The 72089-nt window shown below is 38.0% G+C and overlaps 5 protein-coding genes across 5 annotated transcripts in view; 3 read left to right on the top strand and 2 right to left on the bottom strand.

The window, feature by feature from the left end:
• The window catches only part of LOC108665216 (transport and Golgi organization 2 homolog), a 3002-nt gene extending 1343 nt beyond the window's left edge, over window positions 1–1659 (bottom strand). The window contains exons 1-2 of the mRNA XM_018151948.2: window positions 1439–1659; window positions 31–637 (exon numbers count right to left, since the gene is read on the bottom strand). Coding sequence (XP_018007437.1) covers window positions 31–637; window positions 1439–1580 — 749 coding nt within the window. The 5' untranslated portion in view covers window positions 1581–1659. The remainder of the gene's footprint in view (window positions 1–30; window positions 638–1438) is intronic.
• LOC108665217 (max-like protein X) lies at window positions 1439–7907 on the top strand. Its single transcript, XM_018151949.2, has 6 exons — window positions 1439–2222; window positions 3459–3640; window positions 4124–4270; window positions 5165–5335; window positions 5778–5894; window positions 6533–7907. Exons 1-6 carry the CDS (start codon window positions 2216–2218, stop codon window positions 6674–6676), a joined length of 768 nt encoding a protein of 255 aa, XP_018007438.1. The 5' UTR covers window positions 1439–2215; the 3' UTR covers window positions 6677–7907.
• Window positions 7908–15902: 7995 nt separating this feature from the next.
• Window positions 15903–38162, top strand: LOC108665215 (transportin-3). Its single transcript, XM_018151947.2, has 18 exons — window positions 15903–16093; window positions 17023–17118; window positions 17734–17899; window positions 18540–18601; window positions 20363–20479; window positions 21843–22000; window positions 22560–22727; window positions 23204–23324; window positions 24510–24656; window positions 24968–25173; window positions 26684–26915; window positions 30338–30565; window positions 31268–31405; window positions 32291–32431; window positions 34325–34536; window positions 35148–35274; window positions 35660–35836; window positions 36420–38162. The coding sequence occupies exons 1-18, from the start codon at window positions 15962–15964 to the stop codon at window positions 36612–36614; spliced, it is 2823 nt and encodes a 940-aa protein (XP_018007436.1). The 5' UTR covers window positions 15903–15961; the 3' UTR covers window positions 36615–38162.
• Window positions 38163–44320: 6158 nt separating this feature from the next.
• LOC108665211 (protein unc-45 homolog B-like) lies at window positions 44321–63485 on the top strand. Its single transcript, XM_047881142.1, is given in 19 exon segments — window positions 44321–44612; window positions 45434–45532; window positions 46250–46361; window positions 47432–47607; window positions 48830–48965; window positions 49608–49735; window positions 50143–50335; window positions 50994–51191; window positions 51952–52232; window positions 54257–54373; window positions 54843–54952; window positions 55929–55967; window positions 56610–56712; window positions 57543–57799; window positions 58944–59124; window positions 60529–60732; window positions 61338–61517; window positions 61768–61908; window positions 62301–63485. Coding segments are annotated over 19 exon segments (2910 nt in total). The 5' UTR covers window positions 44321–44492; the 3' UTR covers window positions 62436–63485.
• Window positions 62642–68313, bottom strand: LOC108665210 (eukaryotic translation initiation factor 3 subunit M; the record flags this gene model as incomplete). The annotated part of the gene is given in 8 exon segments (XM_018151943.1): window positions 62642–62869; window positions 64095–64238; window positions 64699–64816; window positions 65268–65283; window positions 66193–66323; window positions 67156–67249; window positions 67485–67585; window positions 68128–68313. Coding segments are annotated over 8 exon segments (981 nt in total), but the record flags the coding sequence as incomplete, so codon positions are not given.
• Between the last annotated feature and the right edge of the window lie 3776 nt (window positions 68314–72089).

Genomic DNA, 72089 nt, shown 5'->3' with positions numbered 1-72089 from the left:
TTAATTAAAAGTGCACAAATATTATTTTACCTTGTGCCGTACGTCCCGTTTGCAGTTGTGACAAATATTCTGGAGAGACTTTTCAGCAGGATTTCCGGGAGATCTTTTCCCTGAGCTGTCATTACGTCGTCTGGATGATACGGTTCTTCATTCCTCATCAAGTTGAATAAAGATTCAACCAATTCCTTCTGCTTTGCTATCAAAGGACCGATTTCTTTTATTATTGCCTCAATTTTGGTCACTCCCTCACAAACTTTCTTGAAAGGTTTCGCGGGATTCGAGTTCCCAAATCCATGTACCCCGGGCTCGCAGCACACCGTGCGTTTTTCGCTGCTGTTGTAGTACATCAGACGATAACTTTTATTTGAAAATTCATCATCCTTCTGATCAGGTTCTAGGATGACGAGATTAAATTTGTTATATTCGCAATCCGACGTCGCTAAATCATGAAGATATTTGGATGCAGGTTTCTCACCCCGTAGGTAATTCACCACAAGGTAGCCGCGACTTGCTAAATCTTTTTGGTTCTTCGTCGCTTCTTCTCTCGGCTGCAAAATATTCAAAAGGCTGGCTATTTTTCCACTGCTTGATAAGCCGAGCCATGTACCTCCCTCTCTGCCTTCCATTAAATCTTCCCCTGAAAAATATTACTCATGACTTATATTAATGGGAAAATATGTCACGGCTCCATATCTTGCCTCATTTAATGCGTAGGAAATGAGTTAATAGTTTAATAACATTACTATAATCATAGCTGTCATCATCATATAATCATTCAAATGGTGGACATTTTAATGGACAAAACACGGTTTAGTGGTGGACATTTTGAAGGACATTTTAATGGACAAAACACAGTTTAGTGGTGGACATTTTGACGGACATTTTTTTTATTTATTTACGTATCATTCTCTACAACGCTTACACGCTTCTCTATGGATCAATAATAACTTGTATTTTGAATATGATATATGAACGCTTATTTTTTTAGTTCTACTCCACAAATCGCCTCCTTGTAGTAATTTTAGCGCGTATGCCGCTAAATCGAGCGGTCACGGGAAACAGGTAGGGTATAAATGAATGAGGAGCGTAAAATAAATCAAACTATGATCATTCAATAATTCGCAACATTATTTAATAACTTGCGCAGCCCCCATCCACTCATTCATAATAAAGTTTATTGAAATGATGATTTTATAAATAACAATATTATTAAGTTGAATAAGATTTAAGATATCAACAACAAATTAATTTATGGGTGTGAGAGATTTAGATTTAATGCCGAAAAAGAATACAAACCGAAACGGCAAATATTATTATATATTTTAATTATTAGAAAAGTAATGTATTAGTTATTATCAAGTTTCAGTATTGGCCCACTCATTGTTGACCATGGGCCTGCAAGTATTATGTCAAAGAAAATGGAAAAGAAAATTCTCACCTGCAATAATACTAGGATTCCCTTCCCACACATGAGCAGGTCTTGTTGGCCTTGCGTAAATTTCATCTCTATTATTTACCACTATCACCTTATATTGCCCAGATCGAGGATTTGGATTTACGTAAGCAAAAAGTAAACACATAACTTCACACTTGCAGTGGCACAAGAGGAACGCGTTAACGGGTTGAGAGTACAATTGTCAATGAGAATCACTTCTCATGCCCATCTGGTGGCTGGTAAACATACAGGCATAATCTTCGAAGTTGTCGTACAATTTAATTTTTCCTAATCCTATTCGCATAATAGACTTACTTTTTTTCATTGCTGCTAACGCATTTGGCTACCTTTTTTTGAATCAAAACAAAGGCCAGACGGGCAAAATGTTATTTCGTCAAAATGAGGATCCATAACCATACATTAATAATAATATCGACCGCCTGTTTTTCAAGGCACATACGAAAAAATGTCAAATTTTAATTTAACACGTTAAGTTCGCACTACTAGGTATTTCTTTTTTATCGCACCTACTGACCTTGTAAAATTGTAGCTAAGTTGTTGAATAGGATCTGACTTTAGCTTGGTACATATCCAACACGAAGCTCCGTTGGTAAACAATTCAGTACATCCTAAAACGAAGCTAAAATTAGTTGTAGATAACTTACTTGGGAAATATTTCGTAGATATGCAGTGAGCTAAGATTTTAAGCCGCACCACACCAGGAATAACTAATTAGGCCTACCTTGGATTCTGGGACTGGACCAGGACATATTGCCTGAAATGTCAGGTAAACATTTTGAATAAAATGTTTGATAAAGATATTGATATTGCATTACATATGAAATTTTGTTTGTGTGTTTATTGTTGAATATTGCAGTTTTTAGACTTCAGGACTACTTTATTTTAGTTTACAACATTTTACCACTCTGATCAAACAAAACCACATTACTAACTACAAAGGTCATTAAGTCAGTCTCATTTCACTAGGTCATGATGTATTGATGTTCATCAGTTGTCATATAGATACAGGTAGTTTCCCACTCCCTTCAGTCTCACATTTTACTCATTTTTCAGTTGTAATTTAGCTCCCCAACCCTCTTTTCCTTGGTTTTATTTAGTGTTGAGCTAGAATATTTTACACAGTGCCAGCTGGAAGCCTGGCCCTGGATTCAGTGGATTGTTTTTTATTTTGTGATAATCATGAATCAGCTGAATCACTTTTTCTCCCAGCTAGGCTGTTTTTAGAATTTGGCAATCCTCATCTTGTCTACTAGGCTAATACATTTTAATTTTTTGGAGCTTATACCTATTTCTATGGAAAGGAGGCTGGAGGCTTATTTTGTAATTCAGCTTGTGAGTTGTGACATTCAGAAAACTTGAGATTTTTTACTCTGAATTAAAATCTTGTAGTTACCAATCTGAGACTCAAAGTCTCCAACTTTCCGAAGTGAAATATTTTTGAGTACTCTAGAATTTCTTAGCTTAATTTTGTAATTTTGTAAACAATTGGACTGAAGATAATTCAGCTAGCACTTAGCAGGAATATTGAAGCTCCAAAAATGGTAAGAAAGTCTTAATCTTTGTCATTGCTCAGAAAGTTAAAATAGATATATTCCACACCTGTTAAAGTTGAGAACTAAGAGGTAAATTTTTAGTCTTAGTTTTACCCCTATCCCTTGAAATTATGTATGTAGCAGCAAGTTAGCACTTCAGAAAAACCAATGTGTGGAAGTTTTTTACTTTATTATTATGCAAGTGGAAAATTTTCATATTTCTATGGAAACCCTTACAGCCTGCAATTAAATACATAACTGGAATTGCACTGTTGACCCAGTAACAAGTGAAGTTTGAGCAATGTACTTAAACTTATGGAAGGAATCATATGAAACTGTATAGCCTGTCCAACTGTTCATGCTAGCCTATTAAGCTAGGCTCATGAGTGTATAACTCATATCTTTACTATATCAATAATAGACTAGCCTAAGGCTGTACATAATATTCATTCCTTTTTTACTTTGCTCAGAAGACGGTGAGTCTCGGTACCCAATATCTCGGTGCAGCTCAGCTGGCTCCCTAAACAATGTCACATCCTCGGCCAACAACTCGGATGATGAAGACAGTGATCTTGGAGCTGGTCCACCGCCCTCTGCTGCTGGTGGTGCTGGCAACAACCTCAAGGATAAGCGCAGGGAAGCCCACACTCAGGTGAGCTTCCATAAATAAAAATTTCATGAATGACAGAAATTTCAATAATTTACCTGATCTTGCTATGTTGTAGTTGATACCAGGGCTTTGTCTTGCAAAGCTGACATCTCAAAATGCAGTAATAATGTAATGTTTCTGTAAAAATTTCTTTGCATTAAATTTGGTGTGTTTTATTTCAAATTGAGAAATAAGATAATAGCACAAATATTTTTGAATAATTTTTTAGTTTGGCTAGCTTATTAGGGTTGAAACTGTTTTGAAGAAATTTTATATAATAAGGCTTTGTGCAAATGTATTCAAAAAATAAATTCATACACTTCATAATTTACATTTATTGTAATTAGAGTTAACTCCAAAACAGCAAAAGTAAAAAATACATCCCAAAATAATGTTGACGTTATAATTTTTTTTCATGAATGTCCCATACCTACTATAATTGCATGTTTGTGCCCAGAACCTACATGTTGACCAATTAATTTACAGGCTGAGCAGAAGAGGCGTGACAGCATCAAGAAAGGCTATGATGCACTGCAGGAACTGGTGCCTATGATGCCCTCAAACAGTGAGAGTCTCCCCCCATGTAAGCTCTCTAAGGCCACCATCCTGCAGAAGAGCATAGACTACATGCAGGTAAAGTTCTCTTGCTTATCAACTACAAATTGGCTCTTGGTTACGAATTTAGTGGCTGACTCAGTCCCAAAATTTCCATGTTTGCGTTCTATTAGTCATCTCAAGTCAGGTCACATTCTCTTTACTGTAGTTATTGGCTACGGGTTTGATGGCATTGCTATTTAAATACTAATTCATACGGAATCAATGACTATGTTCTAGTATTAACTCGGGTCCCATTCTCTGAATAGATAAGCTTTATTTAATTTGTTGACTGCAAATTTATCAGCAAATGAAAAGTCCTACAAAATCATTGTTTGATATTTAGTATTTATTTAGCTCTTTACTGTGGCTATAGGCTACCAAAAATCCCCTAAAATCCATGACAAAATTAAATGTTATTTTTGTGCGAGTTTCATTCTTTGAATTTTTATAATATAATGCTAGCTAATGCAGATGCCAGTCTCTGAAGCATTTTGATTAGATTATGCTGAATTTTTAATAGTTTTCATTGCTTTAAACTTTCTACTGAATTTCCTGTTTGATAATACCTGATGTTTAGTATAATTAGTGTACAGCATGGCATTGTGGGGGTGTTTTCACAATTTGTGTCAAATTGAGACAAGTTATTCATGTCTGATAGCTATTTAACTTCTTAACGTCTGAGCCACCATCCATTATTCACATTGAATGTAAAGCATTTATTTATATATTAAAAGCTATAAGCTGGTGGAAAAGTGCGGGTAAAAATGTCCATATATTACCCATGTTTTATTTTTTAAGGTTTATTTTTCTAAAAAGTCATATGCAAATGATACTCTATGAACATTTTTCACTACTTTCAGCATATTAATTTTAAAATTTTCCCCATGTATTCAAAGATATTGTTATTAATGTTGTATAAATTTCTTTCAGTTCTTGCAAAACTGCAAGAAGAAGCAAGAAGAGGAGCTAAACGAGCTGCAGAAGAAGGCTATGGCCATGACCATCCTCAAGCTGAACTACGAGACCATCGTGGCTGCCCACCACAGCCAGCGTCCTGGCAACGCTTTGCGTCAGGTCTCCGATGACATGAAGTTCCAAGTCGTGAGTATTGAGAGAGTATTTCATGGTGCTGGAGTATTGCATGGTGCTGGAGTATTGCATGGTGCTGGAGTGTTGCATGGTGCCAGAGTGTTGCATGGCGCCAGAGTGTTGCGTGGCGCCAGAGTGTTGCGTGGCGCCAGAGTGTTGCGTGGCGCCAGAGTGTTGCGTGGCGCCAGAGTGTTGCATGGCGCCAGAGTGTTGCGTGGCGCCACGCAACACTCGCAACATCTTCGTTTTCATTTACGTCACCGTTTCAAATTCGAAAAAATAAAAGTTCTATTTTCTAAAAAATGATTCCTCGTATAAACCTTATTCCTCATTTTATACAACCTTATTCCTCGTATAAACCTTATTCCTCCTTATTTTACTGAACCTTATCCCTCGTAGATAGAAGTGTCATTTTGCAAATCCAAATAATTGACTGTTATTTGTTTTGCCTCAGTTCCGCGCGGTGATGGATTCCCTGTACCAGACGTTCGAGCCGAGCGTCATCACGGGCAACTTTACCGAAATCTCTGGCTCCGTCATAGCCTGGCTTGAGGAGCACTGCAAGCCACAGGTTCTAGCTTCCTTTTATTCGTCTGATCTTTACAGTTATTGTGCATAGCTTACGTGTCAATTACCTTTGCAGTTATTGTGAATAGCTTACGTGTCAATTACCTTTGCAGTTATTGTGAATAGCTTACGTGTCAATTACCGTTGCAGTTATTGTGAATAGCTTACGTGTCATATTACCTCTGCAGTTATTGTGAATAGCTTACGTGTCATATTACCTCTGCAGTTATTGTGAATAGCTTACGTGTCATATTACCTTTGCAGTTATTGTGAATAGCTTATGTGTCAATTACCGTTGCAGTTATTGTGAATAGCTTACGTGTCAATTACCTTTGCAGTTATTGTGAATAGCTTACGTGTCAATTACCTTATAAAAATTAGTTATGGTCACGACCCGCCGCCAACCATGCTTTTGAAATTATACAAAAAGATGTTTGGGATTGGGACTGTGATAGTGGTTCTGTGGCTTTCAGAATAGTTATGTCGGTACTGGTCATATACGTAATAGTAAATTGTGATTTTTTATATGGAATATCATCGGTTTCATAGTTGATCACGCGCGAGGTGGAGTATTTTCATCTCATGGAATATCGTCGGTTTTATAGGTGATGACGAAGTATTGACACCATAATACACATGCAGATCCTACGCGAGATTATGTGCGCGGTGCTGCAGCAGCTGCAGCAACACGAGGCCGGCGTTCAGCAGCAGGAGGCTATGGAGCAGGACGGTCTGGACCTCCAGCATCAGAAGCTCGGCGTGTCTAAGACAGAAAGATATTACTAACCGCATCCTCTGAGCCGCTCGTCAGGCTAATGGAGTCTTACTGTGCTGAGTGCTGCCTTAACCCATTGTCAGCTAATAAGTTAACTCTTGTCAAGGCTATTCTTACCTGAAAGCCGGGTAATGGTAGCTAATTTCTGGCAGACAATAGAAATTCTTATCTGCAGAGACATCAACTTACGTCCATGGCATTTACATCTAAAGAAGACCTGCAGCAGTACTACCAAATATAATTGAAAGTTCATACCTGACAGCTAATCACTTGCAGCTTTTTTACAAATCCACCAGCATATGAAAAATCGGCCACCACGTGTACATAACGAGTTTGGTATTACGGCTTATGTTAACCTATCATTACCGTCAGTAGACGTCAGGGTGAAGCGTGGTGCCCGCTAGTGTGATGATGGTGCTATAGATCCCTTCAGGTGCTACGCTGGCTCCCACGCGTGGTATGCCACAACAACCATAGGTCATCTCCCAGTTTTTCTCCAATCTTTTGTATTCTACCATATCAAATTTGTAATGATGTAGTTGTATTTCACTATCTGATGATCACAGTGTTTTGTCTTGATGTATTAAACACTGCGGCGTGATATAACACGATGCCAACTGTGCCTTATCAGAGATCGGTAAATAATTTTCCATCCTGTAAATCATTCAATCTTGGTTATTTTTGGTTCTCCTTTGGTGCCTGGGGGCATTTCGGATACAAGTTCAAATTAAATGTGTGTGTGACTGCCTTGCTCATGCGTATTTTGCCGTGTCCGTAAGTTTTTTTTATTGTATTTTTTTGTCTAAAACACGAATGCTTGAGAACAAGACTATATATAATTAGTTTTTAGCGTGCCTTATTTTCAGGAAGAGATCGTTCACAAGGAAGCATTTCCAGAAGCCTTCATCGACATCACTTGAACTTAGCTTATCTCGTAATAATGTTCAAATAATATTTCAGCTCATTTGTTTGTTGTTGCGACCGTAAGAGTTGCTGTGTGTACGCCGTGGTGATCACAACAACGTTATACGTAGCTATTTTACTGGTATGCTCCCTACTGGCAATAGTATCTATAAATCAATTGTGTTTATTATAAAGTATACCATAGAAAATTAGTATAGATTTATTTTGTTTCATGTTAGAAATTGAATAACTTTTATCGTATTTCTTTTTTAAAAGTAGTTAAGTCTTAAGATAGTGAATGCAGCGATTCTTATTGCCGTACGGGTTCAGGTCACGACCGTGTATCAGCTATCTCAATCAATCGTCAGTTATGGAAAGATTGAATTCCAAAGGCCGGATCCCTTGTGAATCAAGTCACGAAAAGTTCAAGAATCGGCAACAGGCCATGGGCCTATTTCTTCAGCGCCGACACTTCTATTCTATTCTACTGTTACGTATGCGCTGCTGCCGGAGCTGCTACTCGTGAGGTACCTCGGCAATATGACTCTTGCAATATTATGGATGAGGTAGGGAATTTCATGCTGTTCTCTGCTTAGCTTTTATTGATGTAAATTCTTCAATTACGTTTCTGTTTGCAATATCTAGAGGGATTTAATTTAGATATGACTTGTACTACCTAATTTTGAAAGCAACGAAATGTAGTAAAAAAACTAATGTAGTCAGCATAATCCAAACTAATAGAACCGAATGTTTCCAGCAAAAAAATATTCCGCAAGTACCGAATGTTGTCAACAAAAAGTAAGCGTAAGCTTGAATGTATACCCGTTCTTGGCTTTTTTTGTTTTACATGTCGTCATTTCCGTGGCGACTAATTTTGGCCAAATGTTTGATGTCGTACATTAGTTTTAATAAGGATGGACTCGGCGGTGGATCTATCAGCATGTGGATGTTGCCCGTTAGTTATAGGAGGTAATTTGTCTGGGCACGCTACCTTGAATGTGATGTAAAATGATGTTGGTGATGAATTATGTATACAAAATTGTGAAAACTTCATAATTAGTTCCTGGTTTCATCTATTTCAACAAGCGAATGCAGACTTGTAATTTAGGTCAGTTATATCTAATGCAAACTCACGTAACTTATGTTGCCTGTCCCCTCAGGGGGGACTTCTGACGTGTGTCTTTGCTCGTTAGAAGTCCTATGGGATCTCGCGCTCCTAGGGGGATTGTTCCTGAGCGCCCCACCGCTGAGCTCACGGTGTCTGACTGTAGGTCTCAGTTGTAGGGTTAAGTTATTATGTAGGTAGGATTCCTTACATTTCCCTTCGCTGTCTCTCTCGTGCGGGAGGCCGACGTCCCGTGTAAGCGACCTCTAGTTCGAGTGTCTTAGTTTCTGTTGCTTTTCACCTGTCCCTCCTTGTCACTTCGTCTCTTTGAGATGCTAACGCTGCTTCTTTCGAGCCAGCTTCAGCGGGCTGGACATCTGAGACCTTCCGCCCCATGTGGGTGATGAATAATTGAGACCTTCCACCTCTATGGTGATGTTCATCTTGACTTTCGGTGCGAGATAGCTTAATAGCTGAAGCGCTAGTAAACATTTGGCCACTAACTGTACAAAGTTACATACGTAAAACTACTTGTATGTTGCTTGCATCGACATGATTTATTTAACAATAAGAACATAACTCGACTGTAAGCGTTCTATTCAGTGAACTATATTTTATTGATAGACTTCTAGCCTCTATATGTTTATGAGAGATTCAACAGTCCGTTGCCAACAGTGGTGGTATTTTTACCACCACTGTTTTTGTTGAGCCAATGTAGACAATTTGCATACATGTATTTTTACACTCTCTTATTTTATTCCTGTATCATTTTTAAACAGAGGGCAACCTAACTTTATTTCCTACACTCAGGGAAATGAGTGACACATTGTCCAAATAGCGATGCTTTTTGTTAGGATCATCCTAACCATGCTTGGCCCCACTAAAGGGCATACCAATGCTACGTCCGTTCAATGCTCGTGCTGTGGGTGAGGAAGTAGGTCACTATTTGGACAATATGACCTATTCAGTTTTTTTAGAGTACCAAGAATTGTCAACAAATCATTAGACAAATTACAAGTTTTCTACTCAGGTTAGTTTAAAAGGTTAAGATTCGAATACTGGAACTCAGTGTCGCTATTCAAAAATTCTATGTGTCATGGTTTTGATGCCATGATTTGATTTCCATTCCTATCGTAACCTGTTATCATCACAAGCCTTTCTCTGCCGAGAATGATGGCATATACATCGAATATTGATTATAATGGTCATTGGGGGTCATCATTGAAAGTATTGCAACTTAATTTCGGCCAGCTAAATCTTTAACTTTTTAGACATTGTAATGGGGGTTTACGTTTAATAAGCCTAGTCTGGCCTGTCTCTGATTCTAGACATCACGGAACTCTCGCAGCTTGCTGGAATTTCAAAACCCGCATCTCACTGCTCCGGGGCCATCTCGCAGATTTTCATCACTAGAACTGTCGCAAGAAGCTGGGATCTAAACCAAAACTGACCGCTTCAATTTTAGTACTCTGAACAGTACCAAGACTGTACAGACAGACTTTACTGTACCACCATGCCCCTAATTCATTTGAGGTTGTTCATCCGTATCCAAAACTTCAACCAGCTTAGTATATGCAAGCATGTTAATTAAATACTGCGATAACTAAGATCACTGCAGTTAATTCATATATATATATCACGCCGATTATGTGTGCTACGGCAGTCTACATAAATTTTGCTGTATTGAAAGATTTAAAAAATATTTTTCCGTTTTTAAAAACCAAGCAATCATGTGGACATTTTTTTATCTCAAGGAGATTTTTCCAGGAAGCGTCGTTCTAGGGAAAAAGAATCGGCATTTAGAAGGGAAAGCTCATGTTAGCGGATAAAACCTTGAGCTATTTTCGTGTAACTGCACGACGTTACTTTGAAACAAGGAATTGGTATCCTACGTTAGCCTACGTTGTGTGTAAATGCTATGCATTTCAAACCCGATAACCTAAAAATTTATCACGCGTAAATCGAATATCACAAGGTAATTAGGTACTTGTGGACATGAAATTATGCATAGACGTCTCCACTGACCACTCTCCAGTGCTTGGGAATAAGAAAACTGCGTTAGTATAAATAGGGTACCTACCTAGCCTACCTACCTACTTCTACTTCCTACTTAGCCTACTTCAATGTATTAATGCCAAGCGACTGTACAACTGTATTATACTGGCTTTCATTTTATATTAGTTTGTAAATTTTAGTTATGTTGAAGAACATAAAGTGATAAACGCACACTATATTTGATTTGGGAAATGAACTAGGGTTAGCCTATGTCTATGTGTGGAAGTGCCATAACGGCATAACCTATTCCCCTATACTCTATAGATAGGCTATGCCGCTATACCACTGTGCAGAGAGTGGATGAATATTGCAAGATCTTTGGCGACGCTTGAGTAGCAAAATTTACGCCTTCAGAAGATCTTGCCGACACATTTAGATTGAAATTCTTGCATTTAATATATTTGTCAGTCTTTGGCCAACTATTTAAAAAAAGTAAGGTTTCCAGTATGTTGGATGGATCAGGATGCAGTGAAGATTGTCTGGAAATCGGTTGCAAAGAGTTCCTGCCAAAAAAATGTCAACATCAAGTTTACGATTACGTAGTTACGGACTTGCGGTCAGGATGGAATTCTAATTTTGAAGGTTCATATATTATTTTGATCCACCAAGACCACTTTTTCTACCCAACATTGTTATTTGAGGCAAAAAAATGAACTTCTTAAAGGCTTAAAACACATATGCTAACTTGCCAGACTGTAGAGCTGCTAGAGCATGGCACAACATAGGTCGAGGACGCCAATTTCATGCACCAAAGACGCCAAGGTGGATGCCACTGGACGCCGGTTGCCAATTATGCTTCTTCATAAATCGCGATTTACGATCGATATGGCTGATGCGCCGTATTGATCTACACGCTACGATCGTAACTATGTGTTGTAGCGCGTAGTTCCGATGGCTGTGAGAGCTACATTTGAGTACCCAAGCACACGAGCTCATAGCCACCTGAACTACGCAATGTAGCGCGCAGTTCCGGCGCCTGTGAGAGCTACATTTGAGCACCCAAGCACTTCCTCACTATTTACTGCCACACTGGTTGGTGGAAGTGCTGAAAGAGAAATACAAAGTGAAATCAACAAGTGAAGCGGAGTGATCAAAATCTGAGTTGTGCTCAGGCTGGGAGGTGTGCTACCTGCATACCCGAAGTCTTCAAATCAAATTAAAAAAAAAAAAAAAAAGCGGATAAAACCTTGAGCTATTTTCGTGTAACTGCACGACGTTACTTTGAAACAACGAATTGGTATCCTACGTTACGTTGTATGTAAATGCTTTGCATATCAAACCCGATAATCTAAAAATCTATCGTGCGTAAATCAAATATCACAAGGTAATTACTTGTGGATATGAAATTATGCACAGAAGTCTCCACTCTCCTGTGCATGGAATAAGAAAACTCCGTTAGTGTAAATACCTAGCCTACCTACTAGAGCTACCTACTTCCTAGTCCTACTAGTACTAGCCTAGGTGCTAGGTAGGTACTTGAACTTCAATAAATTAATGCTAAGCGACTGTATTTACCTACTGGTTTTCATTTTATATTAGTTTGTAAATTTTATTTATGTTGAAGTACATAAACGCACACAGTGGCACACTATTTCAGTATTTGGTAAATGAACTTGGGTTAGGCTAGGCTATGTGTGGAAGTGCTATAAGTCTATAACCTAGGTATAGGCTACTATAAGCCTATAAGTCTATACCTAACATACCTAGGAATAGGATAACCATAGTGGCAAAGCAGAGAGTTTTTTAGTCTTTTAGACTCTTCCTCAAGTTCATTTTTGAGTCCTATAAGTATAAGTAGACCTGTAAAGTATCTTGGATACCAGAATTATCATACATAAGAAATCTGTTAAAATCTTGAGTAAATGAGGAAATTAAAAATGAACTGATTCTAAAAAATCACTGGTTTGCCACAATCATAGTGGCAAACCAGAGCTTTTTTAGAATCAGTTCATTTTTAATTTCCTCATTTAGGTACTCAAGATTTAAACCAATTTCTTAAGTATGATAATGATGTATCTAGGATACTTTACTGGTCAACTTATAGGACTCAAAAATGAACTTGAGGCGAGGGAGAGTCTAAAAAACTCTCTGCTTTGCCACTATGGCCACAATGACTGAATGAGGATAACAATGACTCGACTGAGCGTCTGAGCCCATGAGTTATCTGTTATGGTGATGTCAGTCTTGTCAGACTCAGCCCTGAAACAGTGAAACTATAATATAATTATTATTAATAAATTATAAAGTAGAAAAGAATAATGTTATCATATGCATATTTGTCTCATTACTTAGAAAGAAATTATCTTGCTATTTTAGGGTGAAAGTAGAATTTTGATTGAAAAAAGCTGATGTTGGTGAATGAGTTTGTAGCTTGAAATTGGTTTTCCATGATTTGAAAAATTGGATTCATGGCTCTGATTATTGACTTATATTGATAGACTTATCGTCCAATGGCTAGGAAAGTACCGTAAAATGGGGTAACTTAGACCGGCGGGGTAACTTAGACCACTTTTAGTTTTTTTAACAAAAATCCTCAAAACTCAAAAACTATTTGACATAAAAAAATTTTGTCAATGGGCATTAAAGGCCTAATATTTAGGCTACATAACACAATAGAAAGATTTAAAAAGTATGCATATCTAATAGGTTAAAAAATTAAAAATGTGACCCACAAAAAAAAACTATTATTTAAAGCCTGTCAGAGTACCCCCTCCAATTTTTTTATTTTTTTGGTTAAATAACTCCAGGTTTTGATACATTGTAGTAGAACTCTTCTAGTTACATATGCAATTGACAAATTTTAGGAAAGTGTCATTGTTTGCAAATGGGGGGCGCCGCCCCCAAATGGGGGAACCCACCTAATGTTAGCCCTGACGGGGTAACATAGACCGGCTTGGAAGTTAATATAAAATTACCATATATAACATATTTTATGTTTGACAACATATTTATGTTTTTTCTTTATGTTTCAGACTCTACAGAGTTATATATGGTAATTTTAGCTTAATTTCCAAGCCAGTCAATATTACCCTGTCAGGGCTGCCATTTGGTAGTCACATTTCCCACATTATGGGGCGGTGCCCCCCATTTGCAAACTATGACACTTTCCTCAAGTTTGTCATTTGCATATGTAACTAGAAGAGTTCTACTACAATGCACCAAAACCTGGAGTCATTTGGACTTATTTTGCCAAAAAATATAATTGATTTTACCACCCGGTCTACGATACCCCAAGAGCTGGGGTAACAAAGACCATCACTTTTTTTGAAATTACATAAAGACTATGAGAGGCAGGAGCCAGCAATTTATGGTGAGTGAAGCTAGAGTATAGACCTGTATTTTTATTATGTGTGCTAGGTAGGTACGCCATGTAACATGCATGTTTCCATTCAAGTTTAATTTAGCTGGTAAAAAAATGGCATCATTTATAAAAAAAAGTGGTCTAAGTTACCCCATTTTATGGTATACATTTTTCTTACTAGCTGGTCATTTGCTAATTGCTTGTACCTAAAGCATCAGCGATATTTTATAAAATTTTTATTTTTTTTTTCACCCATGATGATTTGAGAAAAAAATGTTGACTGGAGTATTAAATAGGTATTCTACTAAAAAGTTGAAATGCAAAGTCTAAAGGTTGAAAAATGAGGACATAAAAAGCATGATGCAATTCTAGTTCTAGCCTGAGTAGCCTCTAGGATAGGCAATTCTTATCATATCAGCCCTGGCAAAGTACACCAGGTCTTGGGGCAGTGTAGTGATAAGTGATTCCATTCAGAGACAGGGCTTCTGCCCAACCCAAGTTAGGAATTTAAATCTAATTTGATTTTAGATCAAAGACAAATAGTAACCCAAAATTCTTACATTTAATGTAAAGGTATCTCTGATAAATAATATAAAATTTAATTTTTTTGGAGATAATCCGAGATATCATATTTACAATGAAGTATAACTTTACAAGTGACCAAGTTGAAGTTCCTAAAATGGCAGTCACAATTTTTTTCTGAGTTGGTTGAGCAACAACATGCATGAATCACAATTCATGAAGCAGCAATTCAGTATAAAAGATAAACAATTAAGCAGAAAAATATCGTGCTTACTTGCAAAGGTTACAAAATACTTCAATGCTGCAAATACCACCAGTTGCAACATTAGGAGAGTTGAGTGAAATGTCTCTGTATACATTACTCAAGGTGCAATGCTTCTCGATAAGAAATATGTTGTAAAGCAAGTATATCTGGAAATGTTTTGGGCCATTCTAGACTCAAAATATGCTTCAATTCTTATTAAATACTATAAAATTGCATAATCAATACACGTTAGTCTTGAATATCAACAAATAAAGTTGTGGCAAAGTAATTAGATTCTATATTAATTTTCTCTTTTGACTGTAGCTCCTAGAAAACTTTTCATAGATAGACTTTTGTCCATACTTGTAATGGGGTATTCATGTGATGTTAGTTTTCTCATTCAACTTGAAAATTCTCATCTCAGGTGATGAATTTCACTTGTAATGAAGCATGGAAATATGGTGATACAACTATGATAAATTAGTAGTATAAACACATATCTAATTCTTTATCATAAACACATATCCAGCAATCACTGTCATGCAACTTTTGAAAACCATACATTTGATTGGACTGAATGGATAAATCAGTGCTGAAAGAAGTTTTGAGTGATAATTATAGCCAAATTATAATTTATTTAACAAGTATACACGAGAAGAGAGATATTTTGAAGTTTCTCAATGTCAACAGCATTGAAATCTATGTGGAAACACAAATTTTTAATATTTATTAGGCATTTAATGATGTAACCTGACTTAAATAAGTACTTTTATTTTAAATCATATTAAAATTTCTTGTCGGTTAAACTCTTGCTGTTGTTGGTTGATGCTGTCTTTTGTTTATTTAATACACCACTGTGTCTTATGAAAAGGGGTGCCAGTGTGCTGTGGACAAACACTGATTGTTTTAAAACCTCAAAATGTTTTTTTATATCAACTATAGAATTGCACCATGTTTGACAGTATTTTTAGGCAAATTGTCAGGTGTGTAACCAAAACTGCTCTTCAAGACACAATATTTTGCAATATTATTGAGGATTTATTGCCAATACCAATTTCATTCACAAGATTGTTAGCCTCAAATATTTTCTAAACATTCTTTTTTTCCAGGTTTCAATGAATTTTAGTAAAATTTAGTTAAATTTGTGATTAAGCTGACATTTTACAATGGAGGTAGCATTGAATGAAGTGTTTGCAGCAATAGACACTTTATACTGTGATCAAAGTAATGCAGCAGCTAGTGAACAGAAAGAAAACCTACACAAAGCTTCAGAGTGGCTGGGCAACCTTCAGAAATCAGTGAGTACATTTTGTTAGAATTCCTATTTCTTTGTGACACGTCAACAATGTGACACATTTGATTCTATGTTGATTATGTCACATTTGAATATCTGGAATTGTACTGCATTTGATTCTCTGTTGATTGTAGCTTTGAGTCCACTATGTAACTTAGAGCTTGCTTCAGACGCTGAGTTGACGGCTTATAAAGCATATGTGTCACAAGGACAAGAACCCAGTGAATGGAAGTACTTGGTTGATAAATGGGCAGGGAGCCTTAGTTAAGCCCCAGTAACTGGCTTGTTGTCATGTAACAATTGTTATTTTACTACAACCTAACAGTCAAGGTCTTAGCCTTTACCTGTATTGGATCTCTCGTGTATTACCACCCCATATCAAGAAAAGGGGCCATACTTTCAAAAAAAGTTAAGAGATTGTAAGTTCATCTGCCAATCATTGATGATATTTGAAGCAAAATCCACCAATCATAGACAAGAAAATAGAGCATAAGTACTTAGGTTCACTTAGCGAGTTTTGAAAGTGTGGCCGAAGGTCTTTAGACAGATGATATCTTACTTATCCCTCACTCACTTAGTCAACAAATCTCTGTCTTCAGGTAGAATTATATAATATAAATAATATATAAGGTTGTGCTTAACATGGCTGCCTGACAATGTCAATAATAAATTATGGAACTTATGTTGTTTATAAGATAGCTAATTGGTAAATCAGACAGCACTATGTTTTATCTATTACTTTGAATTATTTCTGCATATAACTTGGTTATGTTTCTACCTGTTTTTTTTTTTGTATGGATTACATATAAGTTTCAAGTTTTTTTTTAAATACTTATTGCTGCTTCATTATGGAATTATGATAATAATTCTAGATAATAATAATTTGATCAGTGGATTCTTCAGGTTGAATTCTGATGTTATTGAATAATTCAGGTACAGTCATGGAAAATAGCAGACCAGCTACTACACATGAAGAGAGATATCCGATCTTGCTTTTTTGCATCTCAAACTCTCCGCACAAAAATTCAAGTAAGTTTGCTGCTCTCACAAACAATATAGAAAGTTGTTTCTTAATTATACCTATTTTTCTATTTCCTTTGTGAGAGTCATCATGCATCATGCAGTTTTGAGCAATATATATTTATAATGTACCATTCTTCTCTAAGTGTAATAAATAATAATGTGCCATTTCCTTGTCATTATTATGCCTTGAATACATCACTATTTTTTAAATTTCTCATGAGTTACAATGCTCATAAATTTGTTCTCATTAATTTTGGAAAGTTACCTATATAACTAATATCAATTTTGATCCTGTTAATGATTGGATGTTGAACAAATGATTGTTAAAAATATATATCTGTTTACTATATATGAGTATAAGTAATTAAATAGAGTAGGAGATTGTTTTCATTGAAGATTTGCTTGGCACACCATTCTTTTCTGAGTTTTATTCTGATATTGAAGGTTGGTAGAATTTCTGAGACCGTATAAAAATATGACTTAGTGGCCATTGCACATTTGTTTGAAATTGTTTCTCTTCATGGAATCTCCACAGTGCCATTATTCACTATGGGGCTTTAAAAAATTGAAATTTTATAATAAAATATGACTTTGTTGCAATAAATTTTTTGTTTTGGCCAGTATTACTTCGTGGAGCTCCCTCTGGAATCACATGAAAGTTTCCGCAACTCAATGCTGGACCATCTGAGCCACATCACCGACGACACCCACCAGGGCATCGCTACGCAGCTTTGTGTTGCCGTGGCCGACCTTGTGCTACTCATGAGCTCCTGGCAAGACCCTTTTGGTGAGCTCAATGTGTATCTCTGGATGGCCATACAGACTAATTAATTGAAGTATATATGATTATGACCATACAGACTAATTAGTTGAAATATATATGATTAGGACCATACAGACTAAATAATTCAATCATGGCAAGACCCTTTTGGTGAGCTTAATGTGTATCTCTGGATGGCCATACACACTAATTAGTTAAAGTATATATGATTATGACCATACCGACTAAATAATTGAAGTAAATATGATTATGACCATACAGACTAAATAAATCAAGCATATATGATTGAAGATCTATCTCTTAGGTATGTTATTTGTTCAAGATTCTTTTGATTCATAATGTTTCATTTGCTCTTTTGTTTTACTTTATTTGGATGATGAAACATACAGAAATGTGTGAACATTTTTTGGAATATTATTTATTCTAAAATAAATATCATATTCCTTACTCATGAAGCCTTTTTCATATGAAATCTTGTATAAAAATACCACACATCTATAGTAGCCATGTCACTGGACTGCGTATGCAATTTTTTCTGATATTCTTCAGTATTTAAACCTGTCACTTGCATAGGAGAAGAATTGAAGGTTTTAAATTTTTTTTATCATTTCCCATTTCTTGATAATTTTGTATTGCTTATTTACAGGTGATATATGCAGTGAATTTGGTGCCGGCGGGCGGAGATGTAACCTCGTACCTCTGCTGGAGGTAACACATCACACTTCTGATGGTCACGTAATGTGTGGCAATAACTGGGATATTTGCAGACTAACGTGTTCATTTTTGGCTGCACTTAAATGAATATGCTTTTTCATTAGTCTTAGGTTAAATAATATTACTTCTCTTATTGTAGTAAGAGTAATCTTTTCTTATCCATTATTGGGTAATGTATAACTGGGATATTTGCTGACTAAAGTGTTCATTTTGGGGCTGCACTTGAATGAATAAACTTTTAATTAGTCTTAGGTTAATGATTACTTCTCTTATTAGTAGTAGGAGTAATCTTTTTTTATCCATTATTAGTCCACAGCTCTGGTGATAATGAACAATCTTTTCATTATTAGTTAGATTAGTCATTTTTTTCTTTTATTGGTCTATGGTCTGCAGTTTTATTCCTAATAAGCTGTATTTTCATTATTAGTAAAATTAGTCGTAATTTCATTATTGGTCGGCAGTCCAAGGTTTCATGAACACTCCTTTCATTCATCTTAAGAAGTAGGGTTCCAACACATGCCCTACTTACAGAATGGAAGAAGAAATAATAGCCACCCAAACAAAAGAACGCATAAGCTATGGGGAAGCAAAGCGAATGGTTGGGAGCCGATACGTTAACACACGGACGACCTTTGCCGAAGCAACCCGGCAAACCATAGCCCCAAATACTGAATTATCAAAGCGAAGGGAGCCTCTAAGACCAACGATGCCTGTGGTGACTAAATGCGATGGAGCTACTCAGACAAGCACAGAAGAAGCGGAGGACCCGAGCCAAAAACAAGAAGCTACCACCATAGAACATCGTGATAAACCCACGTACAGGTTCCATGACCCTCGCTCCATGAGCAGGGAATCTACCGCCCAGCCCCTGCGCCTAAAATGGATCAGGCTATAAGCCTTGGAGACGGAGGAGACCAAACATCTTTGACGTAGCTGAAGACCTTACCTCCGGCGCGAAATAGATTCGCTATCTGAAGCGCTAGTAAATCTTTTACTACTACTACTACTACTACTCATCTTAAGACTACCAGTTTTGTAGTCTCATTCACTGCCCTAATTCTCTGCTATTCATTGTTACATCTAAGTAGTTTGTTCTGTTGTTCTGTTTGGTTTGCATGATTTAAATCAGTTGCATAAGCGGAATTTTCTAAGCAATTTGAGCAATATTATTAATTTTTCAAACCAGAGTTTTGTACATGAAATAAGACAAGCAGTTTAATTTATTTACTTGGTTATTGATGAGTGAACTTCATCACCTAGGAAAGTTAAGACGTACTCTATCATCTATTTAATTTAGCAATGTTTTTCTCGTTTTTTTACTTACATGTGCTTGTTTGGACGACCAAATTCCTGTTATCTTTTTATTTTTCCCTGTCATGTCTGCACTGCAATGTTATTTTATTTTTAGTAGCGCTTTTGTAAGGCAATCAGTATGTTAGTTTGGTCCTAGTGATGGTAAAGCGATTAATTTTTGTTTAATTTGTATTATCAATTTTAAAATATTCAGGTTCATTGAATTAAATAGAATTATTATTTGTATTGAAATTTACTGATCAGGTCAATAGTGTTCTTGATTAACACTTATACCTGTAGAAACCGTCTTTTTGTTTATAGTGATGGCAAAGCAATTAATTTTTGTTGAATTTGTATTATCAATTTTTAAATATTCAGGTTCATGGAATTAAATAAAATTATTACTTGTATTGAAATACAGTTAGCATAAAATATGATAATAACTGAGCTATGTTGCTTCAGGTGTTGATAGCTCTACCCGAAGAGCTGAACTCCCGGCAGTTGCGTCTGGGCCAGAAGAGGAGGGAGCACATGGAGGCTTATTGCAAGTCACAGGTGCCACGACTCATCCAGCTACTGGTCAGTGCCATCCTTGCTACAGTTATATTTGCATTAATATTTAAACACAAGTTGCAAGTCACAGGTGCCACGACTCATCCAGCTACTGGTCAGTGCCATCCTAGTTACAGTTACACTGTTAGAAAAAACGGTGAAAAAAACGGTCCCACCGGCATCCTAGTGGCCGGTCGCCCCGTGAAAATAAACTGTTTCGCCGTTTTTATCAGATGTTTTACGGATTTCTGGTGTTAAATTGGAATAAAAACGGTGAAGTGGTGTTTCTTTTCACGTGCCGACCGGCCACTGAAACGCCGGTAATACCGTTAACAGTCATTTTTCTAACAGTGTATTTTAATATTTAAATGCGTTTTCTAGGTATTACTGCAATAATGTAACGTCTAATGCACTTTTCATTAATGTCTTGTTGCGTATCTGTAAGCCATCCTTGTTACTGTAATATTAACGCGTTTTCTAAGTATTGCTGCAAAAATGTAACGTCAAGTGCATTTTTCACTAACGTTTTGTCCCGTATATGTAACACTGGTAAATACAATTGCACGATCAATATGTTGGCAGTGTTGGTAGGTAACTGACAACGTCAGTAAGTTACTAGCAACGGCAGTGGTAGCTAATGATAATTATGACACAATTGTCTTAAGATTTAACAGTACGGAGTGTTTCAACTTCCCGTAATGTTAGATTGCAAGTTTAATTTCTAGGTTGAAATACTTCCTTTAAACTGCAGCAAGCACTGGAGTTTTTAATTCATATTAATTCTTGAAAATGATTTAAATTTTATTAGGTTGAAAAGTGGCTTAGCAAGCACTGACCTCTCCTGACTTTTTTGAAGCATTTTTCACTTTTAATACTCTTATTTTTGTTTAAAACACTCCTCGTACCTAATCATTTGCTATTTTGCTAGCAAATCTAAACAATCATTGCACTCAATAGTGAGCTCTGAAATAACGACCAAAAAGTTTTCATTAATTAACCTAACCTTTGTTGCTGTTCATTCATCAACATTTCTGTTCACCTTTGTTCACTCTTTACTAACACTCTGTTGGTGTTCAAAACACTAGCTCACTGTTCACACTAGCTGTTTCAATGTTTCAGGGCACAGATTTTAGAAATATACGTTCATAAATGAATCAGTATTTGCATTGCTAGTAAGCCTTCTGCTGCTTATATTGAAACAACAGTTCCTATTTATTCTCCTGTGGAGGCAATACCAATGCAACTTTATGCGCTGTTAAGTTATGATCTTTGTTAAGTTATGATCTTAAGTTATGACTGTCATTTCTTCACTGTAATACTAATTCAACTCAGTTGACTAATAGCGCACTGTTGTAGCTATGATGCCAATACAAGTTTTGTTCACTTACAGCACGCGGTGATAACATCAGACAACCGGCAAGAAATACGAGTGCTGAGATGCTTGTCGTCTTGGTTTAACTTGCACTGTGCTGAGTGGGAGCAGCTCATGAACACGAGCCTCGTGAACTTCATGCTTGCTATCGTTGCTGATCCAAGGGTCCCTCCAAGGTAAGCTGATCCAAGGGTCCCTCCAAGGTAAGCTGATCCAAGGGTCCCTCCAAGGTAAGCTGATCCAAGGGTCCCTCCAAGGTAAGCTGTCCAAGGGTCCCTCCAAGATAAGCTGTCCAAGGGTCCCTCCAAGGTAAGATATAAGATTATATCTTACATATAAGATATAAGATTATATCTTATATATAAGATATAATCTTATATATAAGATTATATCTTTACACATGTAGTGAGTGAGCCAGACCTGCTGTACAGTCTTTTCCTGACAGCAAAATGACTTCTAGAAAACAAGATAAACTTTTTATTGATCGAGGTCATTAAAGATATCGCCACAGACTGTGTGTGCGCCACCATTATAACCTCTTTATTGTTGCAGACAACATGAGATCGCCACAGACTGCGTGTATGTCAACATAATAACCTCTTTATTGCTGCAGACAACATGAGATCGCCACAGACTGCGTGTATGTCAACATAATAACCTCTTTATTGTTGCAGACAACATGAGATCGCTACAGACTGCGTGTATGTCAACCTTATAACCTCTTTATTGCTGCAGACAACATGAGATCGCTACAGACTGCGTGTGCGCTACCATGATCATGCTGGAGGAGGTCCAGATCCCAGCGCTGTCGCAGGTGCTGTTCGCGTCCGTCCTGCAGCTCGAGGAAGCTTTCCATATCGCCGTGGCTCTCGAAGACCTCGCTGCTGTCACTAATTACGCAAGGTTCGCTACTAATTACGTAACATTTGCTACTAATTGAACAAGCAACTGTCTCACAGTCTCACTAATTACGCAAGGTTCGCTACTAATTACCTAAGATTTGCTACTAATTAAACAAGCAACTGTCTCACCTTTCTTCCAACTTAGTTCACACTGTACAAAGCTGGGCGGTTGTTAACTAACTGTTAATCACGGCCTCACTTTTCTTCCAAATTAGTTCATACTGTACAAAGCTGGGCGACTGTTAACTCTGTTGGCCGTTTGTTAACTCACTGCCCACTTTTGTTGTCAATTCTTGAGGGCATCTTGACCGCATCAGAAGTTATTCATATAAATGAAAATAATGTTGGTGTAAGTTATGCCAGGAATGAGAGTAATGTTGATCAGCAACCAGAACTTATTCTTATAAATGAAAGTTAGGACCAGGAATGAGAGTAATATTGATCAGTAGTTTACTAATATAATGTTGTGTTGTGCAGAATGTTTGCAGAGCTTGGGGAGACGCTGGTGCCGCTGATCGTGTCGCAGCAGCCTGACAACAACGCGTCCACGCAAGTCCTGAACCTGTTACTCATGTGCGTCGGCCATCACGAGTGGGAGGTCAGTTAGCTCTACTACCACGTACCGTTCAGTTAATATCACTTGTTCAGTTAACACCTGTTGTTCAGTTCATACTGGTTGTTCAGTTAACACCTGTTGTTCAGTTCATATCAGTTGTTCAGTTAACACCTGTTGTTCAGTTCATTCCGGTTGTTCAGTTAACACCTGTTGTTCAGTTCATACTGGTTGTTCAGTCAACACCTGTTGTTCAGTTCATATCACTTGTTTAGTTCATTCCGGTTGTTCAGTTAACACCTGTTGTTCAGTTAACACCTGTTGTTCAGTTAACACCTGTTGTTCAGTTAACACCTGTTGTTCAGTTAACACCGGTTGTTCAGTTAATACCAGTTGTTCAGTTAACATCTGTTCAGTTCAAACTGGTTGTTCAGTTAACACCTGTTGTTCAGTTCATATAACTTGTTCAGTTCATACCGGTTGTTCAGTTAACACCTGTTGTTCAGCACATACCGCTTGTTCAGTTAACACCTGTTGTTCAGTTAACACCTGTTGTTCAGTTCATATCAGTTGTTCAGTTAACATCTGTTCAGTTCATACTGGTTGTTCAGTTAACACCTGTTGTTCAGTTAATATCACTTGTTCAGTTAACACCTGTTGTTCAGTTCATACCGGTTGTTCAGTTAATACCAGTTGTTCAGTTCATATCAGTTGTTCAGTTAACATCTGTTCAGTTCATACTGGTTGTTCAGTTAACACCTGTTCAGTTCATACTGGTTGTTCAGTTAACACCTGTTGTTCAGTTCATATCACGTGTTCAGTTCATTCCGGTTGTTCAGTTAACACCTGTTGTTTAGTTCATATCCTGTTGTTCAGTTCATATCACATGTTCAGTTCATTCCGGTTGTTCAGTTAACACCTGTTGTTCAGTTCATACCGGTTGTTCAGTTAACACCTGTTGTTCAGTTCATATCACGTGTTCAGTTCATATCACTTGTTCAGTTCATACCGGTTGTTCAGTTAACACCTGTTGTTCAGTTCATATAAGTTAGTCAGTTAACACCTGTTGTTCAGTTCATTCCGGTTGTTCAGTTAACACCTGTTGTTCACAGTTCATACCAATGGTACCATTTGCACTATAATTTGTACGAAATTAATGATGGAGATGTTGTTGAGAAATGGAAGTGTTTCATTTGATGCTTCTACTAATGCTGATTTCGTGTTCTTCAGGTCGCCGAAATAACTTTCAATTTCTGGTACAAACTCTCTGAGGACTTATACCGGAAGAATTGCGACAACGTAAACGCGATGTTCATGCCTTACATTGAACGACTTTTTGAAGCCCTCTACAGACACTGCCAAATAGACGTCGATCACGTGAGTAAAGCTAGAAATACAATGAAAGTTTTCAGCAAAGTAAAGTTTTCAGTAATTTTTAACTGGTGAAAATTTATTGCCAAGATGAAATGATAGTTGCTAAGTGAAATATTTTGGAAGTTCACTAAACGTGCAAAAAAATATTGAATGCTCACGTTTCCTGTCATTGTTTATTTAGATTTTGTGTTTATAACATTAAAAAAGTTTTATCATAAGAATGACGTTTTGAATTTTAAATTCAATATATTTTTTCATGATTCATGTTTAAATAACTTGCATCAGAATTAATTACAAACCTACTCTCCATACAGGAAGGCGTCTTGCAAGACTCAGATGATTTCTATGAATTTCGGGAGCGTGTTCAGGAGCTCATCAAAGACGTGGTGTTCATCTGCCGCTCGAAGGTCTGCTTCGATCAGATGGCCACCATCCTGCGCGCCCCTGAGACGCTCAAGTCCTGGCATCTCGTAGAAGCTGCTCTGTTCGTCATGCAGAGCGTTGCAAAGAACCTGGTTCCGTGAGTGACTCTGGCGCGATGCCCTCCCCTCTTCTCTCTGCATCCAAAACGCCCCTTGCATTCAAAACGCCCCTTGCCTTCATAACGCCCCTTGCCTTCAAAACGCCCCCTGCCTTCAAAACGCCCCTTTCCTTTGAAACGCCCCTTGCCTTCAAAACGCCCTGCCTTCAAAACGCCCCCTGCCTTCAAAACGCCCCTTTTCTTCAAAACGCCCCTTGCCTTCAAAACGCCCTGCCTTCAAAACGCCCCTTGCCTTCAAAATCCCCCCCTGCCTCAAACCATCTCCTCTTGTACTCAAAATCCCCCCATACTCAAAACCTTTTGAACTGCCCCATTTGCCAAAGTTCCTTTATTTAAATTGTTGATCTTTTTAATATTTGTTTGACTTTAGAATTTATTTTGTAGTATACTTCTACCGTAGTAAAATTTTTTGGAATATTATTGTTTAGAACTTGAAATTGGAGTACCATATGTAAAAATATGTTTTTGTTAGTGTATGTTCTCGATAGCAGCGTTAACTGCATGACTGCAGAGATGTATGACGCCGTTGTAGTTCAACAGTCCAGTGAGACCACTTCATAGAAAATCAGGAACAGAAAATATAAATATTCCACAAATAATTTTCAGGAGATTCTCATCTTACAGAAATTGTCATACCTGTATAAGGTTGGCTGCTCAAGCCCGTTAGACAAGTCTAGATTAAATGGTTGTTTTTGATTGTTGAGGTCGGCAGTCATGCCAATTCCAATTTTATGCCTGATTCCATAACCTCAAAAATAGTTAAAGAGTTATTAACACCGTCAGCCAATCACTGACGGGTTTTCTAGCTAAACCTATCAATCATACACGAGTAATTGGACGCTACATGTACTTAGACTGTTATATGTCCTTACGCCGCTACCTGACTTAGGCCGCTACCTGACTTAGGCCGCTACCTGACTTTCGCCGTTACATGTCCTTACACCGCTACATGTCCTTACGCCGCTACATGTCCTTACGCCGCTACATGTCCTTATGCCGCTACATGTCCTTAGGCTGCTACATGTCCTTAGGCCGCTACATGTCCTTTGGCCGCTACATGTCCTTTCGCCGCAACATGTCTTTGAGCAAGTATTGGAAGTACGGCTCCTGATCTGCTCGCTGAAGATGACCATCGCCCTATGTTTGCTCAGCCCACTGAAATGTTCTTCATTGACAGAGAGGACGACAATGCAGTAGTGATGGAAGTGGTGGAGGGCGTACTGAGTCAAACGGCTCCTGCACTATGTTTGATCTGCCCACTGAAATGTTTGTTGTTGACAGAGAGGACGACAATGCAGTAGTGACAGAAGTGGTGGAGGGCGTACTGAGTCAATCAGCCCCTGCACTATGTTTGCTCAGCCCACTGAAATGTTTGTTGTTGACAGAGAGGACGACAATGCAGTAGTGACGGAAGTGGTGGAGGGCGTACTGAGTCAAGCGGCCCCTGCACTATGTTTGATCTGCCCACTGAAATGTTCTTCATTGACAGAGAGGACGACAATGCAGTAGTGACGGAAGTGGTGGAGGGCGTACTGAGTCAAGCGGCCCCTGCTGTGGATGGCACGTGTGGGGGGGTGCACGTGCAAGTCGCCCTCACGTCCCTACAGCTGCTGGCTGAACTTAACGAGTGGTTCTCTTACCATCCCGCCCTGCTGCCTAACGTGCTCACCTTCTGCACCCAGCGCCTGCACTGCCCACCTCTAGCTACCCTCGCAGCAAAGGTAAGTGATTTGCACTTGAATTTTTTGTGGGATAATAATAGGTGATTATAGTAGCTGTGTAACACCTGGGGTTCTAATTACTAGTGATTTGCACATAAATTCTTTGTGATATTATAATAGGTGTTTATAGTAGGTGGGTAACATCTGGGTTTCTAATTACTATAATAAAAATGTTATTCCGTTCTGTATCACTACTGCCTTGAAATTACAGCCTTTATCATTATTGCCGTGAGATTTCAGCATGTATCACTACTATCTTTTGGTGGGGAAGAATCCTTTGGTGCCGCTCGTCATGAAAAAAAATTATTTATATTTTGTTGGCAATTTATTTGGTTTGCTCCTTGGTTTTTCTTGGCTATAACATTGTTATTCCTTATGTTCGCTATTTGGCAGCTAAACGAAGCAAAGAGTCTGATAACTTTTTCAAAACAGTTTTGAGGTAACTGCTCATATTTCTCACCTTTATTCAAGCATTTTCAACCATCTCCTGACATGATATACTATGCCTAATCGTATTGTGCAGTCAAGCCCCGACAACTGCTGAAAAAGGGTCGGCAAATACAAAAAAAATGTTCCTATACTATCGTATCGTGCCGTCAATCCTTGACATTATCTGAAAAGTGGTCAGCAAATTCTTCATAGGATTACAATTCCTATTTCAGATAACTCACTTTCTTTGAAACATGTTTCTCAATGTTCTGGCTCATTCTTGTTATGCTTCGCTCAAATTGTTCTCCTCTTATTCTATGATCAAGTTAGTTTGCACAACTGAAAACCTTAATTATTCTGGAGTTGGAACAGTTGATTGGATTTTGAACTCACATCTTCCCTTCATTGCAGCGTTGCTTCTGATGTCATTGCAAGCACTTTTTGTTCATCAATTTTTGAGCTCAGAGATGTCCAGCATCATTATCATATACTTATAGATTGGTAACCCTGTAAAATTTATAGCTGTTGTAAAATTTCGTCATATTTATTATTGCAAAGTCTAAGTAAGTACCTCTATTCTAGGTTATTATGGTAATCTAGGTAAGATTATTCTAGGTTATGGTCCTCTTGGGTAAAGTTTAGTTTATCCGAGCTATCCGTTGCTCCGTTTTTGATATCATCTTATATTATTTGCTTTTCTTCAAAAAACCTCGATACCTGTAGTGATGTAGCAGCAAAAGCACTTGCATGGTATCTATAGTTTTGCCTAGAAATTTCTTCAATATTTTGGGTCCGGGAGGATCAGTTACTTATCTATAATATAATGATAATTGTTAGTTGGCTAAATGACGTACATCGTCTTTATTGAATAGAAGTTTTGAGAAAGTTGGACTAGATAGAGTACAAGAGTTGACGTTGTTTGCATTCGGGCCTGCAAACTAGTGTCCTGGGCCTATACTTTCAAAATAAGTTAAGAGATCGTAAGTTCATCAGCCAATCATTGACGGCCTTTCAAGCAAAATCCACTAATCATAGACAAGAAAATAGAACGTAAGTACTTACGTTCACTTAGCGAGTTTTGAATGTATGGCCCCTGAACTGCGGATAAGTACCGCAACTTGTTTTTATATAACAAGATTATGGTTTGTATATTTTAGAATGACTTCATTGTAGCTTGTGCAGAGAGTACCAAATAAGGACAAGTAAGTTTAATTCTGTCTCTAATATTAGCCCGGCGAGCAAATTTTGGTAAATGCTATTCTTCAAACTGAAAAAAAACACTGTTCTATCAAAGCGATTCTCAACTGAGTTTCGTCTGATTAATCATCAAAAGTTTGTCATATTCGTATTCTGTTTCAAGTTTCCTTGTTTGTGATGAAAAACGATAATTTATTCTTTTTTTGAAGTCGTGATTTCATTGCAGGATTTTTTTTCTTCAGAATTTATCTCTTGTGAATTTTTCTGAAATTTCTTTTATTATGTTATCTATATGAGTGCGAACGGTTTTGTTGTGTTATGGCTGGTGAGAAGCGTATTCAACAATATGTCTTGAGGGACACGGGCTATGTTTTATTTATTGATGACATAGGGAAAATGAAATGGCAAATTTAGTTTTTAGCGCATTTTCTCATTTATGAAAAAAATGCACTATTGTGCTCGCCATGACCATCTGTCTGTCCGTCCGTGACTTCATGTTTTCGTCGACGAGAAAATGCCCTCTCTGTCACTCACTGCAGTGAGTACTGAGTTATATTTTTTTAACGCTGCCTTTGGCAACAGGTGGCAGAACTATGGTGTGTCTGCACTCCTCACCACTCACCACCTCCACCACTCTCCCACCACCTCCTCTACACATCACCCTTTATTATCGAGGAGCTCTCGTGTACCTTCTGTCATCACCCATGCCTGCGCTACCGCCGCTGCAATGCCTCCTCTGATACACTGCGCTACGCTCGTCCATTTTCCATTACTTTGGGAAATTTGGGCCCTTTCCCCATTAATTTAGGAACTTCTTGGCATCCGGGTTGACTCCGCAGCATAATTTTTAGTCAAAAGATTCACTCTTCTGCTCCAATATAACCGCTGGAGGACAGCTTGTTGACAAGTTGGCAGATTTTCATCGCTCAGCTTCACTGCTGCAAAGTTGCTCGCTTCTCGTCTGTGTAGTTGACAGCACGAAAAATTGTATCGATCCTCGAAAAAAAAGTGTCTACCGTCGCTCACTCAACTTACTGAGATCTGGAGATGATACAAAGAATACTATTAGGAATTACTTTGCAATGAAAATTGGTACCGTGACATTAGGAAATAGGCGTTCTCCGCAGCCCTCAGTCCCGCCCTCGGCGCCCTCACTTCCTTTGCGTATCACGGCCCTCGCTACGCCTTCCACGTCACGGGATGTTGCCTTATCTTTGGTATTTGCTTTAATCAATAGTAGTTAATATCAAATCATGAGCTCCCATTCAAATGCAAGAAATTTTGAACATTCACGTGGTTCTAGCAATCTGTGTGTGAAACTTTAATACAGAAGTCACTTATTATACTCTTTATGCTCTGTGTGGATTTTTCTGTACTCACACTTTATATTTAGTTTGATTTATCATGCCCATGCATAGACTATGCATCGCCAGAAGCAGATCTATTATTCCTCTGTTTCAGTCTATTATAATTATTCATAATTTAGCTTCTGTAGGCAAGTACAACAAAAAAGTTGTCAGTTCTAGTTGAACAGTTAACTAGAAGGCGGCCATGGGACACGTAGCGGCCATGGTACACGTAGCGACTCATGTACAAGTAGCAGCCATGGTACACGTAGCGGCCATGGTACATGTAGCGGCCAAAGTAGACGTAGCGGCCGAGTTATTGTCGGTGCTTTGTGTGTTTAGCTGAAAAATGTGTCAGTGATTGTCAGAGGTAATTACTAAGTCACAAGTATTAATGATAGTGCTGCGCATGATTAATTGACTTACTTTAGACCTCTTGGTATCGTGCAGGCACTGGACGCGATCTGCAGCTGCTGCCACGCACACATGGAGCCTCATTTCGTGGGCCTCATGCAGATCGTCTGCTCGCTCGACTCCATGATGGTGTCCAACACCGCGGTCATTGGACTTCTTAAGGGCGTAACTAACGTTCTTAATCAGTTCTCTAACGCAGCCATCCGCACCCATATGGATAAGCTGTGTGGGCTGCAAGTCGACCATCTTACCAGACTGCTGCAGGTCGGTGCTTAATATATTGCTAATGTTTACAATATTTAGTATTGCTTGTCTATAAGACCTTCATTGTTGGGTACTGCTTATTGCTACTGTTTATTTATTAATGCTACTATTGACAATATTTAGTATTGCTTGTCTATAAGAATATTGGTACAGCTCAACCGATCTGTGTTGTCTACATTGCTTCTCTGCATATATACTTATATCTGCAAACAAGTTACTGTTTTGCTTGCTTGGTAATATTTTTACAGCAGAGCTTAGGAAATTTCCTCATTTAAAAAACGTACTGTGTTGTTTTCACTCCGATAATTTCTATAATATCACTGTGTTTCTGCCTATCAATTCTGTTATTTAAAGCTTTGACAGTTCTAGCATTCGTATTCTTTTTTTTTATTCAGCAACGTTAGACTTGACATGTCTTTTTTCATATGTCAAGTCCTATTTTTCGCATTACAGTTTGATTTTTAAACTTCTAAACTTCAGATTTCTAAACTTCAGATGTTCAGTATTTCACGGACAATTTTTAGTCTGTGACATAGTGATGGCGGTTATTTGTTTTGTTCTACATTACCGTCTGGCCAACGCACAGTATTACATCAGTTACTGTTCCAGTGTTTACTGCTACTTCTACCTCGTATTGATCAATTTATTTATAGACACTTGATTTTCTACTATTTTCTTGTTAATGTTGCTTTGTTTGAGCAGAGCCCCACTGAGTCTGCGGAGCGCGGCAGTTCAGACGACCCGATCATTTGGCTGGACCGCCTCAGCGCCGTCTTCAGACACGTCAACCCCAGCCTCGCTCCTGGGGAGGAACATCCTTGTCGGGATGTGGTCATGAAAGTGAGGGACTCCGGTGTGCGGTGCTTGTCTGTAGGGACAAACTTGATTGTTGCTCAATTTAAAAGAAAATTCTATTTTTAGCGTATTTTCTCATTTATGGAAAAAATGAACTATTGTGCTCGCCATGTCCGTCTGTCTGTCCGTCCGTCTGTCCGTGACCTCAAGTTTTCGTCGACGAGAAAATGCGCTCTCTGTCACTCACTGCAGTGAGTACCGAGTTATATTTTTTTTAAAGATGTACATATCTGGTAGCGTTAAAAAACCGTTTTCCAAACAGTTGAGTTTTACAATGAACCTGGATAGTTGCCCCAATTTACCAGGAAAATCATCGTTTCATTAATGTTCTTGTAATATTCAAAAATTGGTCAAATTTGTTTTGAGATTATTTAAATGGCAAATATATTAGTCCGGCTACAAGACTTGAACTAAAACAGTTAGCGTTTCTGGGTAACACAAGTTAAATTTCATCAACATCCAATTGTAATAAAATTCAAGTTATTACACTTCTCTTTAAATTCACTTATTGTTTTCTGCTACAAATCTTATAATCGATACTTTAACGCATTTCTAATTGTCCAATCGATTTGAAATTTTGCACACTTGCGTAAAATCAGAGACAATGCATGAATTAATTGTCAGAATAAAATATTTTGAAAATTCATATTTTTTATACGCGTATATAAAAAATTTAAAAATTAATTGGTTTTAATATTTGAAAATATTAGAAATTCATTGTACAAATGTAACATTGGAGACACTGAATTCTTTAGAAGTATTGTCTTTGAAAAGTAATTTTTAAATGCATATTATTTTATGATCTCATATTTGTTATTATTCATCACTGTGAAGAGAAAATGTGTGTTTAACATAGAGTGATGGTTGCAGGTTTGGCCAGCCATCTCCGGCATCATGGAGAAGTACAGGCACGACGTACGTGTCATGGAGCATTGCTGTCGCTGTCTCAGATTTGCTGTGCGTTGTGTGCATAAAGCCAGCGCTCCCATGCTGCCTCCTCTCGTCACCACCGTCAGTGCATACACTTATTTTACTCGTGTATATGTTCTTTTTCCATGCTACCGCCTCTCGTCACCACCGTCAGTGCATACACATATTATACTCGTGTATATGTTCTTTTTCCGTGCTGCCTCCTCTCGTCACCACCGTCAGTGCATACACATATTATACTCGTATATATGTTCTTTTTGAAGTCCCATAAATGTATCTTACTCAAATACATACGAAAGTTATATATATTTATTAGAATCATATAAATACTGTCAGTCCCATAAATGTATTTACTCATATACATACTAGTTATATATATTTATTAGAATCATATAAATACTGCCAGTTCCATAAATGTATTTACTCGTATACATAATAAAGTTATATATATTTATTAGAATCATATAAATACTGTCAGTCCCATAAATGTATTTACTCATATACATAATAAAGTTATATATATTTATTAGAATCATATAAATACTGTCATATTTGTGTATTATAGTAATATATTACGATTATACCTAATCTGCTTCGTACTAAAGTCTTGCCATATTGTCTTATATATGTTCTTTTTGTAGTCCCATGAATGTATTTTACTCATATACATACTAAAGTTATATATATTTATTAGAATCATATAAATACTGTCATATTTGTGTATTATAGTAATATATTACGATTATACATAGTATAATCGTAATCGATACATAGCTTGATTCTAAAGTCTTGCCATATTATCTTATATATGTTCTTTTTGTAGTCCCATCTACGTATTGTTTAGTCATATACGTACTAGCCATATATGTACGTATCATAATCATTTAAATGTGATCCTCTTATTTGCGTATTATAATAATATATTACTATTATAGTTTGTTTGGTAATATATTCTTCTTGCTATCACTGCTGTATTTTGAGAGGAATATTTTAATGCGATATATAATTGGCTAAATAATTTGCACTTGCCAATAAAATGACTAGATGTTACTCATAGTTATTCTCATTCTCATTTCTCTTCATCACAAACAGTTTGCATCAAAGAGAACTCAACTTCTCATTTAGGCCATGATCCGATTTTGTAACTACTAGAATATGACCTGTCGTGATCTAGTTCCAAAATGTAACCTGCGGTGAACTTGTTTATTTTGGCCGCGCACCGTGATAGAATGTGACCTGCCATGTTCAATTTGGTTGAAGGTTGTGATAAAACTTGACCTATCATATTCATTTTGATCGTAGACCCTCATAGAATAAAACCTGTCATGGTCATTTTGAACGCAGATCGTCATATAATATAACCTGCCGTTTTCATTTTGATCGCAGATCGTCCTAGAATATAACCTGGCATGTTAATTTTGATCGCAGATCGTCATAGAATAAAATCTGTCATGTTCATTTTGATCGCAGATCGTCATAGAATAAAATCTGTCATGTTCATTTTGATCGCAGATCGTCATTGAATATAACCTACCATGTTTGCTTTGATCGCAGATCGTCATTGCATATGACCTACCGTGTTCATTTTGGTCACAGATCGCAATGTAATATAAGCTGTCATATTAAGATTGGTCGCAGATCGCAATGTAATGTAACCTGTCATGTTTATTTTGGTGACAGATCGTCACGTAATGTAAGCTGTCATGTTTACTTTGGTCGCAGATCGTCACTTAATGTAACCTGTCATGTTTACTTTGGTCGCAGATCGTCACTTAATGTAAGCTGTCATGTTTACTTTGGTCGCAGATCGTCACTTAATGTAAGCTGTCATGTTTACTTTGGTCGCAGATTGTCACATAATGTAAGCTGCCATGTTTATTTTGGTGACAGATCGTCACATAATGTAAGCTGTCATGTTTATTTTGGTCGCAGATCGTCGCATAATCTAAGCTGCCATCTTTATTTTGGTGGCAGATCGTGAAGCTGTACGGGGAGTCGGGGCACTCGTGCTTCGTGTATTTGGGCAGCATCCTTGTGGACGAGTATGGCACCGAGGCAGGCTGCGTGTCGGGGCTCATCTCGATGCTCGAGGCCTTCACTCCTAAGACCTTCGAGCTCCTTATCCAGCCTCAAGGATTCAAGAACCATCCAGACACAGTTGACGACTGGTTCCGACTTTGTACCAGGTTAGACTATGTTCCTATGCCTCAATTATAGTCACGAAGTATGAGTTTACTATTAATTTTCTGATGAATATAACCATGCGTTTTGATTTGAATAATACAGGCAAATGAAGTTTTTTCGTTTTCTTCTTTGATATGAATAATTTTAGAGAATAGCTTCAATTTTGTAGTTTGTTCGATCCTGAAGCAAACACAGTTTATAGTCACTAATTATATTCACGTTATTCGTTTACGTAGAGTTTGTTGTTATGATATCTTTTATCGTTTTATTTAGTAATAACGTCATAAAAGATACTTACTTTTGCTAGAAATTTTTACTGTTGTATTAGCATGGGAACTTAGATACTAACCTACGAATATAGCGTCAAAGAAAACCCAAGTTGTTTAATAAGTTTTCTATATCAAGGTCTTGCACAAATGAAAGGTAGAGCTGATGTAGCAATTTCGAAATTGTTTTCGAACCAACACACATTGCATCAGAAACACCTTACGTCATGTTTCTATAAAAATGTAAAGAAAGAGGTTACTATGTAGAAAAAAATTCTATATCAACTTATAGAATAAATCCAATTGTTTTGTTTCAGCTGAATTATCAATTTTGCAATATTTTTCAGATTTCTGCAACGCTGTCCGCTGCCGTTCCTGCAATGTCCTGTAATAAGCACGATTATCGAGTGCGGGCTTCAGGCCTGTCTCCTTGACCACAAGGATGCCAACGCTGCTGTGCTCAAATTCTTCCAGGTAATATCACCAAATTTTTTGTTATTGATTGTAGAAAACGTAAGGTTTGTTGCTTTCTACAAAATACCTTCTATTTTTACGGATGCATGATATACAATCTGTAACTTATTTTCCGTTTTTAGCGCATTTTCTCATTTATGGAAAAAATGCACTATTGTGCTCGTCATGTCCGTCCGTCTATCCGCCCGTGACCACGTTTTCGTCGACGAGAAAATGCGCTCTCTGTCACTCACTGCAGTGAGTACTGAGTTATATTTTTTCCTCTTTATTTCTAGTACGAGGCATGCTACATTGAATGCTGCCTCGTCCTAGCACGGAAAATGTTCTGTTTAAAATTATTCAATTTCTTAATAATGGTGTAAACCGTTGCATTATTCTGCGTCAGGATCTGCTGCTGTGTGGGCTCAAGGGAACAGAATCCCCAAGCTACGCAGCGCGACGAGAGATGGTCGAGAAAGTGCTGTCCCCACACTCGTCCAAGCTCGTGGACAACCTCATATCAGGGGCCATCTTCGTCCTGCCTCCCTACATGCATCACGAGGTCGCTGAGACTCTATTGCAGGTTTGTATTGCACTCTCTTATGTCTTGCATACATTTTACCTCTTTCTTTTCGTAAATATTTACCCTTACTCAAATAACTCTTATGTCTTGCATACATTTCGCTTGAATTCTGTTTGTAAATTTTTAGTCTTACTCATATAATTGATAATTAAAGTTCATAATTGACACTCTTGCATACATTGCACCTAATCCTGTTCGTGTACTTTTGAGACGTAAAATAGATTATGGAAGTGCATAAGAGCACAGAGAATTTTAGAGGGTCAACTGCGACGTCTTTGCTGATTTTGTGCGTTAATTACAGACAGTTGCCAATAAATGTTGTTATGAATATTGGATTTAAATTGTGTCCGTTACTCTTATGAAAGAAGTTTTATCGGTGACGTTGTTGAACAATTAGAACAGACCTCAAGCCAGGAACTTTGGTCTAAGGTTAACGATATTTGAAAGTTTTTGTGACCTTTAATTTATTCATTGTAATGTGCATCGTCTCTGTAAGTTTCTTTCCCAGTAAATCCTTATACTCTATTCGTAGTTGCGCATCCCGGTTGTAAATTATGTAGCCTCAATTTGCTTTTATTTGCAGCTTTGTCAGTTCGATCGCGGCCGCTTCTGTGCGATGCTGGAAGCCAAGCTACGCACCATCCCCCGCAACAACTCCAGCGGCCACGCGGTTGTGACCTTTGAGCAGATCCAGGAGCTGCACACTACCATCACCAGCGCCACGCGGTCCAAGGAGATCGCTAAAGCCCTCATCGATTTTTCGCGCTATTATACTTGACCGTCTTCCTCCCAGGCTGCATGCAACGGTTTCTTGACGAATAGACGCTTCTGCATTGCCATATTGGAGACTTTCTTATCGTTCGCCTGCATTATTAACTTCAGAATGAAGTTCTATTTCTGCATTCACGGTTTATTATTCAATCCCGCCTTGGTAGTCTTACGGAATGTCCTCCTCGTGCTGTGAAGTTCTCATCTCTACCATGTAATCTTAGTCTCGCATTACATTCGGCCGATTTTCTTCTGTTCTTTGATTTTATTAAAGTCATGCAATGTGCTTTTCCACCTAGCCAGAACCATTGCAATATCCTTATTCGTTCTCATGCTTCGCTTCCTCATTAACCTTACGCTGTTAAGGAGCGTTGTGTGAATAATTTTCTGCCATGCTTACTACATGACAGACAATTATATGATTTCCTTGATGATTGGTTTTCTGTTCCGATTCGATAATTAGCTATACATAATTATGAGAAATAAGTTTTCTTGAAAACAAACTGTCTTTGAAAGATCAGTGAGGTTGAGAACTACGTAATGTTGCCCATATTTCCATAAATTTTCATTAAGAACGTCAAAGATGATTAACGACGCAAGACGTCATGCCAGCAGTCTTGATGAACGTTCATGCATTACTTAAACCTAAAATTGGTTGATAACACTTGAATCTTTGACGTTCAGATGTTCATTCCCCACTTTTGGTTTTCTTTAGCAATGTTTCCAGCCAAACTTATTTGATAAAATCTTGTAATCAATATCAAGTCGAGGGTGAATGGATACGCACCCTCGGCCTCCTGTAGATGGCGAGAGCATGAAGTGATGTGGGTGTATTTGGTACGGTCAGAATCAGTCGTATGGTCTGGATAGTTCCTCTTGAATTTTGTGGTTTCGGAAATACCTTATTTTTGTTCCATTTTGGCTCAGGCCATCGTTACTAGTATCAAATGTGTGCAGTAATATTTTGTTCCTATTTCGATGCTCCCATTCTCTTTCTAGTTAGCTGGTATTCAGTAAGTATCGGAGGAAAAGCCTTACCGATTTGTATATACCATTTCTTCATATCGATACTTGACTAACTAAATTATTTCAGTATTCCCAACTCTATCCGGTCCTTGTTTATCCACCCATTGGCAGAAATCATAAAACCGTTCTTAAATTTATTTTCATCGTGGAATCTTCCAACGTTATTCATGAACCTGCGTTCATGGCATGTAATGGTATTTTTACGTCCCTTAATGCAATCATTTGTGTGTCGTTTATTTTCTGTTTTCTTGCTATATTTTGTCTTATTAATTATTATTAATTGCACATCAGTTCATCCCATCATTCATGTTCATTTGGAGGAAGTGTTCTCATTACTCACCGATATTTTGTGAAGTGAATAATGCAGATATAAATATTGTACATATCTTGTGTTCGGGAATTTTAAATTGTACCCATATGATAGGAAGGTATTTCATATGATAATAATCTATAGAGTTTATTTCTGCAATCGTGGCCTACGAGCCATTGTATATAAGAGCAGTTATCTCTTTATTGATTTTCCCTTACTCCTTCACTGTGAATGAACGATCAATTTCCCGTATTTTTGTGTTCTGAAGGAATTGTTCATTGTAAAGCCTGATGAATTCACCCAAGTTTCTATCCTGTTGAGCTTGTACCATTTACGGGCGCGTTTCGCCTGGACTTTGTCGTAACTGTTGTCTAACGTTGCTGGAGCGTGTCACATTCTCTGTTGTCTAACGCTGTAGGCGCGTGTCGTCACATTCTCTGTTGTCTAACGCTGCAGGCGCGTGTCACATTCTCTGTTGTCTCACGCTGTAGGCGCGTGTCACATTCTCTGTTGTCTCACGCTGCAGGCGCGTGTCACATTCTCTGTTGTCTCACGCTACAGGCGCGTGTCACATTCTCTGTTGTCTCACGCTACAGGCGCGTGTCACATTCTCTGTTGTCTCACGCTGTAGGCGCGTATTCTGATGCCACACACAAAACTCTTCTCTGTACTGGCCGTGATAGTTGTCTTTTTATATTGTTGAAGTTTCATATTTGTGTTGGAATGCATACGCGTTCAGTTTTCTAGTCGATTATTGATTGATTTTGGCATGACTACCGTTGGTGTCGTATTGCTAACTACTTGGTGCGAGTATTTGAGTTTTTTAACTCTTGGTTTCGCTATTGTTGTTTAAGGTGTTTATGGTTTAAGGTGTTTATTGTCTCCTTGCAATTCTTCTTGCCATGGGCCTTGGACGGGCTGTATGATGGACGTGGTTAGTATTTAAGATGCAATTTTTTATCCTCTGAGAGGACGTTGCTCATATATAGTGTTGTTTTGGAGGCAAGATGGCTTAGAGTACCGTAGCTAACTCTAAGCCATCTGAATTGTGTAGTCGGCATTTCCTCGGGTAGCTGTAGGATAATAAGTTGCTTACAATTAAACTCATTTGATAGATTGCCATTTGTCATTTGTGAGAGTGGCATGAGTTTTTAAAGGGATTCAAATTGTGATCAAGCTATTGTTATTTGAAGTTTTAAATTTGTTCTAAATAATTCTGATGCTCTTTTGGGATCCAAGGCTTCTTGCCTGTGGAGCTAGTGAACAAAATTCTATTTCAATCATTTCAATATGTCGAATTATCATAATTTCAGTATGTGTTGTTTCCATGGACAACTTTCAAGAGCTTTTGAAGCTTGAAATGAGGCGAGTCACGTGTTTTATTTATGCCATATTTTGTTAATGATCAATATTAGTTTATGTGCAATGATTCTTGAGATGACATTTTATATTTTACACTAGTGCCTCTCACTCATCATGGGCGTGGCTCACGAACATTGTTGGCGTGGCCTTTTACTCCCAACTTCTTCTTGACCTTTGAAGTTTTTTCTCTATCACAAGTAAAATCTAATGTGTTTGTAGCAATCATAACAATTCAATAATTGTAATGAAAGTTACAGCTCGTTAAGCCTCTTTTCTAATACTAAATATATTAGCGTCGTAATTCAATGAAGTCTAATCTGATATATTCAACCGTCATTGTCGCAATTTAACTCACTTCAAACAAGCTTGACTTTCGTCGTTAAATCTCGTCGTCTTCCACATGGTCTGAGAGTCGCTGCCAAGCAGTGGTAGTTAGTCCACGGAGAACTGCTGGCAGTTCGATTACTTTTATGTGGTATTGTATAAGGTCGATTGTGTGTTCAGCACATTTTTGTGTGGTCGGTCGTATTGTTTTGCTGCATGATGAGTGGTTGCAGTCATTTCCATATACATCGTGTAACGGCTGGACTAAATATTCGCATGAAGAACTTATGCTCCTCCAACAAATCAATGGGCTGGCAACGCTCTAGCACATGTTCGACGCGGGTGTTAATTTTAATTCTATGCGCGCTGTGATGTTGTTTTAAGGTCGTTGTTAGCTTTTTGTTTTGAATTTCACTTGAGAGTGTTGCGTCTGCGTAGATCTCGTTCGGCGTTTGCCCAATGTCACTTGTTAGCGCATTTTCTCATTTATGAAAAGAATGCACTATTGTGCTCGTCATGTCCGTCTGTCCGTCCGTTTGTCCGTCCGTCCGTGACTTCATGTTTTCGTCGACGAGAAAATGCGCTTTTTTCACTCACTGCAGTTAGCACTGAGTTATATTGTTCTCTTTTTGGAGTCTTTCGGACTCTCGGTGCGGTGAGGATTTTGTGGTTGAGTCTTTCTAAGCTATTCCCATGAAGTACAAAATAGATACTATTGCTGTATTGCTCAGGATTGTCCATGAGTTGCGGTTGCTGTTCGAAAGGGAGTTGTGTTCATCTTGCCAGGACATCGATAATAATTTAGCCATTGGTTAATATCATATTATAATGACATATGTGGTATTAATGTTATTTGGTATACTTTCGTTGGTATAATTGTTGATCTTTTCTTCTATGGTTGGTTAGGAAATTAGCAAATTTTGATCGCAAGAATGAGCCATTTTTTCGAGATTCCGTTGTTCTTCAATGAGATGAACGCCTTGCCAGGTCCTTTCGTCGCTCTCTATGCTGCCAGAATTCTTGCGTCGCTGTGTGACTTTGTAATATTCTATTTTTATGAAAGATTTTAGTTGAAGTAGCGTGCATAATAATCCCCTGAACCATATTCTACGGTCGGTATGTTGTGTACGAGTCCATCTATGGATCAAACTTGGGCAAATATCTGGAAAAGAATAATATTGACGAAAGCGTCTGTTGATACTGGCGTCCGAACATCCCGATATTTAATCCTTTAATTTTGTACGTAATTACTCCCATCCGTTAATAATTAATATGTTAGTTCATCTTAGATTATTTGCATTATAAGTGACTGCTGTAGAGTAAATTGCATAAATATTCAAATGTCGGTATGATGTAATATTGAAATATTTCGATCTAAGTGTTTTTATTGTCCTTCATAACCAAAAGGTCGTGATTGAAGTCGGATGCTGAATGACAATTAATCGCCAACTCAAGGTGGTCCGTTAAAGTTGAATTAACCTTGCGTGGCGTTCGTCGTGTTTGGATTTGGTCCGTTTTTTATTTTTCTAATCCTTTTGCTACTAATTATCCTAAATGTTGCAGTTGCACGACTCCCGTAAGTAGTAGTAGGTTTGTTTGCTAGTGCTTCAGCTATCAGCTGTTTCGCACCGCAGATCGTAGAGTAACATCGCCAGCAAAGTGGAAGCTCTCAATTAATAAGAATGTCTCCAATTAATCATCATCCACAAGAGGCGGAATGTTCACCTAAAGTTCTACTATTGGCATGCGGAAGATCTATCGAGAACGTTCTCCAGAACCCCAGCTCGTGGCAAGCGCGCGCTGCATTGGCACGCGGCCAAGCCATCACGTGCCAAGAAAAGCTCGTTCGTTCGCGAGTGTTCACTTCGTACTCCTTGAGCTCGGATATAGCGTCGGATACCGGCATATCACATTGTGGTGCCTACTTATTCGCAGTGTAGCGGGTTTCTTTCCCTTCATCGCAGTGTAACAGGTTTCTTTCCAAGTTTCCCTTCAGTTTCCATTTTAGGTTACACAAGTTGTACATTTACTACCTAATCTGTTGCGTATTTCAGAGTATAAATATAAGGAACCGGGTTTTAAATTTATTTTAAGATTTATCAAGTAGAAAGTACAGTGTTTAATGTTCTGACACCGACCAAAGTGAGTTACATTAAAGAAGGGTGCACTGAAAATAAGCGATTAGCTTTTGATGTGTTTTTTTTTTCGTCCATGCAGCACGCCATCATCTAACACCAGCAATGTACTAACTAACAAAGCTCAAGTATTAGAGCACGTGCTCAGGCTGACTTACATAATAATTGTATATAATGTCTCGCTCATTATAAGTCTTATTTTTTCTCATATGAAACGATGTCTAGAAATATGATTAGTCTGTTACAATTAGTCTGTTTATAGGTGCAACGAGACTGTCGAAAAAGCGCATTGGGTCAATCAAAGATTAGTTCATCTAGAATTTTAGTATAAATCCAATTGAAACTGCTGATCAAATCGAAGTTAAGAGTTAAAACTGCCGTTGAAAATTGTTAGAACTATTCAAAACTTATAAAGATATATTTGCCGAAGGGCGAAAAGGGAAGGGAACAAACAGAAATTTCAAGAGTCTATGCTCAAAAAATAATAAGACTTTAATGTTTATAATGGAAAGGTTTCAATACTCATATATAAGCTAAAAAATTGAAAAGGAGACTCATGATTTAACTAGGTAGTTTACCCATGAGGAGACTGAAGATTTCATAAATTGAAAAACTTTTGTGAATAAGCGATCCGTAATCCAAGTTGTAGAGGAGCATGGCACCAACATTTGAGTCACATCAGCTGTCAAACAAAAACACCTTTAGCGCATAAATGGCATAATGGCCTGCACCCCTGTCTGTAGCCTGCTGTAGGGACTAGACTAGGCCACTCACTAGGGAGGGTGTAGTGTAGCTTGTGTAGGTTCACCTGCTTCTGCTGTTTAAGATTCTCTAAGATCAAAAATTAATTCATACGCATCATTTGTGTATCTATCATTATTTGGCTGTGGCCGCTGACCGCTGTGCAGCCTGTGATTATTGCATAAATTTACTCCAAAGGTTTCTGCAGTATCTACTACTTATGAAGTTATGAATATAATGAATAATCATTTTACTTAACATCCAATTCTTATAAAAATTTTTACCTCACTGTCTTTTTCTTATAGCTTGTTTTATTAAGAGTAAATTTTCTAGCATTGTTTGCCCATTTCTATGTAAATAATGTAATATACTGCTGTAGTCACTTTTTTTTCTATTTTACTAAAATTGAATATTGAGCTAAAGTTTCTTAAAATTGAAGGTAAAAATTATTTCAGGAAATCTAGGTGATTTCTGGAAATCATGGTTTAAAATAAGCATTTTTCAAATTTTTCACTGAAGAAATTAGAAAAATTTATAGGAATTTAGGGTCCAAAAAAATTAGGGATGGGATAGGGTATATTCCGACACATTAAGGACGCATCGAGAAATGAAAAACTATAAAAAAACGTATGCGTTACGTAAGTTCTGTTGCCTTCACGTGACTCTCAAAACACTTCACTACGCGTCAGCAACAATGAAACGTCACAAAATGTTGCCATACCGTATTTATTAAAAAGCCTTTAGAATGGAAACCTACCAAATCCCTATATAGTATATTCCGTCACTGTGTGTGGCAATATTCGACACGTGGTGAGTCGTATTGCGTCAGCGCTTAAAATTTAACTGATACGTAATGCCGATATCCACGTGTTTGAATTCCGTTTGCTGTGTGAGCTGTATTGGGATACAACACGGCTTTGAATTAGAACACTAACGAATATTGAACACTACTTAATTACATTTTAATTAACAGCTATTAGGCTTTTAATTAAGCAAATTTAAATTTTTGTACAAAGCTTGGAACGATCTGTGTGTGTCCAATTCAAGTTGTGTCGGAATTAGTTTTGATGGGTCTAAATCCATCACTCAACTTAATCATCTATTAATTTATTTACGACTTGAAATCAGCGAATACAAGTTTACTTAAAGGATTCCTAATATATTCACAGACGTATTTAAAAGTCTCAAACCATAATATTCTTCCTATAAAAACAGTTATTCACTATTTGGTAGAGCAAGGTCAACTGTCAAATTTGACACATTTTTTGATGATCTCACCAGGTGGCATGCATTGTCTCTCTTTGGATCTCTATATTTTCCCACTAGATGGCCAAGACCTAGTGTTTTTGAAGTATTTCGACACGCAAATGTATGACGTCACCATTTCAACCATCAATGAACGCATGGAACTAAAACAAAGCTTAATATAAAGGAAAAACTAGAGAAGTGATGGAATTACCTACGATGTCGGAATATACCGCGTTTACCCTAAACAAAATTGAAGTACCTTCATTATTTTTGTATGCTTTTTCTATTACAATAAAAATCGCTTTAACTCATTATGTTAAGCAATTATACAAATATAAAGGCCTAATTAAAATGCAGACTACTGAAATACTGAATTTTTTTTTAGGGTTACCATGCCCCAAATTTGGCAATTCTAAAAATTGTAGTTCTGACCAGTACTGTAAAACAGAATGGCTTGGAATTTATGAGTTAACTAGGACTAGAAACAGTTTTTTAACACCTATTTTTTTGTGATATAAATAAGTGCATAGTAAATATATAAATTACATCTTATTTTTTGCATTTATAGGTGTTCTCATCATCTTGATAATTTAGGTTTAAGAGCCATCAATACAATTTTTATAAGGCAAGAACTTTTAGAGTATAGCTATAGGGTTTTCTTTTTGTGAATGTTAAAATAGTCCAAGACTCCAAGTCACCCCATCAATGGTCCAAGTCAGGAAGCCACCTTGTTTTACGATATATGTTTTTAGGAAATTTAGCAACTAGAAGCAAGGAATGTGCAGTTTCTGCTGCGTGGCAACTTATGTGGCATCATTGTGGCAAAGCAGAGAGTTTTTTACACTCTCCCTCAAGTTCATTTGTGAGTCCTATATTGACCTATAAGTAGACTAGTAAAGTATCCTGGATACCAGCAGTATCATACATAAGAAATTGATTTAAATCTTGGGTAAATGAGGAAATTAAAAATGAACTGATTCTAAAAAATCTGTGGTTTGCCACTATGTGTGGCATTAGTAATAGCATTTGGGTTACACTTGAGCAGTGAGCACAGTTCCTAAAGGTTAGTCAAGGACTCAAGGTCTTAACAGTCATCATCTTTCTTCGTTATGTAACCATGTAGTAAGGAGCATATCAAATCAATTATATATTGTTGATACTCTGAAGTCTGAAGCAACCATTATATTATTTACATGGCTATTTATCCCAGCATATGTAATTATTAGATAAATTAAAATATTTTTATGTGCAGTAATGGACTAAAGGGACTGATGCCTTATTAGTAAAAACAAATTACATTTGACTGCACAAGTTATTTATTATCATTAAATCACCCTGAGCATAAAAGATATACCATACTACATATATAAAGAGTGTGTAACATAAGCCTGTTGGCTCAATTCAATTGAGTCTATATGATAATTAGTTCATGCAATCGAGGGAAATTTCCAGTAAGTGAGAAATTCTACTTACAAAGAGTTGGAAAATGTTTCATGATTTTGAGATTAGTATAAGTCAAACCATTACAACTGCTGTATACATTGATGATTTTCCACTTTTAGGGATATATTCTCAAAAAATTCATAAAATACCTTACATAAATTCACTTTGAGGTGAATTTGAATTATCCTTTCACAACCTGAACTTAGTTATTTTGTTTGTTGCTGCATATTGTTGTTTCAGATGACTCAAGACTCACTGACAAGTGCTGGCTGTAAAGAGGCTGGTAATCAGGCTTATAAGAATGGAGACTATGATGCTGCTCTTGCACATTATACACAGGTCAGTCAGGAATCTTGTGTTCCTTTTTAGCACATTTTCTCACTTATGGAAAAAAGGGACCTATTGTGCTCGTCATGTCCGTCCGTCCGTCCGTCTGTGACTTCACATCACGGACAGATGAGAAAATGTGCTCTCTGTCACTCACTGCAGTGAGTAATGATCTAATTTTTTGATACTTTTTTTTTATCACTGATTTTTTTAAAAACACTGATAATTGGGTTTATAAGAATTGAAATCATAAGGCAGCTCATGCACATTATGAAAAGTTTAGTCTAGCTCTGTTTTATTTACTTTATTTTATTTTATTACTATTCTACCATTAAATCTGAAAAATTATGATGAAACTTTAAAGTATATTCTTCATTTTTCAGAAATAAAACACTACTTTCTTCCCCTAAAACTCATGAATGACCTTAATATATTTTAGATCTAGTACCTACTTATTTTTCTAATTACTGAAACTTACTTTTTAAATATTGACTGTTTTTGCTAGAGTTATTGATTAAATTGTTAAAATATTTTTATTAGCTCTCATTTCAAGTGAAATGCTTCATTTCATTTCACATGATATTTTATTTAATTTAGTTACAGATCTATTTCAGTGTTTATTTATTTTCATCACAGTCTGTTGTACCTTTTAGTGTATTTAATGTAAACCAATGCTCCTGAAGTGATGTTCTTCCACCTGTCATTTTATTATTGCATTCTGTCTTTCAGGGGCTTTCCATCTCCAAAGATGAGAAAGAGAAAGCCATTCTACTAAAGAACAGAGCTGCAGTGCACCTCAAAACTGATCAATTTGAGGATGTGGTCAAAGATTGTGATACAGGTGAGTGGACAAAATGAAAAAAGGGATATACTACAATGGCATTATGCTGATTCAAGTTCGACGTGGGCCCGCTCCTCGCTCGCGTCACAGCTCAGTGACCCTCGGAGTCGGTGTAGGCCACCATCAGAGGCGTTGAGGTCGGGGCCCTGATCAATGACATGAAACCATTCCCTGTTTTTAATTAATAAAATCAATTCTTTTTTTTGTTGGAATGGTGAGTGTGGGAGGCCTTTAAAAAAAAATGAAAGCTGGTTGCACACTTGAAGTGTTGGGCTTCATTTTGTCAGGTTGCTGATTCAATCGTGTTATAATTTTTAAATTTTTAAACAATTATTGATCTTTATGACTTCATCACATTTCATTACAAATGAAGAGAGATTTTATCTTCTGTGGTGGAATAAAGCTTCAGCCATATAACTTTATGAATAAATATGGAAATAAATTTCACTGCATCATCCAAAATGTCACACTGGGTGCCAAAGTTATTAGCACTAAAACAGTTAAAAGTTGAGGTAAAATCTTTTAGAAGTATTATAGGATGCACTGGCATCTTTGTAAGATATTTGTCAAAGCTTGATGATTCTCCTGATTGAAATAGTAAAATTTTATAATGCAACAAAACCTCATTGCAAAAATGTCTTCTAGTATAAAAACTTGGATTCCAAAAAGACAGAGAAATAATTAATGTTAAACTAACATATTTTTATACACATTCATATGGAGTCCAGAAAAATGAGGTGCTAACTGAAATTTTTTATTTTAAGCTCATTTAACTTTTATAAATTTGTTATGCATTTTTTACCACAGTCTTGAACTTGAACTTGTTCTTTAGTTTCACTTTTGGTACTGTAAAAATATTGCCATTCAAATTATACACATTCATATGGAGTCCAGAAAAATGAGGTGCTAACAGAAGGTTTTTTATTTTAAGCTCATTTAACTTTAATCAATTTGTTATGCATTCTTTACCACAGTCTTGATCTTGAACTTGTTCCTCGGTTTCACTTTTTGTACAGTAAAAATATTGCCATTCAAAGTTCATTTTCTAAATTACCATGTGCTTGAGACAGCCCTGGAGCTGGCTCCTAAGGACCCAAAAGCTCTGTTCAGACGCGGACAGGCGCACGACAAGTTAGGCAACCACGAGAAGGCCTATGCAGATATGCGTGCTGTTATTGAAGTGGATCCTAAGAACAAAGAAGCCTTAACTTTGCTAGAACGCCTACACAGAATTGTACAGGATAAGGTGAGGTGCATGCTCCAAGATTACTACAATTATGAAAGTTTGAAAGTCATCTAGGTACCTCATGTATCTAACAGAATTGTACAGGATAAGGTGAGGTGCATGCTCCAAGATTACTACAATTATGAAAGTTTGAAAGTCATGTAGGTACCTCATGTATCTAACAGAATTGTACAGGATAAGGTGAGGTGCATGCTGCAAGATTACTACAATTATGAAAGTTTGAAAGCCATGTAGGTACCTCATGTATCTAACAGAATTGTACAGGATAAGGTGAGGTGCATGCTCTAAGATTACTACAATTATGAAAGTTTGAAAGTCATGTAGGTACCTCATGTATCTAACAGAATTGTACAGGATAAGGTGAGGTGCATGCTCTAAGATTACTACAATTATGAAAGTTTGAAAGTCATGTAGGTACCGCATGTATCTAACAGAATTGTACAGGATAAGGTGAGGTGCATGCTCTAAGATTACTACAATTATGAAAGTTTGAAAGTCATGTACGTACTGCATGTATCTAAGCCGTGAGCAGGACCAGCGGTTGCACACTTTAAAACTCAAGCTCATGTGTAACATATTTCTATGTTCTCCCTTCTTCCATAGATAAAGAACTTCAGCCCAAGCTCTGTCTATGTGAAAATATTGGTAATTTTTCAGATGGCCACTGACATTTTTTTCACAATACAATCAATATTTAATAATTCAAACCTCTGATGAATTTAATAAATTACATGCTATCCTGCTGCAATAAATGGGTTGCATTACTGTCTCCTGATGCTCGAATCAAATTAATCTATGTCCTGATTTTTTTTACTTCTGTCGTTAATTTTGTACATCCAAATAGTAAAGTAGTAAAGTATATCCTGGACAGAGGAAGAAAATGTTTGTTCTATGGTGGCAGAGCCATGTAGCAAGCATTTTCTAATAACGTTTGTTTCATTGTTCGTCTCACTGGGAAAAAAATAGAAATGAAGATGCATAATTTGATATAAGATGAGAATTTATTCCTGTATGTAAAGATTCAAATCTAGGACTTGCTTTTTTCAGTTCTCGAATATGTTTTAGGTAGCATTGTTCTGTGAAATATTATTGGTGTATCAACCTATGATAAACACAGGCTGGGGACCATAAGAAAGAAGCTACCAACCGCAAGCTAGTATTAGTTCCTGTAAGGCAACTATACTACAAACGAGGTTAACCCTAACTCAGTGTATTTTCCCAGATTGAGGAGAACACAAAACTTGGAGGCAAAGTGAAGCAGATGTTTGAAATAGTGTTTGACGCTGCAGCTGGTGCCTCAGCCGAGAAGAGGATCACTGCAGCCAACAATCTCATCACCTTAGCCAGGGAAAAAGCTGGTAAGCCAAACTCCTTCACTCATTAGTGCGCGCCTCCTTCACTCATTAGTGCGCCTCCTTCACTCATTAGTGCGCCTCCTTTACTCATTAGTGCGCCTCCTTTACTCATTAGTGCGCGCCGATTTAAAAATTTCAAAGAAAGGCCCAGTGGTTAAAGTGCAGAGTACCAAGATTGACGCAGAGAGGCGAGGGTTCGATCCCAGCTCTGTGCGCCAGTTTCTGGTCAGAATCGGCAAGGAGGCCGGGCGGTTAAGCACAGCAGAATTGTAGCCGTGAGTTGCGCGTTCGAGACCCGCAACAAGCTGTGAATATTCTGCGATGTTAAGAATCGGCGACAGGCCTACGGCCTACTAAACGCTGAAACCGCTATTTATTTTGTTTACAAATGCCAATTTGTATGCACAATAAAATCCCTTGCTTGCACAATTCACAAAAATCAAGTCAATTCCAATAAATTCGCCATATCTTCAAAGAAAATGATCGTTATCCAGGTCTCGTCCTGGTAGATAATAACGTCAGAGTTTGGTCGCAGGGTCGGAGTTGCTGCTGGAGCAAGGGTTGCTTATAACGTCAGAGTTTGGTCGCAGGGTCGGAGTTGCTGCTGGAGCAAGGGTTGCTTATAACGTCAGTGTTTGGTCGCAGGGTCGGAGTTGCTGCTGGAGCAAGGGTTGCTCCAACGCGTGGTGACGCTCCTCAAGAGCGAGAATAATTCTGAGGTGCGGGTTGCCTGCATCAGAACGCTCAGTCAGCTCGCCGTCGACGTCAACAAGGTCAGCTCGCAGTCTACTAGTTCCTTAGATATGTTCAACATTTTCAAATTAATAATATGCAACATGTTCTCATGTGCCAACATGGCACTGAACTAATAGATCAACATGGCACTGAACTAATAGGTCAACATGGCACTGAACTAATAGGCCAACATGGCACTCATGGCCCAACATGGCACTGAACTAATAGGTCAACATGACACTCATGGCCCAACATGGCACTGAACTAATGGGCCAACATCCTCAAATATGTTCAACATATTCAAATTATTAATATGAAACATGTTCTCATGTGCCAACATGACACTGACCTAATGGGCCAACATGGCACTGAACTAATGGGTCAACATGGCACTCATGGACCAACATGGCACTGAACTAATAAGTCAACATGGCGCTGTGTGCAGACGCTGAAGATCCTGCACGAGTGCGGGTTGCCGTGGCTGCTGTCGGTGCTGAACAGCCCCCGGGACGTGGAGGTCACCGCCATGGAGTACTGCCTCCAGACGCTCCTGCGCACCCTCACCGGACTCCCGGACCCCGCCAAGCTGCGCCCCGACACCGCGCCCGCGTACAAGAGGCGGCCTGGCGAGACTTACGGTCCGGGATGTGGGGGAATAGTTTGGTGTTGTGTGGTGTTGATGTGCAGTGGGGTGTTGTGTGGTGTTGATGTGCAGTGGGGTGTTGTGTGGTGTTGATGTGCAGTGGGGTGTTGATATCGGTGGTGCATGGTGATGTGACGACCACGCACAAGAGGCGGCCCGGCGAGACTTATGGTCCGTGATGTGGGGGGATAGTTTGTTGTGTGGTGTTGATATTGGTGGTGCATGGTGTGGTGTTGATATTGGTGGGGGTGTTGTGTGGTGTTGATGTGCAGTGGGGTGTTGATATCGGTGGTGCATCTGTCTCTTATACACATCTAGATGTGTATAAGAGACANATGGTTTGTTATCCCTGTCTCTTATACACATCTAGATGTGTATAAGAGACAGGTGTAGTGTGGTGTTGAAATTGGTGGTGCATGGTGATGTGTAGTGAGATGTTGATATTGGTGGTGCATTATGTGGTGTTAATGTTGGTGGTGCATTGTGATGTGTAGTGATGTGTTGATATGGTGGTGCATAGTGAGGTGTTGATATTGGTGGTGCGTGGTGATGTGTAGTGAGGTGTTGATATATGGGTTTGCATGTTGATATATTGTGTTAATGTTGATATTGATGAAACTGATGATGAAAGTAGAATTGTTTGTGTTGAACAGAGCACGAGAAGGAGGTTAACAGCATCCTGCTGATGGTGACAGCATCGCTCACCAACAGGGCAATGTCAGGCTTGTGCCGCGACTCGCTCCTCAAGATCCTCATCAAATTCCTGCCCTACGAAGCTCTCGACTGGAGCAAGAACTTCATAAGGGCTAATGGTTTGTTATCCTTATTGAAGTTAATACTGAATTTATGATGCCCGTTAATGAAGTTAATACGGTACTGAATTTATGATGACAGTTAATGAAATTGTTTCGTAATTTATGATGATCGCTTCACAAAATTCTCATCAAATTCCTGCCCTACGAAGCTCTCGACTGGAGCAAGAACTTCATCAGAGCTAATGGTTTGTTATCCTTGCCGTTAATGAAATTATCAGGGCTAATGGTTTGTTATCCTTCCCCCTTAATTAAATTAATACTGAATTTATGATTAAGTCGTTTCACCAAGAACTTCATCAGAGCTAATGGTTTGTTATCCTTGCCAGTTAATGAAATTAATACTGAATTTATGATTAAGTCGTTTCACTTTCCTAGTCAGTATTAATGTATATTTATTTGTAATGAGCGTTTCAACATTTCCACATATGAAGTAAAATGCATGTTCTTTTGTTGATATCATGGTTTATCTATGATGAGAATTCAATACTTATTGTTGATTTTACTGCTGGTTTTCTTTATTGGATTTCAAAATTTTAATTATGTACCAAAAACGTGGAGCAAAATAGTCATTACAAAATTCTTTATTCATAAAATACATAAATTCTTTATTGGAGCAAAGACGTAAAATGCATGTTATTTTGTTGATACAATACCTAGTCTATCTTTAATGAGACTCAATACTTGTTGATTTTACTACTGGGTTTCTTTAAAAACTTGAAAGCAAAGAAAACTCCACAAAAATTCATAGTATCTTTAAAGAAAACGTTTTCTTTAAAGATACTATGAATTTTTATAGGGTTTCTTTATTGAAGCAAAATAGNGATTAGGTACCATAAAAGATCATATATATGTGTATATGATGTAAATATATATGGTGTAAATATATATAAATTATATGGTGTTTTGTTCAGAGAAACTCTGATGAGAGGCACCTCTGAGAGCCAAGTGCGGGTGGCGGTGCTGCTCACCACGATGCTGCTCGGCCCCCTGGACCTCGGCAACATCATCCTGGCCAAGGAAGGCATGCTCAGCATGCTGCTCGCCATGGCAAACTCCGACGAAATTCTCCAGCAGAAGGTAAAAATTGTTATTTTAGTGAAATTTTAGGTTTAAATTGTCTGGATCTTTGACAGTGCGCTCTGAAAAAAACCATGGGTAGTTTGCCATGGCTCGCCATGGCAAACTCCGACGAAATTCTCCAGCAGAAGGTAAAGCTTGCAATTTTAGTGACATTTTAGGTTAAAATTGTCTGGACACATGCCAGTGCGTTCAGAAAAAAGCCATGGGTTGTATAGGTTGAAAAGTAGCTAGTGGTATGTATAGTTTGAATAGCTCAGCATGCTGCTCGCCATGGCAAACTCCGACGAAATTCTCCAGCAGAAGGTAAAGCTTACGATTTTAGTGACATTTTAGGTTAAAACTCCGACGAAATTCTCCAGCAGAAGGTAAAACTTGTTATTTTAGTGACATTTTAGGTTATTTAGTGACATTTTAGGTTGAAACTCCGACGAAATTCTCCAGCAGAAGGTAAAGCTTGCGATTTTAGTGACATTTTAGGTTGAAATTGTCTGGACACATGACAGTGCGCCCAGAAAAAGCAATGGGTTGTATAGGTTGAATAGTAGCTAGTTATGTATAGTTTGAATAGTAGCACCCATATTACGAGCAATAGTAGCACACTACCTCACCCATATTACGAGCAATAGTAACACACTACATCACCCATATTACGAGCAATAGTAACACACTACATCACCCATATTACGAGCAATAGTAACACTACCTCACCCATATTACGAGCAATTGTAGCACAATACCTCACCCATATTACGAGCAATAGTAACACACTACCTCACCCATATTACGAGCAATAGTAACACACTACCTCACCCATATTACGAGCAATAGTAACACAATACCTCACCCATATTACGAGCAATAGTAACAAACTCCGACGAAATTCTCCAGCAGAAGGTAAAGCTTGCGATTTTAGTGACATTTTAGGTTAAAATTGTCTGGACACATGCCAGTGCGTTCAGAAAAAAGCCATGGGTTGTATAGGTTGAATAGTAGCTAGTTATGTATAGTTTGAATAGTAGCACCCATAATACGAGCAATTGTAGCACACTTCCTCACCCATATTACGAGTAAGAGCGGACGTAGCGCTGCTACGCAATCAAGCAGCGCCAAACTGAGTAAGGATGACCCAAACTCATCTCATTTCGATGAGTGTACTGCACATATCTCATTTACACTAAACTGACCTGAAATTCCAGCCAGGGTTCTAAAGGAGACTCGTCAATGAGGTCAATGAGTCTTGATAACCGGGGAGGCATTCGGACACAATGTAAATTAATTAAAAATGTATAACCTAATGACTTGAAAATATTGATTTTCGTACACTTCAGGGGTCGTACCATCGAAAATAATTGAGAGTTCTTAACTCATTTAGCCAGTCACTGGCGGTGTTAAAATCAATTTCACCAATCACAGACAAGAAATTAGCCGAAACGTGACTCAGGCCGCTACGTATACTTAGACTGCTACCTATACTTAGACCGTTACGTATACTTAGACGCTACGTGTAGTTAGACTGCTACGTATACTTAGACTGCTACGTATGCTTAGACCGCTACGTATAGTTAGACCGCTACGTATACACGGTATACTTAGACCGCTACGTATAGTTAGACCGCTACGTATACTTAGACTGCTACGTATAATTAGACCGCTACGTATACTTAGATCGCTACGTATACTTAGACGCTACGTATACTTAGACTGCTACGTGTAGTTGGACCGCTACGTATACTTAGACCGCTACGTGTAGTCAGACCGCTACATATACTTAGACTGCTACGTGTAGTTAGACCGCTACATATACTTAGACGCTACGTGTAGTTAGACCGCTACATATACTTAGACGCTACGTGTAGTTAGACTACTACCTGTACTCATAGGCTGCTGCATGTACGAGTACTTGAACAAGTTTGGATAGTACAGCCCGTGTCGTTGAAGCAGAATGTTCAGTTATTGATTATCATCAGGTTATGATAGTATAGCCCATGTCGTTTAATTTATCAGGTTATTGATGTCATCAGGTTGCGTGCGAAGCGTTGATCGCAGCGGCGAGCAAGAAGGACAAATGTCGCTCCATCATGACGGACGGAACTGAGATCCTCAAACGCCTCTACGCTAGCAAAGATCCTTCCATCAAAGTAAGCCATTTGCTTCATATATTGTAAATATATAGACACGCAATTACATAATATTAATTACATATTATGGGATATATTTATTGCATATGGGTTAGAGGAGAGAAGAGCTAGCAGTAGGCTCGAGCTCCGGGGCTCTCCCAAACGTGTGCCAGTGGATTTTAAGGTCTTATGTAAGTAAGACCTTAAAGTGCGTTTCTTTAAAAGAGCTCAGAACAAATCTCAAGTACCTGTTACCTGAGTGGATTTAAAGGTCTTACTGTCAGTGTTGCTTCGCCAGCAGCGCAAGTGGCCATAGACAGAGCTCAAAACAAAACTCAAGTACCTTTTGCCTGGGTGGATTTTTAGGTGTTACGGGAGTAAGACCTTAAAGTACATTTCTTTAAATAGTGGTGTAGTTTGGCAGAAGATTTTCTTTAATGCAGGTTTCATTGAAGACCAGAGACCATTCTTTAAGCACTCTCTCTTGCAGGTGCGGGCACTGGTCGGTCTCTGCAAGCTCGGGTCATTGGGCGGCAGTGACGCCAGCATGAAGCCTTTCTCTGATGGCGCCTCGGCCAAGCTTGCGGAAGCCTGCAGGAGGTTAGCATGTACATGCAACTACACTGTTAGAAAAAACGGTGAAAAAACGGTCTCACTGGCGTTCTAGTGGCCGGTTGCCCCGTGAAAATAAACTGTTTCGTCGTTTTTATCAGATGTTTTACGGATTTTTAGTGTCAAATTGGAATAAAAACGGCGACACGGTGTTTCTTTTCACGTGTCGACCGGCCACTGAAACACCGGTAATACCGTTAACGGTAACTTTTCTAACAGTGTACAAATTAATGCTCGTGAGAAATTAATTAATTAATTATGCTCAAGAATTATGAATTGAGAGAATTATTATTGTTCTATTTATAATTATTGTATATATATTATTATATTATATTATTATTTATAATAATATATTATAATAATTATTGTTGAGAATTAATGCTCAACACCGACAAAAGTTAAATCAATGTCAGTCATGCCTTCTAATAGAGATACGGTAACCGTCGTTAACGCTATTCGTATCTGAGGGCCTGGGGCCATACTTTTAATTCTCGCTAAGTGAACGTAAGTACTTACGCTCTATTTTCTTGTCTATGATTGGTGGATTTTGCTCGAAAAGCCGTCAATGATTGGCTGATGAACTTACGATCTCTTAACTTTTTTTGAAAGTATGTGCCCTGGTAACGGTAGTCTTTCGCAACACGAACAACAGGTAACAGTCTCGAGCGAATCTCCGGGTGATTTTTTTTTTGTTTACCAGCCTTGTTTTTTGTCTTAACTTATTCTATTCTCTCTTTTGACGTGAATTGTTGACTTTATACATTGTTATTCATTGTTGACTTAATTACGTCTACATCAAATTTTTTTGAAAATATTTGCTCAAAAGTCATGAATTTCTAATGCGAAAACTTCAAGTTGCACATGGCGATATGTGCTAGAAATACTTTCCTGTTAGGTAAAAAAACCGTCCAAAAATGTTTCAAGCATTTTTATTTATTATGTATAATTTTTTTTTATTCTGCAGGTTCTTAGTGAATCCGTCGAAGGACAAAGATATGAGACGGTAAGAATATGAGTCTTGACATAAAGACGAGTAGGTGTGCCTTTTTTTTTACAGCTATTTATTTGTACAAGCTAAATATTGACTACAGAATATTACTAGAAGTGGAAGTCGATTTTGTCAATCGATCAATTACTTTATTTTCGTGCGAAATTAAGCCTCGGATATGAATGCTTCCAGCTTTTATTTTCAACGTTCTTATCTCTGTTCTCTTGACTTCATTTGTTATTTTTACGTCCCTATCTCTGTTCTCGCTATTTTACTTCTTCTTCCAACGTTCCTGTCTCTGTTTTCTCAACTTTACTTCTACTTACAACGTTACTATCTCTGTCTACTTCTACATCCTTGTTTAAATTATCCTCTACCTCGTTTTTATTTATTTTTGATCTTACATTCATTCTTCTTCTTGAAGGTTCTGTCTTTTCTTATATAAAATATCTCTTACTTTTTCGTCCCAATCCAGGTGCTCCTTACGACGAAGAAATATTGAATAATGAATCATTTTATCCGTGTGCTGTCTTTTATTTCAGTTTACTCGGCGCTGTCTTTTGGTCATTGATAATTTCAATGTTTATATTCATTATTTAATTAAAACGTTCTTGAGTTATCGACTAATGTGCTCAATTAACTCCTCCCTCCCATTAGATGGGCTTGCGAAGGCCTAAGCTACCTCACTCTGGATGCTGAAATCAAAGAAAAACTCATTGAGGACGGCCCAGCTCTACGTAGCATGCTTGACTTGGCCCAGGTATGGTTACTACAGACTGTTATCTCAGTTATCTTGCTGGGTCCATACTTTCAAAACTCGCTCAGTGAACGTAAGTACTTACGCTCTATTTTCTTGTCTACGATTGGTGGATTTTGCTTGAAAGGCCGTCAATGATTGGCTGATGAACTTACGGTCTCTTAACTTTTTTGTAAGTATAGGCCCTGTTCAATTGTCCGCGCCATCGTCCTATTACCCTTATCTTACTTCTAATTAAGCACCTCATTCTTTGTCACTTAGGTTTATGCTGGTGGATCATTAGATTGCTGCATTATTCGGTAGCCTGTTTGCCTCGTTCGACCACTTATTTCGTTGGTTATCTCTTTGCATTTTCGCTTTCATTGGCCAGTCCAAGTTCCTTCACTTGACAAGACTTCTTGTTCCTCACAGTGCCTTGTGCTTGATTAAAGTATTTAAAAAAGTATTTGACTTAAAGTGTCAGTATTTGACTGTCAATCTTATGAATACCTGAGTAGATATTATTCCTTAATGGGTGAAGTATCACTAATTCCCTAATGAGTAATGTGTCAGCAAAGTTGTAACGCATGTCATCTTATAGTGTTCATATTTTCCCATCATTAAAATAATAAATCTAGCGCCCCTTGGGTCTATTGTGCGTACTATGTGAGTGAATGAACCGGTCCTGGAAGATTAGTTCCTGAATAATAAAATATGGAAGTTTAGTTCCTAAATAATAAAATAATATAGAAACGCTGATCGTGTTGCGTGGAAAAAGAGGCAAATATACAAATTTCTCATTTCAATTAAATTAAAATTAGATTTTCAATGAATTAAAATCCATTACTTTGCAGAGCGGAGACCTGAACTGCGTGTACGGTGTCGTGACGACCCTGGTGAACCTCTGCAATGCGTACGACAAGCAGGAGGTGATCCCTGAGATGCTGGAGCTGGCCAAGTTCGCGAAGCAACACATCCCTGAGGAGCACGAGCTCGACGATAAGGACTTCGTGGACAAACGCGTTTGTGCCCTCGCTAAGGAGGGCGCCGGTGCCGCGCTTGTCGCCCTTGCCAAGACCGAGAGCGCCAACAGCAGAGAACTCATTGCCAGGCGAGTCCTGCCGCGCCCCGTACCTCTGCCGTCTCTTGTCCCTCTGTCATCTCTTGTCCCTCTGCCGCATCTTTTACCTCTGTCGTATCTTTTCCCTCAGCCGTCTCTATTCCCTCTGCCGTCTCTTTTCCCTCTGTCGTCTCTTGTCCCTCTGTCGTCTCTTGTCCCTCTGTCGTCTCTTGTTCCTCTGTCGTCTCTTGTTCCTCTGCCGTCTCTTTTCCCTCTGCCGTCTCTTTTCCCTCTGTCGTCTCTTGTCCCTCTGTCGTCTCTTTCGTCTCTTTTCCCTCTGCCGTCTCTTTTCCCTCTGCCGTCTCTTTTCCCTCTGCCGTCTCTTTTCCCTCTGCCGTCTCTTTTTCCTCTGCCGTCTCTTGTCCCTGTGTCGTCCCCAACTCTCTGTAGTCCACGGTACCTTTGTCGTCCTCCGTCCTCCTGGTATTGTCCATCCCATTATCTATGCCTGCTTGTGTTTAGACCGTCCTCTAAAACAGTTATCGTAAAATCTTTGTGCAAACAATTAGACCTGACTTGAGACGGGAGCCAGGAAGCAAGATATGACTTACATATTCCATTCCAAAGTTATATCAAAAGATGTGAGACTAATTCTAGAGCGAGGCAATCTTGCTCTTTCCTTCTTTGTACGATAAGACTTCACTTGATTATTTAAGCACGCCTAGGACTCCTCTGAAGATTATCTAATTATTTCTTTTGATTTTCAGTGTTAGCCTTAGTTCGGTTGCTTCTAAATCTTAAGCGGTTTTTGTTTTAATGTCATCTCTGTTTTAGCAATGCTCATCCGTTTCTGAAGACAATTAAGATTTTTCGTTTTGACTTATATTTTTTGGTCTAAGCATCCCTTTCTAGCGCATTTTCTCTTTAAAAATGCACTATTGTGCTCGCCATGTCCGTCTGTCTGTCTGTCTGTTCGTCCGTCACTTTACGTTATCGTCGATTTTAAGAAGCGGGCATGCCTGTATCAAAGATACGACATCTCTAGCTCTAATGCACTGTACTAGTCGCAATGAAAACTGATTTATGCACGAGAAAATGCGCTCTCTGTCACTCACTGCCGTGAGTACTGAGTTACCTATATTTTTTTCTAAAGCACTAGTTCTTTTCGTAAGATAATTTTGTGTGTCGTGCTCAGGCTGTTCATGGCGATATGCGAGCACCAGAAGAACCGAGGCCTGATGGTGCAGCAGGGCGCGACCAAGGCGCTGCTTCACCTCGCGGCCGACGGCACCGCGAAGGGCAAGGAGTGCGCGGCCCAGGGGCTCGCACGCATCGCTATAACCATCAACCCGGAGGTGGCCTTCCCGGGACAAAGGGTGAGTCTTTACTGAACAGGAATATATTTAATTAATGATCATAAAACTCTACCACCATCAACCCGGAGGTGGCCTTCCCGGGACAAAGGGTGAGTCTTAACCGAACAGGAGTGTATTTAATTAATGATCACAAAATTCCAACACCATTACCCGGAGGTAGCTTCCCTAAAAAAAAATATTTCCTTCACTGAACAAAGATGGGTACATAATTAATCATATCAATTAATGAAGCACCTGCTCAAATGGTAACATTTTATACTGAAATAAATCACGATTGGCCTTTATATTCTCAAAAAACGCTGGAATGAAATTCGCTGATGCGCTATTCATGTTCCCTTTACGCGAAATTAACTACTCATCTTGAACCCCAAACGAAACACATTCTTGAGCTGCTTTTGAAACGATTGTTTTGAACTGAGGGAGCAAAATAATTGGAAAATTTTCAAGATTTTGTATCATGCTGCGGCAATCGCGTGGTCAATGTCATATTGACCACGCGATTGCCGCAGCATGATACAAAATCTTGACAATATGTTGATGTCATCGGGTTGGCGGTATGCTGAAAGCGAGACCTTCTTCAGAAAGGTCTCCGTTCAATTTGTGTCCCTATTTCACAGAATAACTTGCACAATCAATGGAAAAATAACGTACTCATAACAAATTACATGGCACGGTGAAGCTTCGTTCCGAACGCGTGGTTGTTTAAATGAAGCCCTTGTTATTGAGCAAATAATTAACAGCGATGAGATTCAGGCTGCGATGAATTCTACACATTTCGTCATTAGGGCGTAAATCTCGAGAGCTTACATTTCTCCTATAAAAATTCGAACGAGCCTATAAAAGTTTCCAACCGCGATAGCTAAAATGCTCAAAATTAGAACGAGCGCCGGGCATTTGAAGATTATTTGCAGCGTGTTTCAGCCAAGCGGTCAATATTTCATGGTTTATGTGGCCTACCAAGCACTTCCCAATTTATTCTTAATTAAATATGACACAAGACAAAGACCCAAGAAGCTTCGAGTGTTTAGACCCACTGCACCACTAGTTTTCCCTGGAAAGTTGAGGCTTCATAGTGAGAGTTCATCTGGCTAGTTCGGTGTCGGTCTGGTTTCAAAGTTAGGTTTGTGTGGGGCCATTTACGCGGTGATAACTAAACTACATGCACACGAGAGAACCATGATGTGGTTTTGCTTGTGGCGTTTCGTGATTTTCGTGTTAGGAAACGGGAAGAATGAAAATAAAAACTGATGGAATGGGTCAGGAATGAAAATAAAAATTGATGGAATGGGTCAGGAATGAAAATAAAAATTGATGGAATGGGTCAGGAATGAAAATAAAAATTGATGGAATGGGTCAGGAATGAAAATAAAAACTGATGCCTAATTTCTAGTCCCACCCTCACAGATGTACGAGGTTGTGCGACCTCTCCTGACGCTGCTGGCAGTAGAATGCAATGCCCTGGCTAATTTTGAATCGCTGATGGGCCTTTGTAACATTGCCGGAATGTCTGAACCTGCACGACAGAGAATACTCAAGGAGAAAGGCCTCCCCAAGATCGAGCACTACATGTTCGAGGGGCACGAGATGATCAGAAGAGCTGCTATCCAGGTGAGCAGGGGCCATACTTGCAAAACTCGCTAAGTGAACGTAAGTACTTACTCTCTATTTTCTTGTCTATGATTGGTGGATTTTGTTTGAAAGGCCGTCAATGATTGGCTGATGAACTTACGATCTATTAACTTTTTTTGAAAGTATAGGCCCTGGTCTGAATATTTCCTTGTCTGTTACTGGAATATTAATCAGACGCAGTGAGAGATCACTCATGCCTAGAAAGATGCCGTGATGTTACGCGTTTGAAAATTGCATCATATTATCCCATTTAAATGACTGAACCGCATATCAAACGTGCATTGATAACACTTGCAGGTCGCCAGCCGCGGTGATGAGTACTTTTGCTATTTAGTATAGTGAGAGATCATTTATGCCTAGAAAAATGCCGTGATGAAACGTGTTTCAAAATTGCATCATATTATCCCATTTAAATAACTGAACCGCATATCAAACGTGCATCACTAACACGTGCAAGTCGCCTGCCGCGATGACGAGTACTTTTGCGTTAACATCTTTGGTGTTGTGCAGTGCTTCACCAACATGTGTATGTCGCCTGCAGTGATGATGAGTACTTTTGCATTAATATCTTTGGTATTGTGCAGTGCTTCACCAACATGTGTATGTCGCCTGACGTGGTGAAGCTCGTCGAGGGCCCCAACGACAAGTTCAAGTACCTGCAGCTGTGTTGTGCTGACGAGGATCTGGAAATTGTCAAGGCTTCTGCCGGAGCGCTGTGCATGCTGCTCGGCGAGAGCACTAAACTCTCTCACAAAGTTTTCGATGTAATTATTCAAGCTTGTGTATCTTGTGTGTGTATCTTCGATGTATCTTGTGTTTACAAGACGGCACGGTGAGAGCATTGAACTCTCTGGGTAAAATAGTGATGTACTATTGAAGTCATTAAATATGTTTCCATTCTAATTATGACCGTTGTTCTAGCTCAGTCCAGTAAGTGCTCACGTTAATAATGACCGTTAGTATGGTAATAATGACAGTCCAGTAAGTGCTCACGACTACGAACGTCTCGTGCAGATAAAAGACTGGGCAGAGACGCTACTGTACATGCTCTCCCACAGCGACAAGGAGGTGCAGTACCGCGGGGCTGTGATCGTCAATCTTCTCGTCAGCTCGCATAAGGACATAGCGAGGAAAATTATCAATACTCACTGCAAGGTGAGGCGATTTGTCGTCTTCATTTGTCTAGATGCAAGTGCCGAATTGAATGTACGATATTGCTGCTATTGAACTCTTTTCGTCAAATTGATCGTAAATTCCACTTTTTAAGTCATTTATCGTGGGCGAAGATCAACGCAGGTCTAATTGTGTCAGTGGGCTGAGTCGGAAATGTGGAAGTGCATTAAAATTTCCTAAATTATTCTGTATCTATCTTTCACACACGGAAGTTAGCCTCTACTTCTTTTGACAAGACGGTTTTTTAGGAAATTAAAAACACGTTTCCCGCGGTGTTACGAGAATGAAATCAAATTGGAAGTGTGTTATAACTTATAACTTTGACGATATGAACTTTGTGCAATTGAAGTAATGCCTGCATGAAAAAATTTCAGGAGGCGCTGGTTGCAATCTGCAAGCTGGAAGGTCCAGAGCTGGCGCACCCCAAGGCACAGGAGTGTGCACGTGCTGCTATAGCGAGCTGCGTTGCCATGGAGCTCATTTCTGACCCTTTCGCAACTGACGACTGATCTTCAACTTTTAATACTGTTTAATACGTATCTAATATCATCCCCACGCTGCTAGATTTCAATACTTAGAAGAATAAATATCACCATGTGAGGACAGAATAAATCAAATCGATCAGTACCATAGATTCACTAAGACCACCCCACGCTTCTAGATTTCAATACTAGAATAATACTCGTTTAACGTACAAGGGTAGAAAAATCAAATAGATCAGTACCATAGATTTATCACTAAGACCACAGCGCTCATGGGATTTGTGCGGTCATGATGGTCCTCATGCTCTCTTTGACCACAGCCAAGTTGGATTTCCACGTCAATATCGTGTCCCTGAGACTCTCCCACTGTGCGCGGCCGAACGTACGTTGCGCGACCGTCGTTACGTTCACCTTCTTCTGGCTTTGGTCCATACGCGCCACGACAAGTTTCGTCTTCAGGGCTGCAAAAATTATGTGATCAGTTATTATAATATTGAAACCATGTATTTTAGGGCACAGGAATAATGTTTTTCTCATGGTAATCTTGTTGCAATTTTATTAAAAGTAATTGTGCCACAAATGAGTTCATTTCAAAGAATGGCATGTAGTATTGTTGCTTTACTTAATATACTTTAATTTATTTGTAACTTAAAATATGTTAACGAAACCATTTAAATGTTGTTGAATGGTGGAAACACGTACCGTAGAACTCTTCATCTAGAGATCTATTTTTTAGTCCTAATATACGATAAGGTTTGCTGCAATCTAACACACCAGCGCGTGCCAATATTCAAAGATTTTCTATTTTATAGCTAATCAGTAATGTTGCGCGAAAATTCTGTCCGATGAAAAGTTTTTTGTCAGGCCTAATGTAATTAGTTGATTTTATAATATTTGCTAGCAAAGGCTGCATGCGAAAAATAAGATGTTGTTAGCGATTGTATTTTACTATTGAAATTTGTTACGATTATTAATTAAATGAATCGAAATTAAAATGTACGTCTTTCTCCGTTAATTATCAGAGGTGAATTTTCATCTTTGTCACGGTAGAGAAAAAATCGTACTTTAACTTCTGGCTATTTTCGTTTCATTTTGTATATTTCTATGAACAAGACTTTCCTTTCAGCAAGATTTCCTAAATCTCGTGTCTGATTTCCTCAACAAATTCTGACGGGGTTAGATGTTCAGCCGACACTTCAAAGTATCACACAATTAAAGCAGATGGTGTTCTGGCTTTACCATCATGAACTTGCTGTGAAGAATATGTTTCCTTCCAAGAAACGAATGTGATGAAAAAATAAAAAAGGGCCCGTGTGTTGCTCTTTTTTTTTTAGTCAGAAACTGACCTCAACTGAGTGAAGTAACCGTTTAATGAGCATTAACCTTGACTAGTACACTTGACAGTAGCCTTCACCAACACTTATGACACAAACCTTCACTAGTGCAAGAGTCTCACCTTCACTAGTGCAAGAGTCTCACCTTCACTAGTGCAAGAGTCTCACCTTCACTAGCACAAGAGTCTCACCTTCACTAGCGCAAGAGTCTCACCTTCACTAGCACAAGAGTCTCACCTCCACTATCACAAGAGTCTCACCTTCACTATCACAAGAGTCTCACCTTCACTATCACAAGAGTCTCACCTTCACTAGCACAAGAGTCTCACCTTCACTATCACAAGAGTCTCACCTTCAATGATGAAAGGCTCGACCTGCTCAGGCTTGAGCTGAAGCTGCGCCTGCAAATAGGCGAAGGTCATCTCAGGCGTCTCCTCGGCGAGCTGCAGGAACGTCAGCAGGCGCATCTTGCGGATGTTGGCTTCGTGGTCCAGACCTAAACACCGGACAAAATTATTCAGTCAAATTGTCAAAAAATGCTAAAATATTTCACATTTTTATCGGCAACTATCAATAGATTATGAAAAAAAAAGTGAAAAAAATAAGACTATAAGACCTGTGGCACTGCATCTACAAGGCCAGCGGATCCAGACAGAAGCGGATCCATTCTTGCATCAACTATATTATCACAATACCATTAACTCAAGGAGTGATTTAAGCAGCAGTAGCTTTATTAAATGACTTTGATTTTAATGTTCAAGATTCGTAATTTTTTGTAATGATACGAATGATTGTAGGTCCCAGCAAGAATATTATGTTACTAGGTTACTAATTAAAATTGAGACCAATCAAAACTTATTCCCATAAGGACCTGCCGATTGACCAGAACTCACTGGTTCCGAATATAGTTGTCGGCAATTATTGCACACACAGAATTAGGGCTGAGCTTCACTCACCAATGGATGAGATGTACTCCTTGTAGCTGCTGTAGAACTGGAGGTAGCCAGGCAGCTTCTCACCCACAAAGATGGTCAACAAGTCGTGGATTCTTTCCCCCTCCAAGAATCGCACAGGCTGTCAACAACGTATCAATTATTAATTTAAATAATCAGAAGATATTAGTGTACCTATATGAATTATAATACACAAATTGATGTGTTACATCTTGAAATGTAGCGTGAATGACGAAGCGTGGATGTCATGAAAAATTAGTTCTAAAAGCCAATTATATAATGAAGCGGGATTTGACAATTTAATGCATAATCAATTTCGCGAGTTGAGGGACGATTAATCAATCTCAATCAACAAGTGATTAGAGGCAAAAAATGGTCAAATTATTGTCTCGAAAAAGAAAAAAAAAACATTATGAAATATGTCTAATAATAATAGAATACAAATGATATTCAAATATGATAATTAGAATAAATAAGTATTATGTTTCAGAGTAGTATTACCAAATGCGGAGTAAGTTTGAGTTTGACCACGGGATGTCATTGCTTTGAGTGGAGCACAAAAACAAATGTACGTAACTCTCAGACAACCTTATGATAGGAGCAAATGACATATAGCAGCTAATAACAATTGTGGAATTATTGTATAATAATCCCACAACTGTTGTGGGATTATTATATTCTTATTATTTTTCATTATTGTATAATAATCCCACCAATCCTAACAACAGTTGTGGGATAATGAGAGGAGCTAATAACAGCTGTGGGATAATGAGAGGAGCTAATAACAGTTGTGGGATAATGAGAGGTGCTAATAACAGTTGTGGGATAATGAGAGGAGCTAATAACAGTTGTGGGATAATGAGAGGANTGCTATTCAGTGGAGTAGTGCAGTGATGCTATCAGAGGTGATATTCTGTGATATGGTTCAATGCTATTCAGTGGAGTAGTGCAGTGATGCTATCAGAGGTGATATTCTGTGATATGGTTCAATTCTATTCAGTGGAGTAGTGCAGTGATGCTATCAGAGGTGATATTCTGTGATATGGTTCAATGCTATTCAGTGGAGTAGTACAGTGATGCTATCAGAGGTGATATTCTGTGATGTGGTTCAATGCTATTCAGTGGAGTAGGACAGTTATACCATTTAATGTTATCCAGAAATACCGTTTGATGCTATTTACAATTTAAAAGCAAGGTAACTTGATCTCCGCCAGTATAAACAAGATAACTAATGCACCTAGCTCGTCAATCGGAGTCACAATTCTGTTGAAAATTTTCAGGTCGTCCGTCTAAAAAGTTAAAAACTACAGGCTGGTCGAGCTCTTTGTCAGGTAGGTTACCCCATGTTGTTGGCAAAAACTTTCAGGTTGTCCCACTAAAAACTACAGGCTAGTGTAGCTCTTTGTCAGGCAGGTTACCCCATGTTGTTGGCAGAAAACTTTCAGGTTGTCCATTTAAAAACTACAGGCTGGTTGAGCTCTTTGTCAGGCAGGTTACCCCATGTTGTTGGCAAGGAGCGTCTGGTGCAGAAGGCGCAGTAGCTGCTGCATCTGCTCCGTGGAGGGAGGAGGGTGAGCGCTCCTCAGAGTGTTCTTGAGGTCGTCTACGCCACGGAATACCAGTGCCACCTTCAACACAAACAGTTTTGAGATATTTCATATCTTTATTGTTTGTGCACGGTGAAAGTAGGAAAAGATTGAAAAAAACAGTGCACATTAACACAAACACAACAGTGATAGGTTTCATGTGTTTGTGTGCATGGTACAAGCGCCACCTTCAACACAAACAGTTGTGAGATATTTCATGTGTTTGTGTGCATGGTGCAAGTAGGAAAAGGTTGGAAAAAATAGTGACACAATTTTTAAATTTTATGCATTTCTTTGTATATGGCACTACTAGGGAAAAAGTAAAAAAAAACAACGAGCACAATTGTTACAAAGAAAATTACAGCAGCTAAGAAACTTGGTAAGCAAATAGTAATTAGGTTGGTGATACAGGTTTTTGTTAAATTTTGGTCTACTATATGATATTGTAGGCAACAAATTTCTCAAATAATTTAAAATTTTTATATAGTATCTGGCACATGTGATAAAATTGCGAATACTAATATTAAATTAGCAAGTGTTGGAAACTGGACAGCAGTAAAAAATATTCTCATGATAATTATCAAACAAGCCTTGGAATGAGGATAATGGCAGCAATTAACAAACATGAATGTTTAAGGGAGCAATCACAGAAATAATTTCAATACACAACAAAAAAACCTCATGTAATAGCAAATTTTAATTTACCATAGGAAAAAACCTAAAAGAAAAAATTTATCCCTCAAATGACCTATTAATGTGGAAAAAATTGTTATATTCTTTAATAAATCTGTGATCTACTAGAGTATAAATAGCAGTTAGAATTGCAGAACTTCATAAATAAGGAATGAAAGAGCATATTTTAACGTCAACGCACCTGTCCTATTTGTCCGGACACCTGGATCATGGTGTAGTATATATGGTACCTCATGCCCAGGTTTTCTGGCAATGCATGAAACAAAACATTCAACCTGAAAAAAACGAAGCAATAAACTTCATAGTTCTATTACAATAACGTGAAAAATAGTCATTTCTACATTTTATTAAAATTAAAGAAATACCTATTGCATATTTCTAAAATGTTTCTTGCAAAAGTTGGAACAAACCAAAACACTATTCTTTTTGAGAAATAAAACTTGCTGTAAACACCAAGTGTTAGTACAATGTAAAGGCAATAAAATTAATGAAAGTCATTCAAGAACTCACACTCTAAGTGCCACAGTGCCAAGATTCCTGCTCTGCGGTGCCTTAGAGAGCTTCTCGCAGAACGCAACAATCAGTGACTCTGTCTTCTCACTCACTGGCATCTGGAACATGTGGAAAATGTTAGCTTGCAACTTGATGTATGAGGACTTAGGGAATTTCACACACTAAAAACTCATTGAATAAATTTATTCAGCACTTCTTGATGCAAGCAGAATCTAACAAGTACAAGGAACATTACAAGTACATTGGAACATTACAGGGTCATCAGATGTTACAAGTGTAGATATCAACACAAGCAAAGCAGTGCATTAGATACTTAAATATCCTTAGACTTTCCTCAACTTTATTTATTAGTGCCATTTTTAATTTAACATTTTCAAAATTTATCATTTCTAAGCTGCATAAATCCGCATGCATATTTACAGATAAAAAAATGGATAGATAAATGACAAATTCATTCAAACAAATTTCCCGACCAAGAAGCACACATCTATTAACTGGGATAGTATCCACAACCCTTTCATCAGGTGCAAACTTTTCAAACTGCTTCCCTTTGATATTAAGATACATAATTATTAAGATTACATAAACTTACCACCATGATATTTCATTATATAAACTTAGCCTACTTATATAAACTTACCACCATGAGAACAGAAACAATTGAGTTAAGGCTTGATTCAACTTCATGTTCCTGGACATCAGCAGAATTGAAAGTGGCATCACAAACTCCAATGATTTTGTGCAGATCATCTTCTAGACCTTTGCTTGAGCGTTCCACTGAAATTTCAGCTCCTTTCTCATTGAAGTAAAGGCGAAGTTCTTCAACCTACAAAAAATGCACTAAGTAAATTCAAAGACCATAGTCAGTTCAGATCATTCAAGACAAAGAAACACCCCCCTCCCCTTCCCAAAAAAAGAAGAATAAGGGAAAAGAAGAAAGAATGATTCTTCTTTTATAATAATAATGGAGAAATCATTGCATTTGTTATCAAAAAAATTTATTGTTTCCCCAAAAATAAGAGTCTAGATTCATTTGAAAGTAAAATATGCAACATGTGGTAACACGAATAAGAACATTTGAACTACCTAATCATTGAAGTTCAAGTTTTGTACAACATTTTGATGCAAAAAGTACAAAATTATGGGTAAGAACTATTAGTTATAGAAATGAATCTCCATCATGATTGTAAATGCATTTCTACATCATCTTGTAGCTCCCACTGGCGTTTTTCTTATTTGCAAATTTGCTCAAGGGGAGTTAAAGAATATTTCTCATTTATAAATTTATACAATCAAAATATTTTGTAGAATCTTGTACATGTTCTTGTGATTTGATTTATGTGTGCTGGTTGATAATGGTTTATTCAGGATGCTAACATTATAATTATTGGTAATACCTATATTCAAGTTTTTCAACTCTTTATTACTTTCATTATCACAATGTCCTATGACTATATATGGCATAGACTAAGCTAGCCCAATCCAGCTGAGATACAGCTCAATTAAAGCTGGTGTAGAGTATGTAGCTGTACATTAATATTACCTTCATTACCACAAACCATTTCAAAATATTTGCTTTATGTTATAAATTTCCTCAAAATATTAAATAAATTGCCAACTTCTGTAATGACAGGTTCTTTTCCCAATCCTCAAAATGTTAAATAAACCAACTTTTTTGTGGCAGGTTCTTTTCCAAAACTCAGTTTAGTAATGTTAACAATTATATACAAGACTTTCAAGCTTTCCAACAGCCATCATGAGTATAAATTAGCATCCATGACCAATCACAAACAATCAATCAACACCGCCATCACCATTTGCATCTCCTGTGTGTTCTGATTGCTTACTATATCCATCACCTGCAGTGATTGTATTGACCATACATCAATGACAACCATTGCCCATTAGTCATGTCAATTGTTGTAATATAAATATGCATTTGTTTGTGCAGATCTTTGCACAATTGACATTGCCATATTGATAGTGATGCGCATATGTCTGTGCTGGTCATTCCCCAATAGCTTTATTAAGAGTAAAGCACATACCTCCATGCATAGTGGCAGACCAGATATATTTTATAATCAGCTTATTTTTAGTTTCCTTATCTACTTAATATTTTAATAAATTTCTTATGTATTATAATTCTGGTATCCAAGATACTTACTATTCTACTTACTACTTACTATTCTACTACAATACCTGGGGGTGTTATAGATACACTCATCAACTCATCACAGTTGGATTTGTAAAAAGTTCAATGAAAATTAGGTTTGCAACGCATCCTGATGACTGCCAGCAATGGATTGTAAAGACTGCGAGTGATGCGGTGACATATCTTGGGTACCTACTGTCAGCAACCACACACAAAAAAAACACAAAATTTCTAATTCATTGGAGACTAAACTCTGCACCCTGGCATTCTAGCTGACAGGTCACAGGTAGCACATAAAATGTGGTATATATCAGTTTCATAATTGCAAACAACCAAACAGATAAAGACTCCATTTCTTATAATATGACATTTGGATAACAACTCCAGTTTTAATTTTAAATTCCTGATCTGTTTAAAAATTTAATTCAATATTTATGTCTTGATTTGATAATGCTATTCAGGGTTCGTACCAGTATTTAGAAAAAAAATCCAAGACTTTTCCATGACTCTCCATGACCATCAATATAAGTTTCCAAGACTTTGACAGGTTATCACAGGTTTAGCATGACCAAAAGACTAACTGTGCTGTCTGTGCATATTCTATCATCTCCTACAGTAGATAAATAGCAAACGTATAAATGCACAGAGCAGGCAGACACAGAGGAACAGAAATGGTACAAATCTGAAAATCGTGCCCACACTTTTATTATTAAGAATTCAATAGTGTCAAATCACAACAAATATTGAGAATGCACACAAGATTGTACATGATAATGTCTGGTCAATACAGTTCAGAACACTCTTCAACACCACTACCCTAACATTCAACTGGCAGCTATTTCATCTACTTTTTCTTTAATGTTCACTTCAAGAGTGTCTAGCTCCTGTTGCTTTGTTTTTAAAGATTGCCTCTTGGCATTGAACTTTGCAATACTTTCCAAATACCCCTTTCTCCCCATTGCTTCTGCATATTCATCTGCTGCTTGCTCAAGCACCTTGATGCCCTCCTCCGAACACCTTTTCTTCTCCTTCAGTTCATCTATCTCATCCAACAGTCTTCCTCCTCTGGGTTTTCTGGGCCTTCACTGTGTTGGTTAGCTAACTTGGTATGTTTGCTGCCTTTGGCATGGCTCTTCAAAGTTGCTTCCCCATATTTGACACATTGAAGTCTTTTGAGCACAATGTACATACTGCCATTCCTTCATGCTTTGGGTGGCAAGCAAGTCTAGTCACAATAAGCTTCTATTCTTAACCACAAGTCATGAAATTAACACTTTCCAGGCATGGTGATGTAGAAATTCCACACTGAAGAGTGAAGATTGAAGGCTACCACTGCATATCAAAAAGTTAACGAATGCAACTGAGCTCAGTGACCAAACTCACATGATTGATTCTCCTATCAGAACACATGAAACAAGAGACTGTAGCACAGTCTCTTGTTTCATGCGTGCCTATCAGAATGCAGGAAAGAAGAGAATGAACAAACAGGAAACACACACAGCACAGAAAAAAACTTCCTTTTTTTTCATCTTTTATTTGCAAATTCCACAACTTTCCATAACTTGAAATGAAATCCAATGAGTTTCCAGACCTGGAAAATGAAAAAATCAAATTCCATGAATTTCCAGGTTTTCCATGACCGGTACAAACCCTGCGCTATTGCTAGTATACAAGCATGAAATTCCTTCATATTACTAAATATAGCAGTGCTACATTAGCACTGCTGTATCACACCAATTAAGAATATATCACATTAGCACTGCTAATGTGATATATTCTTAATTGATTGAGAACATTGTGGCTTGATTAGCTATTTACTTTTTTAACAATTAGAGTAAAAAATTGGATTTTTCAATCTTGGCCTGTGACAATCTGGGATAGGGTAAACGCACCATATTCCGACGCTGTGGGTAATTCCAACACCCCTCAACTTTTTTCTTTATATTAAGCTTGGTCTTAGTTCCATGCATGCATAGATGGTTGAAATAGTGAATGTCATACTATTGCGCGCCAGATTTCCACAAAACACTAGGTCTAGCGGGAAAATGTTAAGATCCCCAGAGCAAAAGTCCAAGTCAACTAGTGAGAACATCGAAACACGTTTGAAAGTTGATAGTTGACCTTGCTTTACTAAATAGTGATAAACTGTTTGTGTAGAAAGAATATTATGGTTTGAGACTTTTGAATAAGTCTGTGAATATATTAGGAATCCTTTAAGTATACTTGTATTCGCTGATTTCAAGTGGTAAATAAATTAATAGATGATTAATTTGAGAAATGGATTTAGACACATGAAACTAATTCCATCACAACTTGAATTGGACACACACAGATCGTTCCAAGCTATGTAAAAAAATTAAAATTTGCTTAATTAAAAGCTTAATAGTTGTTAATTAAAAGCGTAATTAAGTAGTGTTCAATATTCATTAGTGTTCTAATTCAAAGCCGTG

Source organism: Hyalella azteca, unplaced genomic scaffold (assembly GCF_000764305.2).
Source record: "Hyalella azteca isolate HAZT.00-mixed unplaced genomic scaffold, Hazt_2.0.2 contig7161, whole genome shotgun sequence".
Classification (NCBI taxonomy): Eukaryota; Metazoa; Arthropoda; class Malacostraca; order Amphipoda; family Hyalellidae; genus Hyalella; species Hyalella azteca.
This window is presented reverse-complemented; position numbering and strand designations above follow the sequence as displayed.

Coding starts and splice junctions, on each gene's coding strand:
- LOC108665217 (XM_018151949.2), top strand. Junction 4,271..5,164: donor AGAGCATAGACTACATGCAG/GTAAAGTTCTCT, acceptor AATTTCTTTCAG/TTCTTGCAAAACTGCAAGAA. Junction 5,336..5,777: donor ATGACATGAAGTTCCAAGTC/GTGAGTATTGAG, acceptor GTTTTGCCTCAG/TTCCGCGCGGTGATGGATTC.
- LOC108665215 (XM_018151947.2), top strand. CDS start 15,962: ATGGAGGTAGCATTGAATGAAGTGTTTGCAGCAATAGACACTTTATAC. Junction 30,566..31,267: donor ATCTTACCAGACTGCTGCAG/GTCGGTGCTTAA, acceptor TTGTTTGAGCAG/AGCCCCACTGAGTCTGCGGA. Junction 34,537..35,147: donor TGGTTCCGACTTTGTACCAG/GTTAGACTATGT, acceptor AATATTTTTCAG/ATTTCTGCAACGCTGTCCGC.